General features: G+C 43.1%; 1 protein-coding gene across 2 annotated transcripts; it reads left to right on the top strand.

The window, feature by feature from the left end:
- Window positions 1-23403: 23403 nt before the first annotated feature.
- On the top strand, window positions 23404-70139 carry LOC122929447 (adhesion G protein-coupled receptor E1-like). 2 transcript variants are annotated; one of them, XM_044283019.1, is made up of 22 exons: window positions 23404-23436; window positions 30472-30507; window positions 32980-33159; window positions 37604-37693; window positions 41234-41365; window positions 41594-41683; window positions 42017-42178; window positions 42713-42802; window positions 43907-44068; window positions 51329-51396; window positions 51707-51787; window positions 54548-54713; window positions 57532-57642; window positions 57722-57909; window positions 58717-58884; window positions 59780-59974; window positions 62214-62449; window positions 62799-62859; window positions 63550-63641; window positions 66111-66279; window positions 66383-66478; window positions 69452-70139. In XM_044283019.1, the coding sequence occupies exons 1-22, from the start codon at window positions 23406-23408 to the stop codon at window positions 69512-69514; spliced, it is 2667 nt and encodes an 888-aa protein (XP_044138954.1). In that variant the 5' UTR covers window positions 23404-23405; the 3' UTR covers window positions 69515-70139. The 2 variants fall into 2 exon arrangements, with proteins under 2 accessions (XP_044138954.1, XP_044138955.1); XM_044283020.1 differs by lacking the exon at window positions 42017-42178.
- The last annotated feature ends 581 nt before the right edge of the window (window positions 70140-70720 follow it).

The raw sequence follows: 70720 nt of genomic DNA, 5'->3' as shown, positions 1-70720 counted from the left end.
ACTGTCGCTAATACCCTGCAGGTCTGGCGTGCTGCAGCTATACCAGATATGCACCCCTTCACAATAGTTATGCCAGATATGTGCCCCCTCACAGTAGTTATGGCCAGATATGTGTTCCATCACAGTAGTAATGCCCAGATATGTGCCCCCTCACAGTAGCTATACCAGATATGCACCCCTTCACAATAGTTATGCCAGATATGTGCCCCCTCACAGTAGTTATGGCCAGATATGTGTTCCATCACAGTAGTAATGCCCAGATATGTGCCCCCTCACAGTAGCTATACCAGATATGCACCCCTTCACAGTAGTTATGTTAGATATGTGCCCCTAATAAAATAAAAAAAGTAAACATTCCCCTAGTTCCTCCGATGATCGAAGCTCGCCACAACACGCAGCAGGATAATGTTACACATCGTGCTTGCTGTGTAGGATGAGGTTAATAGAGGCCAATTCCTGGCCCTGCGCCACTCAGTCTGTCTAGCAGTGCGATGTGTGACAGATATTGTGCTGCTGCTGGGGTGCGCCTGCTGCTGAGCTGAATGGTAAAGCGCGGGGCTGACAACTCTCTGCTTCACTATTACAATCAGCTGTCTATGCGTCCTATGGGCACAGAGACAGCTGACAAACGCAGTGTAAACAGAACTTATACTATTTACATAGAACACAACATGCCTTGACCACTGGACATGACCATAATACAATTCTATTATACCTATACATGGAGGACTACAGCCCCGAACATGACCTGACCACTGGACATGATCACAATTCCTTTCTATTATACTCTGTACATAGAACACTACAGCCCCCCAACATGACCTGAAAAATGGACATGACCATAGTGCAAGTCCATTATATTCAAAATATAGAAAACTACCAACTCCCAACATGCCCTGACCACTGGACATCACCATAATACAGTTCTATTCTACTCAATACATAGAAAACTACAACCTCCAACATGTCCTGACCACTGGACATGACCGTGATACACTCTATACAATATATGTACAGGCCCTCCCCTTAGGGCATTTTCACACAACAAATTTAGAAAATCGGCCAACAAAATTCAGTGCAAAATCAATTTTTTGTGTGTTTTTTAAACCATTTTTTGCAGTATTGGACACATTTGTGATGCAATTTTTCTCCACTTTTTTTTAACCAATAGGTGTTTACTTCAATATATAGCTACATTTTCAGCTCGTGGTGCGGATCCTAGTGACACACCATCAGTGTCCGACTCCCAGATACTGAGAATACCCCTTTAACCATTGGTGGTCCTGATGTGGGTATTGGTAGGTTGTTGTCAGAAATACCAGAAATTACTTTTTCAACTTTTCATCTCTTGATTTTTGGGCTAAACACATTTTTTTTATGAATGATGAATTTGGCACTATTGTGTTTCCTTCCGAATCCTCCAGAACCACTTGAGTACCTCTTTTTCTTTCCTTTAGTACATACATAACATCGGGTTCTGTCTCAGAGGAAGAGGAAGTTTGTTAAGGTGTTTTTTTTAAGCAATGCTTTATGTACTTGTTTGAGGACACTATTGTGACAGTGATGTTGTTGTTTCTCATACCGTTTACAACAAAACTTCTTCATCCACCACCAAAATTCACAAGACCATTAGTAGCTGGAACCACCATGTCTGATACGATAAGCAAAATTTCGATTCCACAGTTCCTTTTTTGAGTCTCTTCCCTCTAAGTCAGCTATTTATAGAACTTTCAACATTGTGCATTTCTGGTGCATCGGTTCCCAATTAACTCGTGGCCAGTGTGGGGTTGTACGATGATGTTCATTGGCATTTAACATTAGTTAATCCTGAAATTCTTTACAGTCGTTATCACTTAGAATCAGTTTAGGCAAACTATGAGAAGCAATCATGGTTTGATTGAAGTTGATGAAGTTTCTTTTAGTGAGAATTACTACCTCTTGCTATCTCTGGAAATGATAGAAGGTGGTGTCCTGATGGCATGTCACACAGATTATCACAGATCTTCCCATGTCCTACTAAGTAAAATGGTATGTGTGACTGGTTCTGGTTTTGGCCTGCTGCCCACCAGGTGACAGGCTGGACTTATAAAGGACATATGTTCCACGTTCGTGTTAATTTCAGACCACCGAAACTTCTCACATAACTTATGTCTGGTGCCCACAATAGTTTAATGTCCCTTATCGGCTAATTGCAAAATTTCAGGGGGGTTTTTCTTGAAATATTTGAATCATCAAGTTTTCATGCAGAATTCTTGCATGACGTTCTTTGTTTTGGTTTCACTTTGTCATCTCCTTTCCTTCTCCCAGGTGTCACCTATTTAGACTAATTGTCTCCCTTTATATTCTCTCCCATACTGCCTCACTTTGCGGTTTATACTACTTCCTGGATGAGGTGTTCACTGCTGGAGGCTGCTGCTGCTGTTTCCTCAGATAAGTATTTTTCCTTTATTTGTGTTTCCTTGCTGGCTTGATTCTAGGTGACCCTGATTCCGTCTGTATTAGGTGCAGGGAGCCGGTGGTCGTGTCCTCTCACTATTATAGGGTTTTCAGGTGTCACACAGTATCAGGTACGTGAGCATGCAATCGTCTTCTATAGAGACCCTTGCATGGGCATAGCAGTCAGGGAGAGCTCTAGGGGTTTTATAGGGCTCACCCATATGCTCCTTAGTTTGGGATCAAGCCAGTCAGATGTTTATTTATAAGTTCCAGCTTTCTGCAACATCATCCGTGACAGTTATATTTTTTTTGCAGGGCCTCGGAATAATAAAAACATAACTCACCTCATCCACTTGATCGCGCAGCCGGGATCCTCTTCTTTGTTCTTCTTGAAGGACCTGCAAAAGGACCTTCGCTGACGTTATCGCGCTCACCACGTTTTGAGCGCGGTGACGTCAGCGCAGGTACTGCTGAATGAAGATAGAAGGACCTTCTATCTTCATTCAGCAGGACCTGCGTTAACGTCACCGCGCTAACCACATGGTGAGCGAGATGACATCAGCGAAGGTCCTTTTGCAGGTCCTTCAAGAAGAACAAAGAAGAGGATCCCGGCTGCACGATCAAGTGGATGAGGTGAGTTATGTTTTTATTATTTTTTAACCCTCAATTGACATTATACTTAGCATTCTGTATTAAAGAATGCTATTATTTTCCATTATAACCATGTTATAATGGAAAATAATAAAATCTACAGAACACCAAACCTGAACTTCAGTAAAGAAGTCCGTGTTCGGGTCTAGGTACCACATAAATTTTTTTCTCATGCACGTACAAAACGCATTGCACTCGCACGGAAAAAACTGAACAACGGAACGCAATCGCAGTCAAAACTGACTGAAATTGTGTGCCTACTCGCGCGGGTTTCTCTGAACGCACCTGCATCGCATCCAGTGGTACAGCTATAGGGGTTGCAGCGGTCGCAGTTGCGACCGGGCCCCTAAGCCAGGGGGGCCCAGAGGGCATCTTATAAATTTCCCTTTATAAGATGCAGTGCATCTTAAAAAGGGAATACTAGTGAGCGCTTTAATAATGGAAGCGCTCACTAGTAAGCAGGTGGAGGAGGTGGGGTTGAAGCGCTGTGAGTGCTGTACTTACCCCACCTCCTGCTTACTCTTCTCAGGTCCCGCGCTGCTGTGTCCTGCCTGCCTGCAGCGTCATGACTTACAGAGCGCACTCTGACCTGACGCTGCAGGAGGTCAGGTGACTGCAGCGCGAGACCTGAGAAGAGAGCCAGGACAGGGAGAGTGGCGGCAGGAGACAGGAGCGTTAAGTTATTTTATTATTTTACAGTCTGATCTGAGGTCTGATATGGAGGTCTTATTGGGGGTCTGGAGAGGTTTAATGGGGAGTCTGGAGGTCTTACTGGGGGTCTGAAGTGGTCTGACTGGGGGTCTTGAGAGGTCCCACAGGGGTCTGGGGTCTGGAGAGGTCTAATGGGGGTTCTGGAGGTCTAATGGGGGGTCTGGAGGTCTCACTGGGGGTCTGGAAAGGTCTAAAGGTCTGATTGGGGGTCTGGAGAGGTCTAATAGGGGCTCTGGAGGTCTGACTGGGGGTCTGGAGAGGTCTAATGGGGGTTTGGAGGTCTGACGGGGTCTGGAGGTCTGACTGGGGGTCTGTAGAGGTCTAATGGGGGTATAGACATCTGATTGGGGGTCTGGAGAGGTCTAATGGGGTAAAGATGTCTGATTGGGGGTCTGGAGGTCTATTGGGGTCTAGAAGTCTAATGGGGGTCTTATCTGAGGTATGATATTGGGTCTGGGTCTTACATGGAGGTCTAATGGGGGGGGTCTGATCTGAGGTCTAAAACTGGGGTTTGACATAGAGGTCTAAAGGGGGTTTGGTCTGAGATGGGGGTCTCATTTAGGGTTTCATATGGGGGTCTGATCTAAAAGGTATTTTTTGTACTGGCACACAATATAAAGGGGTGTTTTTGTACTGACACTCTGTGTGGTACTAGTATTTTCAAGGGGACTGTTTCTGCAGGAAAGTATTGGGGAGCACAGTGGGCACAGTATTGGGGGTGTCAGGATGGGGTGTTGAGAAGGTGAGGAGGATAATAGAAAAGTAGGAAAGTAAGATGTCTGTTTGTTAAACTCTACAGAGACAAGGCGCGGCTGAAAGAAGTCACCATGGCGGTCTGGTCTGACAGGAGAAGAAGAGGAAAGAGAATATCTACATCAGAGAAGAGAAGTCACTGGATGTAAGAGGTATGTGGCGCTGTATTACCCTGTATGTTCTGTAGCGCTGTATGTAATGTTTTCCAAGTATGTCTTTAAAGGGGTCGTCGTTTTTTTTTTTTTTTTTGTATGAGCGCTGCCTTCTCTGCTCTGTTTACCTGCTCATCACTGCAAATGCTACGACGAGCAGGTGAACAGAACAGAGAAAGCAGCTCTCATATAAGCGCTGCCCTCTCTTCAAATAGCTGATCGGCTGGGGTGCTGGGGGACCCTGCCGATCTGATATTGATGACCTATCCTGAGTATAGGTCATCAGTAGTAAAAAGAGAACAACCCATTTAACAGTAGGACTGGAGGGAAGGGGTTAGGTTGAGAATTTGGCATGGGAGGGTTTCAATTTTTGCTTCGGGCAGCAGAAAATCTAGGTGCACCAGCGCTGAGTGAAGGGGGGGTCCAAGCTGAACTCTTGCAACAGGGCCCATGAGCCTTTAGCTACACTCCTGATCGCATCCCGCCCTCACCTGCGACACCCGTGTGAAGGGGGCCATATGGTCTGACATGAAGGGTGTGGTCTTATCCATATGCTTATACTGCTGACCCCATGAACTATATTGGAGACCGGTGGTGATCCAGCCACAATCCAGCATACATGCCGAGAATCGGCTGGACAAATGAGCAGGGATGAGCGAACCCGAACTTTGTGAGTTCAGGGTACCTGGACCCGAACCCGGATTTTTCACTGAAGTCCGGGTGATTTTATTATTTTCCGTTATAACATGGTTACATTGGAAAATAATAGCATTCTTGACCCCGAACCCAAACCCTATTGAAGTCAATGGGGACCCGAACTTCATTTTATTATTTTCCGTTATAACATGGTTATATGCAAAAATAATAAGAAGACAGAATGCAAAGCAATATGGCCATTTAGGGGTTCAAGAAAACCATCTCACCTTATCCACTTGATCGCGTTGCAGCAGCTCCTTGTATCTTTACTGAACATGACCTGCCAAAGGACCTGTGATGTGCGCAATGACATCACCGCGCTCTCCCACGTTGTGACGCCATCACGCATATCGCAGGTCCTGTTCAGTGAAGATAGAAGAACCTGCTGCAGCGCGATCAAGTGGATGAAGTGAGTTTTATTTAAGTTTTTTTTAACCCCTAAATGTCCATATTGTTTTGCATTCTGTCTTATTATTATTATGTTCGCATATAACCATGTTATAACGGAAAATAATAAAGTGAAGTTCGGGTCCCCATTGACTTCAATAGGGTTTGGGTTCGGGGTCAAGTTCGGGTCCCGAACCTGAACTTTGACCTGAAGTTTGGCTGAACCCGGCAAACCCAAACTTCCATGGGTGCACTCATCCAAAGAATGTAGCTTCCGGCAATGGCAGATGCAACGGGCGGCCTCCTCCTAGGGCCCTCTATATAATGCGTGTCCCAGGTGTAGGAATTGTCGAGTGGTATGTTGCGGCCTAAAATGTCTCTTTAAGTGTGTCACGGTGCTCCTACATGGATACCGCTGGACCCCAGGCCAGGGGCGTAACTACCATAGCGGCAGACCATGCGACTGCTATGGGTATAATTCTCAGTATCTGCCCTTATTCTGTATATACGGACACTGCACAGTACCACTTCTCTTGTTCTGTTTATGCCACAGAATTTCATAGTAAAACACAACTATTGGGATTTCAGGCTGCCTACATTTCAGCCAGCATGAAGCCCTTAACAGGTTCCATTCAAATGACTGTGAAGATATCAGAGGAAGTGATTGTTGCAGTGGCGTATTAAGGGGGGGGGGCATCCGCCCCACGTGCCAGCTCTCAGGGGAGTGCTAGAAGCAATGAGCACTTCGATCAATACAGATGGAAGCGCTCATTGCTGTAGTGCAGGGAGCTGTAGTCCTGTCACTCACTCCTCAGCTCCCCGCGCTCCTCCCCTTCTTCAGACCAGCGGTGAACAGAATGGTGAAGCAGAAAGACTTCTCCCCGCTCCACCATTCAGCCTTCAGACACAGATCGCTCTGCTGGCATGTGTGGGCGGAGCCTGCAGCCCAGAAATCTGTATGAGCTCCGCCCACACAGTGCTGCAGAGCGATCTGTGCCTGCAGAGAAGAGAGGACTGTGAGCTTCAGGAGCGGGACAAGGTGAGTAGGTACTGTGTTTTTTTTTGTTTTTAGTTTTTTTAATACAGAGGGGGCACAGAGGGCTTTATTACTATGGCGGGGCACAGAGGACTTTATTACTATGGAGGGGCACAGAGGACTTTATTACTATGGAGGGGCACAGAGGACTTTATTACTATGGAGGGGGCACAGAGGACTTTATTACTATGAAGGGGGCACAGAGGGCTTTATTACTATGGCAGGGCACAGAGGGCATTACTACAATGAAGGGGGCACAGTGGGCATTATTACTGTGAAGGGGGCATAATGTGGATTTCTACTATGGAGGGGGCACAGAAGGCATTACTAGTACAGTAGGCATTACTACTATTAAGGGGGCACAATGGGAATTAATACTGTGAAGGGGACACAATGGGCATTATTACAAACCGGATTCCCAAAAAGTTGGGACACTATACAAATCGTGAATAAAAACTGAATGCAATGATGTGGAGATGGCAAATGTCAATATTTTATTTGTAATAGAACGTAGATGACAGATCAAACGTTTAATCCGAGTAAATGTTTAATTTTAAAGGAAAAATACGTTGATTCAAATTTTCACGGTGTCAACAAATCCCAAAAAAGTTGGGACAAGTAGCAATAAGAGGCTGGAAAAAGTAAATTTGAGCATAATGAAGAGCTGGAAGACCAATTAACACTAATTAGGTCAATTGGCAACATGATTGGGTATAAAAAGAGCTTCTCAGAGTGGCAGTGTCTCTCAGAAGCCAAGATGGGTAGAGGATCACCAATTCCCACAAGATAGTGGAGCAATATCAGAAAGGTGTTACCCAGCGAAAAATTGCAAAGACTTTGCATCTATCATCATCAACTGTGCATAACATCATCCGAAGATTCAGAGAATCTGGAACAATCTCTGTGCGTAAGGGTCAAGGCCGTAAAACCATACTGGATGCCCGTGATCTCCGGGCCCTTAAACGACACTGCACCACAAACAGGAATGCTACTGTAAAGGAAATCACAGAATGGGCTCAGGAATACTTCCAGAAACCATTGTCAGTGAACACAATCCACCGTGCCATCCGCCGTTGCCAGCTGAAACTCTACAGTGCAAAGAAGAAGCCATTTCTAAGCAAGATCCACAAGCTCAGGCGTTTTCATTGGGCCAGGGATCATTTAAAATGGAGTGTGGCAAAATGGAAGACTGTTCTGTGGTCAGACGAGTCACGATTCGAAGTTCTTTTTGGAAATCTGGGACGCCATGTCATCCGGACCAAAGAGGACAAGGACAACCCAAGTTGTTATCAACGCTCAGTTCAGAAGCCTGCATCTCTGATGGTATGGGGTTGCATGAGTGCGTGTGGCATGGGCAGCTTGCATGTCTGGAAAGGCACCATCAATGCAGAAAAATATATTCAGGTTCTAGAACAACATATGCTCCCATCCAGACGTCATCTCTTTCAGGGAAGACCCTGCATTTTTCAACAAGATAATGCCAGACCACATTCTGCATCAATCACAACATCATGGCTGCGTAGGAGAAGGATCCGGGTACTGAAATGGCCAGTCTGCAGTCCAGATCTTTCACCTATAGAGAACATTTGGCGCATCATAAAGAGGAAGGTGCAACAAAGAAGGCCCAAGACGATTGAACAGTTAGAGGCCTGTATTAGACAAGAATGGGAGAGCATTCCTATTTCTAAACTTGAGAAACTGGTCTCCTCGGTCCCCAGACGTCTGTTGAGTGTTGTAAGAAGAAGGGGAGATGCCACACAGTGGTGAAAATGGCCTTGTCCCAACTTTTTGGGGATTTGTTGACACCATGAAATTCTGATTCAACATATTTTTCCCTTAAAATTGTACATTTTCTCAGTTTAAACTTTTGTTCCGTGATTTATGTTCTATTCTGAATAAAATATTAGAAGTTGGCGCCTCCACATCATTGCATTCAGTTTTTATTCACAATTTGTATAGTGTCCCAACTTTTTTGGAATCCGGTTTGTACTATAAAGGGGCACAGTGGGCGTTATTATTATGAAGGGGGCACATTGGGCATTATTACTATGAAGGGGGCACAGTGGGCATTATTACTATGAAGGGGCACAATGGGGATTATTACTATGAAGGGGCACAATGGGATTATTACTGTGAAGGGGGCACAAAGAAGGGAATTCCAACTGTGAAAGGGGCACAGAGTGGGCACAATGTGGGCATAACTACTGTGAGGGGCCACACATCTGTACAAAACTACTGTGATGGTTGTACAATGAGGGAAATACTACTGTGAGGAGGTACAATTTTTTAGTATGGGGGGGGGAGCTGCCAAAGAAAGGACCCGCCCCGGGTGCCAAACACCCTAGGCACGCCACTGGATTGTTGGGGTGGGGGGTCCATTCATGAAACCTTTTCACTGGACCAATGCATTATAACAGCCCTGTTATTTGTGATAACGTTATTTGTGGTCGGATCGGCTATCAGAAAGGTGAAGCTAACCTATCTACAACAAGCAGTAGAGTTATGCCATAACTGCTGTGGTAGGGCAGCTTAAAGGGGGCCACCCTAATGTGAAGTGACTGTAAGAAGGTGTGGGTGGGTGGGTGGGTGAAATCAGCTGAATCGGCGTCAGCCTGGGCCCACAGGTGTCTATAAATAGCCTAGTAATCAGCCTCCCCTCCGACAAATACATCTGTCACCAAGAATGCGCTTCAATAGGGGATCCTGATAACGGGAAATGGCTTTTTATGGTTTTTTTTTTACCTTTTAGTTGAACTAGAAATAACATAATGGAAGCCTATTTTATATGTTGCTGTGGGGATGGTATTATAGCTTTTACCTATAAACAGATGCTCAGATCGAATTAATAAATGTGGGGTTGACAATAACCTTAATGTTGGAGTCTATTCTCTATTACCTTGCATTCTTGACATAGGCATCTTCCATAGAAAAATATGATGTACCCTAATATACTCCCGAGAGTACACTGTGAGAGTGATAACTAATGGTGTTTTCTGTATACAAGTTGAAACTATACCCTGTATAGCATCCCCTTCAAAGGGGTTGTCTGAGTTAAAGAAGACCTGTCCCCGCTTCTGACTTGTCTGTTTTAGTAAATAATTGTATTCCACATGAGATGACAATTCTGGATCATCTATTCTTATGGCTCTATGTTGTGCTGTTCTTCTCTTATTCCTGCTATAGGTTTAAAGATAAAGGTACAGGTGGCAGTTACCAGTTGGGGTGTGTGTCGGCACAGTCTAGCATTGTCAGACCAGTGCTGAAAGTGGCAGACTGTACAGGGACACACTCCCAACTGGTAACACTCACCTGTCATTTTATCCATACACTTAGCAGAAATAAGAGAAGAATGGCACAACATGCGGTCATAACAAGTGATTCTCCAGAATTGCTATTACATAGGGATGCAAGCAGCTAGACATGTCAGGAGAGACAGGTCCTCTTCAAATAAAAAAATTTGGGCAGCCCCTGTATGTGGTGTAAAATAGGAAAATAATCTATATTTACTCCTTTTCCCCTGCTTCTTCCTGTGCTGTGCTCCAGTCCTCCCCACAGCAGTTTGGTCACCACTGCAGCCAGTCACTGGCCTCAGTAGTGACGTTCTGTGTACCGCTGAGGCTTGTAATTGGCTGCATGGTGACCTGTGGGAAGACCAGAGCACTGGAAGCATCAGTGGAGAAAGAACGTGACTACCAATTCTTTTATTATTCCAGGGATGTCCAACCTGCAAGCCTCCAGCTGTTGCAAAACTAAAACTCCCAGCATGCCCTGATAGCCCCATTTACAGGAGGTGGACAAGTTTTCTATTTAACTCGGACCCCCCACCGCTTTAAAGAGAATCTGTCAGCAGATTTGTACCCATGAAACTGGCTGACTTGTAGCATGTGCTCTCCGGAACTGCCGCACCCTCTGCACTTTGATTGACAGGATCAGGTGTGGTGATGCTTTCTTTGCCTGGCCCTGTCAATCAAAGTGCAGAAGGCGAAGAAGTTGCAGAAAGAGCTGAGCCTGTAGCAGTAACAGATATGCACACATATGAATATGGGACCAACTCAGATGTCTTCAGCAGCCAGTTTCATGAGTACAAATCTGCTGACAGATGCCCTTGAAGGATAAAATCCCTAAAAGATGATTCAAACTTTTGATACAAAAAAAATTGAAACAATATAATAAATAGATACTTGATGTGATTAAAATTCACACCTCGTGCCTGTTTGTGGTAGGTGTGCATCAATGCTGTGTGTAGAGGCAATCTGTATAGATCTGCATTTCCCTGCATCTGTCTATCCTGATTAGGCCATACCTGGTATCATTCACTTGCATTCCTTACTTGTAATTATTGGAGATATCTGTCATCTGTGAACCGGGCCATTTCAGTGGAACATCAAAGTGCAATGTTCAATTGTATAACAGGAATTATATCGGAAATTGACCAGAAGATAACTCGATATCCCATACACTATCTGTCACCATTTCCTCTATATCCACACTAAATAAACGTTTTATTTTGTATTCACGATCATCACCTCCATATCCTTAAAAATATTGAATTACCCCACAATTCCTACACCAGGCTAGGAGCTATTTATCTCACCATCCCTTCTATCCTCTAACCTGGCTACCTCCACAAAACACAAAAACCTTCTCCTCTAAACACGCTCAGCCACCTCATGCCCTATCGCAGGGGCAACACATGAAGCACGGTGGGCCGATGGAGGTAGTAGTTGCTCACGGTTAGCAGAGCCTTCCCAGGCCGGCGTGCAGTGATGGGAAAGACAGCACCAGTTCCTTTGGGGCACTCTTTGTTTGTCCAGGGAATCCCGCCAGATGGTGTTTGAGGTGCCCTGAGTGGAATGAGTTTTTGTTAAGATGCCTTGGTGTCAGTGTCCCTGGTGTTCGTGATGCCAGAACAGTTAGGTGCAAAGTAAAGGTAAATAACTGAGTCCAGACCTCGTATAAAGTTCAATAGCAGCTTTACTTTGGATACACGTTTCTCCCAACAGATTACAGACTTTATCTTGGTTCCAGAAGGCGTTAGCATTAACTCTGGCAGGCGAACAAACTCAAATCTGCTACATCTGTGGCTCTCTGGCTCTGCTGTGCTGACAGGCTTAAATTGAATCTTTGGTTTCTTCTTTAGGCTGCAACTTCTCTCTGTAGACTGAATCTAGATCAATCCAGGGAACTGCTCCTGGCTGATGGGGCTCCAAGCTGTGGCCTCCATATCCAGCAGAGCTGAAGGTGCTCTAGCTGGCTTAGGCAGGACACTGGACCTGCTTCCTCCTTTGGCAGGGGGAACTCTCAACTGACTCTAACTAACTAATCTCCTCTATTTAGAGAGGGAGTTTAGAATTGAAAGAAGGGTTCCATCCTCCAAAAATAGCACTGCCATGTTTGCTGTCACCTCTGGTGAACTAGGTTCCAAGACTGGAGCTCTGCGCTGCTATGCTTGCAGTGGAGTTGGCTGAACTTATAACATCAGGAATGAACCTGGAAATCGAAGAAGTCAAGTTTTATATGGACAGCAAGGTAGTCCTAGGATATATTTGCGACGAAAACAGACACTTTTATGTCTATGTCAGCGATCGGGTACTAAGGATTAGGAGATCCACTTGTCCTAAACAGTGGCACTACGTGCCTGTACACCATAATGCTGCGGACCACGCGACTAGATCCTTCGCACCAAGCCACCTTAAGGACACAACATGGTTTACGGGTCCTACATTCTTGTATTGTTCAACGTCTTGCAGCATCGGATCCGACACGTTTGAATTGGTAGACCCAGATGCAGATAAAGAAATCCGACCTGAAGTATCTGTTCTACGTATGGTGACTTCGGACCACCAACTCAAATCCCATCGTTCCAATACATTCTCCACCTGGATGTTGCTTGTTTGTGTTATAGCCTGTCTAGTTCATATAGCTCAGTCTTACAAGTTGGCATTACCTGTGAGTCAGAAGCCCTGCAAAGGTTGGCATAACTGCAAACATGCTTTTAACGATCCCAATATGGAAAAAACATAATAATTTGCACTATACAAAATGAATGTCATGCTAAAGAAATAGACTGCCTCAGAAAAGGTCAAACAGTCTCCAAGGATTGCGCTTTGAAGAAGCTTGATCCCACCATTGACCAAAATGGGTTGCTAATAAAGAAGAATTCAGTAGTGGCATCTGTTGACGCCCAGCAGGGTTAGAAAATGATTCTAGTTCATTCTGCCAGGCTCAGGGTAATTCTGAAGTGTTTAGTGTAGTTATAGCACACTATAGCAGTGTTAAGTTGTATTACACTTGTTTTTCCTGTTACAATACTACTGCATTGTGGGTGGTGCACTGCATTGTGGGAGTGTAAAGCATCCTGGGAAAGAGAAGTCTCCAGTCTCCAGGACACATCAGGAGAGCTGTCCTTTTGCATATCTCCTTCTCAAACTCCACCATTTTTGTAACGCATATCTGGTGAGAGATCTACTTTTGTTTCAGGGATATAATATTATTCAGAGCTGTTCTATTAGTTTTAATTGTTTATCTATTAGTTTAATGCTGCTATTGCTTTTTTTGACCACTTCAATACCTGGCTTCTACATTTCCTCCCCGCTGACATCACCACCATTATATTAGGGGATTTCAAATTCCTTATTGACACACACAACTCAACTGCCTCCAAACTCTTTCTTCCTCCTTTGTCCTCACACACTGGTCCTCTACTGCCACATACAGAGATGCTAGACCTTGCTTTCACCCGCCTTGGCTCCCTATATAATCTCTTAAACTCTCCCCCTCTCTGACCATAAACTTCTTTATCCACTCTCTCTTCAACTGCCCATCCAGTCCATGCACTAGTACACCCTCGTAGAAACCTCAAACATCTTGCCATTCAAACACTCTTTGATTTTTTCTCACCACTGTCCATCATGATGCTGATACAGCCACTGCTTACTACAACACCACAATTATTTCACCCCTTTACTCAATCGCCCCTCTCACACACCAGAATACGTCAAATCAATTGACAACCCTGGCACACTCATAGTAACATAGTTTATAAGGCTGAAAAAAGACATCTCTCCATCCAGTTGAGCCTGTTATCTTACAAGTTGATCCAGAGGAAGGCAAAAAAAACTGAGGTAGAAGCCAATTTTACCCACTTTTAGGGGGGAAAAATCCTTCCAGACTCCAATCAGGCAAGCAGAATAACTCCCTAGTTAGTAACTATAACCTGTAATATTATTACACTCCAGAAATACATCCAGGCCCCTCTTGAACTCTTTTAGTGAATTCCCCATCACCACCTACTCAGGTAGAGAGTTCCATAGCCTCACTGCTCTTACCGTAAAGAATCCTCTTCTATGTTTGTGTAGAAACCTTCTTTCCTCCAGATGCAGAGGATGTCCCCTCATCACAGTCACAGTCCTGGGGATAAACAGATGATGGGAGTGATCTCTGTACTGACCCCTGATATATTTATACATAGTTATTAGATCTCCCTTCAGTCATCTTTTTTCTAAAGTGAATAACCCTAATTTTGATAATCTTTCAGGGTACTGTAGTCCATCCATTCCAGTTATTACTTTAGTTGCCCTCCTCTGAATCTTCTCCAGCTCTGCTATGTCTGCCTTGTTCACAGGAGCCCAGAACTGTACACAGTACTCCATGTGTGGTCTGACTAGTGATGTGTAAAGTGGCAGGACTATGTTCTCATCACGGGCATCTATGCCCCTTTTGATGCAACCCATTATCTTATTGGCCTTGTCAGCAGCTGCCTGACACTGGTTTCTATAGGTTAGTTTGCTGTTCACTAAAATTCCTAAGTCCCTTTCCATGTCAGTGTTACCCAGTGTTTTACCAGTTAGTATGTACTGGTGACTTGCATTATTCCTTCCCATGTGCATAACCTTACATTTCTCAGTGTTAAACCTCATCTGCCACTTCTCTGCCCAAGCCTCCAATCTATCCACATCCCTCTGTAACAGTATACTGTCCTCTTCTATGTAAATTACTTTACACAGTTTAGTGTCATCTGCACAAATTGATATTTTACTATGCAAGTCTTCTACAAGATCAATAATAAATAAATTGAAGAGAATAGGGCCCAATACTGACCCCTGAGGTACCCCACTTGTGATGGTGACCCCCTCCAATACTAACCCTTGTGGTACCCCACTAGGGACAGTGACCCCTGCAATACTTAGCCCTATGGTACCCCACTAGTGACAGTGACCCAATCTGAGTATGTACCCACATACAGACATTTTCCTCCAGTCCAAGCATTTTCATTTTATTTACTATCTTTTTATGTGGTATAGTGCCAAATGCTTTGGAGAAGGCCAGATATACGACATCCATTGATTCCCCGTGGTCAAGTCTAGAACTTACCTCCTCATAGAAACTGATTAAATTATGCTGATATGGAGTTATTTTCTTATTTTTATTGAGGTACTCCAAGATAGCATTTCTTAGAAAACCTTCAGTTTACCCACGACAGATGTACAACTTACCAGCCTATAGTTTCCAGGCTCTGTTTTTAGAATCACAAGACAAAAAAACTAAGACAAGCTTCCAGAGCTGCGGAACGATGCTGGAAGAAAACCCACTCAAAGGAAGACTTCATCTCATACAAACAAGCTGTCTGCACTCACCTCTTCTAAACAGGACTACTTCACTACTCTTATATCTTCTCTTTCCCACAACTCCAAATAATTGTTTAATATCCTCACCTCTGCCGAAGACTTATACTCGTATTTTAAAGATAAAATTGCCAAAATCCAGTACCAAACCCCAGTAGCCCTCCACAATTCAGCTCAGTGCTCTTCCCAGATAACCCATTTTGCCACCATCAGTGGATCTCCTCTTACCTCACCAACCAAACCTTCAGTGTTTCCCATTAATACACCACCTTTTCATCACACCCTCTCTCTGTTGGTTTCCCTCAAGGCACTGTCCTGGGTCCCCTACTTTTCTCCATTTATACATTCAGGCTTGAGACTGCTCATAGAGTCCCGGGGCTTCTAATGCCACCTCTATGCTGATGACACTCAAATCTACCTCTCTGGCCCAGATGTTATTTCCTTGCTATCCAGAATCCCAGTGAGTCTGTCAGCTATATCTTCATTCTTCTCCTTCTCCATATAAGGCTGTCCACAACTTGTCCCCTCCTTACGTCTCTCACCTGCTTTCCCGATACATCACCACCCATAATCTCCCATCTTCACAGGATCTCCTTCATTGTTCTCCTCTCGTCGGTTCTTCCCACAATCATCTACAAGATTTATCACGTACATCCCCCACGAAACTCCCTATCCCAGCATATCAGACTCTCCCCCAAACTCCAATTCTTCAAAAGCAACCTGAAAACCCACCTCTTCAGGAAAGCCTACCATCTACAATGCTTCCACCATACAACCAGATGAGCAGCTTTTAGCGTCACCTACTGCATCCTTCCTCTTCTTGTAGATTGTCATGGGCAGGGTCCTCTCCCCCTCTGTACTAGTTTGTTAATAGTTTCATGTTTATTTTATTTGTATTTTGATTGTATTTGTATATTTTTTTTATAACATTCTTTTGATGTATAGCACCATGGAATTAACGGTGCTTTCAAATGAATAATAATAATACATGGACACAATTAAAGAAAAAAATAACATAGTAGCACTCTCAAAGCATTAAATGCAAAATGTATATATAAACTAATACCACATTTGAATATCTGTGCCCACCCACCACAGCAAGGTGACCTCAGTCCAGGAGGGTACCTACTCTGTTTAATATCTATCTCCATACTGTATGGACATCTAAGTTCAGGAGAGCAGACCCCAGTAGCTAAAGGTTCATGGGCCCTGGTGCAAGAGTTAAGCTTGGCCCCCTTCCCTCAGTGTTTTGTGGCAAGGGGCAGAGGAGCACATAGCTGTTCTGCTGCCTAAGGCAAAAATTGAAATGTCACCCCCCTCCCCCATGCCAAATTCTTGACCCTCCAGCCAGAGGTGTGACTTGAAGATTCTATACCCAGTGCAAAATCTATAACAGAGCCCTCCCAGCATGCATTTTCTATAATACTGGTGTCTGCTTATGAGACACAAGGGTATTTGGGCTTTCTCAGGCTCTTGGGCCTGGTAGCGACTGCTGCCTCTACACCCTCTATGGCTACACCCCTGGCAGACCCCACACATATGTGTATACTGTGTTGCTACAATCGTTACCTCTGCTTGCCACCAGGCATCCAATGAGAGGAAGAGCAACCTGTGAAATAGATGGTGGATGAGATAATAGGAGTGCATTCAAACTTGGAGGCGGCCACACATCCAAGTATCTACTACAAAGACAAAAAAAAAGACAAAAATTGTAGCACCACAGTATACAGGATGTGTCTGTTTTGCTCTCCTGAATTTAGATGCCCAGAAGGCATGGCGATAGGTATTAAATATAGTGGGTTCCCATCTGGACTGAGATCACCTTGTTGTGGTGGGTGGGCACAGATATTTTTTTATCAAAATATATTTGCTAACAACCTAATGTTTATTTATCACATAAATGCAGTATTAGTTTATGTATAGATTTTGCATATAGTGTCTTGCAACTTTTGATACTGAAAAATAAGTTTTCATTATTGTTATTGGTGTAGTTCACAAAGGCTGTAACATAATTTCTCTCACCCCCCTCCCAGACAATTGGCGTGTCATCTATATGTATTCTGTCTTAAAACCTGATATAAGACTTTCTGTACATGGAAGATGTAATGTTCCTCCCAATAGGACATGTATATATTTGCAAGGAAGAGGATGAAACTTAGCACCCATAGGGCAGTTTTGCTTCTGAAGGTAAAATTCCTGATAAAAGAAAATTATTGGGGAAATTATTTATTCCCCCAAGCCTTTTTTGGGGATAAAACAAAGTTGGAAAATACATTGGGTTTGCTACTTTTCAATGCAATTTCAACTTTTCTAGTCGCACTAAACATTTTATGCTACCCTCACCAATTTTATGGAAAGGGGCATGGCCAGGAAGGAGTGTGAACGGATCATGGCCCCCCGGCTCATTCATCATTATTTATGTCAGAACCTGGAGTAAGTAAAGTCTAAAACCGATGGCAGTTTGGAGCAGCCATAGATTTCAGAGGAGCCAGGTATTTCATCATAGGCCTGCGTCTCGTCAGAAATGACATGCCTCCTCCATCAATACCAGCAAAGCAGGCGCCAGTCTTGATGCCTATGTGTCAACAAAAATTGTACCCACTGTTAAAATCAAGAGGATTCTTGCTTTATTCTCCAGCTAGGCAATACAGTGGCTGAACCACATCCAGAACAATGGCTCATAAGACCTAATTTTGTAACAATGTGAAGCCAGCAACTTCACACATTTTCACCCAATATACAGTATGCTACAACCAACCAAAGCTGGATTTACATGGGCCGACGAAGTGGCCTATTGTCGTAAAGAAAGCGTTCCTTCCCAACAGTCTGCTGCTTTTTCATTAAAAAAGACCACTGCATTTACATGCAGCGATCACCTCCACAGCATGCGGACGAGGGATCGCAATACTTCATGGTTTCTGGGTAGCAAATCGCTGTTTAGACAGCACGATCTGCTGCCCTAAAGCCATGATCTGTGGTGCCTGCATGAACGATGGGAACACCCGATGAACGAGCGTTTTAGCACATTTACATGGGCAAATTGTCTGGAACGATCGTTCCCAGGATAATCTGCCTGATTCTTGGGCCATGTAAACGCACCTTAACGCTGGTTGTACATTGTTTTTATGCACTTTATCTTGCTAGTCATTGTGTAGTCATTCATTCATCTTACAGAATTGTTTAACCCATAATAAACTCCTCAACCTTTATTTTCTCCAATTCTCTAGTGCTTTCTCATTAGTTCTCAGTCTGGTGTGGGGGAGGGGTGGTCTGTGATCCCATGACCTGGTGTTCTTTTTTATTGCAAAATATACAGTACTTCCCCTACTTTTACAATCGATAAGAACTATGTCTACATATTTTGTATGTTCTTATATCTGTCACCACATCATTTGCCTCTTTACTCCTGTAATCTATTGACTTCCTTCTTCTATTGCTGTAAATGCTACTTATCTAATGATCTTGTGACTTGGACTCCAATGAAGCTTTCTACTTCTTCCTTTCCATCTGAATATCACTTGTGAAATTAGTGCTATCCATGTCAGACTGGAGTTCATTGGGTCCACCAGAGAATTATTCTTGGGGCCCAATCCCTACTTTACCAATAGAGTCTAACAGGTTATAATCGAATAAATAGACCCTAGTGGCCCATGATTGGCACCAAAGGTGCAGCAGCCTAGTGAGGAGATGGAGAGAATAACGGTGGTAGCGCAGATGGGAGTTATAAAGTCTTTACAGTTGACACAACTACAGTAGTTCCCAAGGTTGTAAGTGAAGGCTAGTTTCTTTCTTGTAATCAGGCAGTACAAACTATAAATTAGTTTTTTCCTCTGGACTTTTGAGGCTCACTATATTATTAGAGCCTGGGCCTACTGGAGGATCCTCTGGTGCTCTGGTGGGCCAGTCTGACCCTGGGTACTACACTGTGAAATTCTCCATGACTGTGAAAGGAGACAAATATGGTTTTTGTAGAGGCGCAACTGAGTAAAAGCAGTAGAGATGGTGCTAATGACTAAGGGGTAGTCAACATGCTTAACCCCTTCCTGACTGCCATACGGCTATATAAGTGCTAGCTGCACATACCTCGTGCAGCCAGCATGTGTATAGACGTCATGGCAGCTCTTTAATCCAAGCGCTGCAAAACGCTTGGATTAAAGTTTCTGCCCCTGCACTGCTGCTGTTGCGGACAGCATACAGTTCAGTAATGCCGGCTAGGGACCAATCAGAGTGGTCCCTTGCCGGCAATTGATGCGGTTTGCCCCCCATCCATGTATCCTGCCCCTGATGCGGTCCCCCCCCCCTCCCCACTCCATCCATGCATCTGCCCTCATCCGTGCCCCCTCAATGCTGGCCATACCCCCCCCTTTCCAGTGCTGCCCCCATCTGTGCCCCCTGCCCCCAATGCGGTCCCCCTGCTGTATTTGATGGCGGCAGCTCCATTCTTGAGCCGCCGCCATCAGCAGCAAGTGTCAGCAGTATGCTGACACTCTGCTGTAACCCCTTAGATGCCACAGCAGCGGCATCAATGGGGTTAATAGAGGGAGGGGGCTCCCTCTCTCAACCATCGGGGCTGCCGCGCTGTGATGGCAGCGCCCGATGGTTGCCATGGCAACCTGACGCTTTGCAAAGGCGTCTGGTGTTACCATCTGCAGGAAATCTGAAAGTATTATACTTTGCAATGCAAGAGCATTGCAAAGTATAGTACAGCAATCAGCCCCACTGGATCTTCAAGATCCAAATGAGACTTGATTAAAAAAAATGAGAAAATAATAAAAGAAAAATAAATAAATAAATTAAAATGTAAATAAAAAAAATTGCCTTTCCCTATAAAAAATGAAAAAAAAAAAAAAAAACTACACATATTAGGTATCACTGCGTCTGTAACAACTGTCCCTATAAATATATCACATGATCGACCCTGTCCGATAAACACCATAAAAAATAAAATAAAAACTGTGTCAAAAAAAGCCATTTTTGTCACCTTACATCAAAAAGTGCAACACCGAGCAATCAAAAAGGCGTATGTCAAACAAAATAGTACCAATAAAACTGTCACCTCATCGCGCAAAAAATGAGACCCTACATAAGAAATTCACTCAAAGAAAAAAAAAACTATAGCTCTCATAACACGGAGACACTAAAACATAATTTTTTTAATTTCAAATATGCTATTAATGTGTTAAAGTGAAATAAATAAAAAAGTGTACATATTAGGTATCGCCGCATCCATAACAACATAAAATATCGCATGACCTAACCCCAAAAAAGCCAATTTTTTCACCTTACATCACAAAAAGTACAACATCAAGCGATCAAAAAGGCATATGCCCCTAAAATAGTACCAATCAAACCGTCACCTCATCCCGCAAAAAATGATACCCTATTTAAGACAATCGCCCAAAAAATAAAAAATCGATGGCTCTCAGACTATGGAGACACTAAAACAACATTTTTTGGGTTTCAAAAATGCTATTATTGTGTAAAACTTAAATAAATAAGAAAAAGTTTCCGTAACGATGTGCTCTATAAAACTGTCACATGACCTAACCCCTTAACGCTGTAAAAATAAATAAATAAAAACTTTCCAAAACAGCCAATTTTTGTCAACTTCCCCATAAAGTTTAATAATGAATGATCAAAAAATCGTATGTACCCAAAAATGGTGCCAATAAAAACCTCAACTCTTTCTGCAAAAAACGAGCCCCTGCACAAGACGATCGGCAGAAAAATAAAAAATAAAAAATTAATATGGCATTCAGAAAATGGACACACAAAAACATAATTTCTTTTTCAAAAATTCTTTATTATGTAAAACTGAAACAAACAAAGAAAGTAGACATATTTGATATCATTGCATCCGTAAAAACCTGATCTATAAAAATAGCACATGATCTACCCTGTCAGATGAATCTTGTAAAAAATTTTAAATAACAAAATGGTGCCAAAACAGCCATTTTTTGGTTACCTTGCCTCACAAAAAACGTAATATAGAGCTATTAAAAATCATATGTTTCAGTTTTGTTTGGCTGTTAACCCTCAATGTGTTAAAGAAAAAAATGTAATAAAAGGGAAAATCTGCCAAAAAAGTGAAATTTAGAAATTTCATCTGCATTTTCCATTAATTCTTGTGGAACACCTAAAGGGTTAACAAAGTTTGTAAAATCAGTTTTGAGTAACTTGAGGGGTGCAGTTTCTGCAATGCGGTCATTTATGGTGGGTTTCCACTATGTAAGCCCCACAAAGTGACTTCAGAACTGAACTGGTCCTTAAAAAGTTTTGGAAATTTTCTTTAAAATTTTAAGAATTGCTTCTAAACTTCTCAGAATGGCTTGGATAAATAATGTGTTCCAAAGCTATTACCACATAAAGTGACGTATGTCAGATTTGTAAATTTTGACCTGGACTCTGAGGCATCAATACACACCTTTTTTGAAAGGCCCCAGAGGCTGCAACACCTAAGCAAGAGGAATCACTAACCAAACACTGCCATGAAATCCAAGTCAGGGTTAGGTTATAAAAAAAAATCCAAATCTTTGATGATCCGTAGGAGCACCATCAAATCTATCATTAACCAAATGGAAAGAACATGGCACAACAGCAAACCTGCCAAGAGACGGCCGCCTATCAAAACTCCCAGACCGGGCAAGGGGGGCATTAATCAGAGAGGCAGCACAGAGACCTAAGATAACCCTAGAGGAGCTGCAGAGTTCCACAGCAGAGACTGGAGTATCTGTACATAGGACGACAATAAGCCGTACGAGTGGTCAGAAGAAAGCCCTTACTTTCAGCTAAAAACAAAAATGCACGTTGTGAGTTTGCAAAAAGGCATGTGGGAGACTCCCAAAGTGTATGGAGGAAGGTGCTCTGGTCTGATGAGACTAAAATTGTACTTTTCAGCCTTCAAAGAAAATGCTATGTCTGGTGCAAACCCAACACATCACATCACCCAAAGAACACCATCCCCACAGTGAGACCTGGTGGTGGCAGCATCATGCTGTGGGGATGTTTTTCAGCAGCCAGGACTGGGAAACTGGTCAGAGTTAAGGTAAAGATGGTGCTAAATACAGGGATATCCTTGAGCAAAACCTGTACCACTCTGTGCATGATTTGAGGCTAGGATGGAGGTTCACCTTCCAGCAGGACAATGACCCCAAACACACGGCTAAAGCAACACTTGACTGGTTTGAGGGGAAACATGTAAATGTGTTGGAATGGCCTAGTCAAAGCCCAGATCTCAATCCAATAGAAAATCTGTGGTCAGACTTAAAGATTGCTGTTCACAAGAGCAAACCATCCAACTTGACGGAGCTGGAGCAGTTTTGCAAGGGGGAATGGGCAAAAATCCCATTGGTAAGATGTGGCAAGCTCATAGAGACTTATCCAAAGCGACTTGGAGCTGTGATTGCCGCAAATCAATAGTTATGCACATTGACGTTTTCTGTTATTTTGCCCTATTTGTTATTTGCTTCACAATAAAATAAAATAAAAACATCTTTAATGTTGTGGGCTTGTTCTGTAAATGAAATGATGTAAATCCTCAAACAGTCCATTTTAATTCCAGGTTGTCAGGCGCCAAAATACGGGTGAATACTTTTGCAAGGCACTGTAGGTAGTCTGAGAAGCTTTCTGTTCCTTTCCCAGTTAATGTGATTTTTTTTTCTGAAATAGAGGGTGGCTTTATGCTGATTATGCTGAAAGGAACATTGTGATTTACCCCCTAGCCCCCCCCCCACACACACACACACACACACACACACCTCCATGTAACCCTTGTCCATACCATGCTGTGATTTCCCTATTAAGCCTTAATTTGTAAATTAAAACTTCTCCTTAATTATGAGTCACTGTGTATTATGAGAGGAAGTGCTATGTAACCCATAATGTCATCACCAGAGTGGATATCCATGTAGAGAACACTTCTCTATTTCTAGCTCTCACTTCTATACATCTCTGGTCACAATGCAGACCTCACGAAGACTCCTATTTTATGGTGAGTAGCTTGGATTTAGCAGTTTCTCAAAAATGAGGGTGGCAAATACAGATGCAGCAGAGCTGTACCTTTGTATACTGGGTTGAGCTGAAATTCCCTATATATCGGAAGATGTGTTAGTGCAAAATTCAGCAACTAAAAGGGGTGTATGAATGTGGTTATTGTAAACTTTAGAGCCCCAGAAAACTAAAATGTATTCTCCAGAAATCACTTCATAATGTTACGAAATTTGGTGGTGAGCCCACAAAATCATTATACGCTTACTGGTTTATCAAAGGCCCCTCCACTGGGCTAGGTTGTCCATACCTTGTACTGATGAGGGCTAGCAAGGCTTACAGGGCTTTTCTCATCGTAGACATTTATGGCATATTCACCTATCTCCAGAACAGATATCCTCTAACCCTCTGTCCTGCCTGGTGCCACCGTTGCTCTTAATAGACAGGTGACCACATGTGCACAGATCTCTCCAATCACTTCTATGGGCAATCCAAAAACAGCCATGCAAAAATGTTTTTTGAACTCCTATAGAAGTACATGAAGAGAACCATTCATGGTGGCCAGGAGGTGGGATTGGGTGGAGGACCCTTGTACTGGAGAGGGGTGCAGGTTGCAGAGGCAGGACCCACATCTATTAGACACTGATGGCACAGCTCTTCTAAGATGAGAATACCCCTTTGAACAGTTGTATAGATATGGTAGAAATGTCTATATGTGGTTACTGGACTAAACTGACTCCTCGTTTTTGGGATTTGTAATGGATGCATGCAAATGCTTTTTTATTTTAATGGATGTTTTTGGTAGAATTGTCTGTACTGATGATGCTCTTGTGTGAGCCGCAGATTAAGCAGTAAGGACGGGTTTACATTGCTGTTTATTTTTCCATTCTTCTGATCCGACAGAAGAACAGAAAAATAAAGAAAAAAAAATGGACCCTGTATTTTAAGCATTCGTTATGCATATCTGGCATCCATTTTAGCCTTTTCCGTCTGCGATCTGTTATTTTGGATGGAAAAAAAACTGTTCTCCAAGCAATACTTTTTTTCCGTCTAAAATAACAGATCTCAGAGAGAAATGGCTAAAACGTAAGCCAAATGAGCATAATGCATGCTTAAAATACGGGATCCATTTTTTTTCTTATTTTCCTGTTTGCTGACGGATCAGAAGAAATAAACTGTGATGTGAACCAGTCCTAACCAACACACAGACAGGCTGCCTAGGTCCTCAATGTTTAGTTTGAGACAGCACACCAAATGAGCTTCCAAAAATGTATATTTTTATTGATTTTTCAATGTGGTACATGTTATAGCAACGTTTCGGGCCCAAATTTGGTGCCCTTCATTAAGCTGTGTGATACAGATGTACGGTTTCACGGCGTGCGTGGTGAAATTTGTATTTTATTTTATTTTATTTAATACATTTTTTTTCTCTCTTTTTTTTACCACTTAATAGTCCCACAAGGGGACTATAACAGACTTTATCGTATTTTGATTGCTTTTAAAATGCAATGCATTATCCCTATAGTGCATTACATTTTATTGGCAAAGCTTTTCTAACAGCTGGAGCAGCCTGCTGGAAATTACTGAAGGCTGGTCTGGGGTCTACATCAGATCCCTGCCAGTCTTCACATACATCGGCGCCCTGCGATCGCATTTGCGGGGTGCCCATGGGAGACAGAGGGAGTCCGCTCCCTCTGTCAGCACTTCACATGCGGCGGGCACCACTGCCCGCAGCATGTAAAGTGTTAAACAGCCCGGAACGGCACTCCTGCCGGTCTGGGCTGTTAGAGCAGGGCCTGTGCAGCGGCGGCCCAGCCTAAGGCCCCTTAGTGACTGCCGTAAAAAGGCGTATGGGTGGTCACTAAGGGGTTAAAGGCTTCCGTTTTGCATTCCATCCAGGAATTCCGTTATATTCTGTTATAAATGGAACCTACGGATGGGGTAGAGTTAACACTCCTGAGTTGTGTTATCTAATCTAATCAAACACCTTCAATTGCTTTTCAATGGCTTTTATTTCAAGATAACGCGATGAGTTAAGAAATTTGAGTTAAGAGCTGGAGTGCTAACCCTACTACATCTGTGTAACGGAATGCCATAACGCAAGTGCGAACCCACCCTTACCGAAACTTGGATTCAGCAATCTGACACCGCGTCCCCTTCTGCTCTGTCTTATGGTGGCTTACATTTTTCTCATACCCCCAGATCTGAGAACAGACATGGTGGTGGAGTTGGCATACTTCTTTCCCCACAATGCACTTTCCAGGTCATTCCCCCAGTACCATCACTCCCATTCCCATCTTTTGAGGTTATTAGAGTCTTTCACCCACTCTTGCTGAGAGCGGTGGTTGTACACTGAGCCCTCGGCTCACCCACCCATTTCCTGCATCACTTTGCTATCTGGGTAACACATTTCCTGTCCTCAGAATTACCAACTCTCATTTTGGGCAATTTTAGCATCTCCATAGCCAGCATTATCTCCCCATCTGCCTCCCAACCTCTGTCTCTAATATCCTCTCTTGGCCTTTCACAACGTTCTAACTCCCAGACAGTAATACACATGACCTGGTCTTCTTCCAGCCCTGCTTGGTTTCTGACTTCACCAACTTTCCTCTCTCATTCTCTGACCACAAGCTTCTCTCCTTCACTTTCGCAAATGCTCATCCATCTTAGAATACTCCTACTTATTACACATTCAGAAATCGACATGCAATTGATAATCATAAATGTACTCTTTACAGTCATCATTGTCCCCAATATATTCCCTCTTCTATCCTGATCTGATTGCACAACACTATGACAACCTCAGAAGCACCCTGAATAAAGTAGTACCCCCTACATTGAGAACCTCCAAGCTCTCTCTTCTCATATCTTCCACTCTTCCTTCAAATATTGTGTCATAACCTCATTACATACTATTCTCATCTCATCTACTACCTCTCTGTTAACTCTCTCCTTGACCCATTAAAACCTGTGTTTCTACCCTCTACAGAAACTCCCTCACCAAAGTGACAATTGACCTCCTAACAACTAACTCAAACAATGACTACTTTCTGCTCATTCTCCTGGATCTCTCTAAAGCATCTGACACTATAGACCACCATCTCCTACTCAGCACGCTCCAATCTATTGGTCTTAAGGACACTGCTCTCTTTTGGTTTTCTTCCTATCTCTCTGGCCACTCCTTCAGTGTATCATTCGCTGACTATACTTCTTTTCCTTATGCTCTTACTGTCGGTGTTCCTCAGGGTTCAATCCAATATCCTCTCCTCTTTTATCTTTACATAACCTCTATTGGAAAGACTATTAGTATATTTGATCTTTAGTGCCATCTCTATGCTGACAATACCCAACTATATACACTACTGACAAAAAGTTAGGGATATTTGGCTTTGGGTGAAATTTATGAAAAAAGTTCATGCTACAGTGATATTATATCACGAAAGTAGGGCATTTAAGTAGAAGCAGCAATGATGATTTCCTCATCTCAAACAATTTATTGAAACATAAGCCAACAACAGTGGTGGGTATACCCCCACAAAAAATTTCAATGTCTCAATTGTCATGTGGCCTTGAGCATTAATTACAGCTTGACAAAGACATCTCATGCTATTCACAAGTCAACTTATGGTCTGCTGAGGCATGGCATCCCACTCTTCTTGAAGGGCGGCCCTCAAGTCATTGAAAAAGTCCAGACAACCCCTTTAATGATGTTATTTATGTAGTATGGGCTTGTCACTGTACCATTTACAAAGTGTAGGGCAGTTCTGTATTGACTAGACCCAGCTGTCCACACTGTAACACCACCACCAAAGGCTTGTCTGGTGACAACAGTGGCTCATACATAGCGCTCTCCTTGATGTCTCCAACACTATTGGCGGCCATAATTTCTACTTAGCCTGAATCAAATTTCATCAGTGAACAGCACTGAGACCCACTGATCCCTTGTCCAGCGTAGATGCTCCCTGGCCCACACCAGACGATGACTTCTGTGCCTGGTGGTGTGGTCAGGTACCCATCTAGCATGCAGACCACACTGATGTAAATGGTTTTGAATGGTCTGACGTGACACTTAGGTGCCTCTCACCTCCCTTAAATGTGCCTGGAGTTGTGTGGCATTCATCATCTGGTTCTGTAGGGCATTGTTCTCAATGAAGTGGTCATTATTGTGGGATGTGGCCAAAGGACGTCCACGTCTATGCCTCTGTGACTCTTCCAGTCTCTCTGTATCTCTGTTGCAACCTGCTCTGTGACACTATAAGCTCAGTGGGCACTTCCATCTGAGAACATCCTGCTTGAAGTCTCACAATGGCGAGGTACTGCTGATCAATTGCTAGGTGTCGTCTTGATCTCATGATGTCAAAATGTGAACAGCGTGATGAGGAGGACTATTTGAATACCAATTCTATTTGAACCAGGAAATTTATTGGTCGATTCATGGATCAAATACCTGTTGTGAATTTTGCCGTTAGGCTCCTTGTTGGGGAATAGCAAGTTGTGCAAAAAGTACTGAAACGCTGAACAGTTGGACATATGCATTCAAAAGAGAAGGCCACATTAAGTTCACCTGTAAAGGTTAGAGTGCATTTTAGGTTCATCCTGAAATTTCACCCACAGGCCAAGTATCATTAACTTTTTGTGAGTAGTGTACATCTTCTCTTGACATCACCCCTACAGAACACCACTGACTGTCTGTCTGCTGTCTCCAACATCATGTCCTCTATCTAAAACTTAATCTTTCAAAAACTAAATTTCATGGGTGATATATATACAGCTTTCTGATGCTTTCTGAGCTGTCCTTGATGTCCCCTGCACTGCCAGAGGATGTGCCCAATTTGTCACTAGGTGCAGGCCTCATCTTAAATTAGGCTCATCCTCTGGTGGCTCTGAGCTGCCATATATTTCTGGCTTCATTTGAGCCAGAAAACTAGAGTAATCAATTACAAAAAAGAATACATGGAAAAAAGACAAAATGGCGTACACCAAAAATCACATTGGTTGTTGTGGAGGGCCCAAAGCACCACACGCATCGCCGCTGCTGTGGCTTCTTTAAGGGTAGCGTTCAGACAGGCATACTAATCCGGGTACATTTTAGCATCTATATTGTGGTCTTCATGCCTGGACCAGACTTAGGTTAGCTTGTGATCCTATATATAGTTCAGCAGAACCTCATAGAGGTCGTAACAAATCAGATTCCACCCAAATTTTTTTTAATCCAAACTTTTGGTCATTGGATTTAGGTGAATTTTGGAGAGAAGAAGAAAGAGAGCAAGAGAGAGATGGGGAGAGAGACGGATAAAGAGATACAGCAAAAGAGAGAAAGAGGGAGGGGTGAGAGAAAGAGAGAAGGAGAGAGAAAAATTAGTGAGAAACTAGAGAAAAAATACAGTATGAGAGAGAAAGAGAGAGAAGGGATAAAGTGCAAGAGAGGAGTGGAGAGGGAAAGAGAGTGAGAAAAATTTGTAAAAAATGTAACAACGAAGAAAAAATTGTGTCATACACAAATTTTCATGCTAAGTGGAGTACTTTCAATCCAGGTAGAATCAACTCAGATCTTGACTGAGTCAACTGAATCAAACTGGAACTTGAATTTCTAACAAATACGTATAAAGCCGTCTACAACCTGTCCCCTCCATACATCTCTGAGCTATTTTCCCGATACATCCCCACACGCACTCTCCGATCCTCACAAGACCTTCTCCTCTCCTCTCCTCTTATCACCTCTTCTCAAAATCGTCTCCAAGATTTCTCCCGTGCATCCCACATACTCTGGAACTCACTACCACAACATATCAAACTCTCACCTACTGTGTCCTTCTCCCATACCATGTAGATTGTAAGCCCTCACGGGCAGGGCCCTCTCTCTTTCTGTACCAGTTTGTAACTCGTCTTGTTCATGCTTAATGCAATTGTCTGTATTCTGTATGTGCACCGCTTATCATATGTACAGCACTAAGGAATGAATGGCGCTTTAATAATAAATAATAATTGAATTTTGAGTGATCCACTCATCTCTAGTCGTTAACGCATCCGAAAGCTGTCTTATATAGGTTACAGTAAATCAAGGCAACGAACAACGAAAAAATATACATATATTTTTTTAGAAATTTTTTTTTTCACCTGTTTCACCTTTTAGTCTGTCTGGTCTAGTTTGCATTTTTTGCTTTTGCACACCAGATGTTATGTGTGTATAACAGGATATGCTAAAAATCTATCCCCCTGCTGTAATGATATACTTAGACTACCTTAAAAAAAAAGTCACAGAAATACAGTAGTGCCTCTTAACCGTCCTGCTGGGTGTCAATAGAGGGGTTCATATATTGTCATTAATACACATGTAATGTCTGTCAGGCTGCAGCTAGAGATGAGTGAAGTTTAAAAAACTTCAAGTTGGCGGCTTTGCCAAATTTCACAAAGAAATTAGCTTTGTGGCGAATTACTTCATCACAAAGCACATTTCTTTGTAAGTAGCGGGCGCAATGATGAGGAATGGCGATTGCGCCGTCCCCCTTCATTGAACCTGTCAGATGTTGCGTTCATCGCTGATTTTAGCATCTGAGATAAAAAAAATGTGGGCTTTCAGGGGTTAATTGGTTAACCAGATTTTGCGTGCGATCTTTAATTAAGATGACCGCAGCGGCCTCATCGCGCTCAAATGGATGAGGTGAGTATGATTTTTTTTACCATCATTTCAGGAAAATTGATTAGTTACCACTTAGCATGAGGAGATTCGGCTTCGCGGGGAATCATATTTTCCCTGAAATTCGGATCGAAGTCCACTTCAGATACTTCAATTTGCTCAACATTAGCCGCAGCACCCCTTCTACCAATTCTACTGAATTGATATGACACCATCAATCATGAGAATGGTGGTCCCGTTCCCCTGAATAGAGCAGCAGGTCAAACATCTATTCTCTATGGGACTGCTGAGGATGTTGACTATCTCTGGCGGTCCCATAGAGAATAGATTTTGTGGTACAACCCTTTTAAGATTGCTTGCTGAGACATTAAACCCAAATGTAACAGATTGTTTCTTCTTCAGGTCTCTGCTTCTTCTTGAGCTTCTCTACAGTGATAGGTAAGTCACAAAGGATAGTGTATGGTAAGTCACAAGGGAAAGTGAATATGAATTTTTCTGGTATGTGGGAGTTATATGGTACTTTTATGTGGGCTCTTTAAGGCGTACATGAGTTTTAAAAACATTTTCATAATGGCTGTGAAGGAACAGTTATGTTTGGGCTTCCCAAATGTGTTTTTCAGCCAAATTATTCCCTGTTTCAGCTGCACAGTTAGATGCATTTCTCTCAGAAGTTTCCTTCTGTGGAAGTCTGCCAGCACTGGTACTGCTATGACATCCTTTCCCTTACTTCCCACTATGTTTTTTTTTTCAACTTATACAGACACACAGGAGGCTCCTGTGATGTTCAGAAGCAGTGTAGAAGCAGTTCTTTTATCAGGCTCATAGCTCAGCTAGCTCTGACACGCCCCCACTTCCTCTGTGCCGTATTCTGGGTCTCTCTTACCAGAAACAGTTCTTGTCTGACGAGAGGCAGTGGACTGCAACTGAGCTGGAAATGAGACCCCTAGACGCCCATGACTTTACAGCTTTTTGCAGGGGGATGCAGGCATATTTTTTAAATGAAGTGATTAAAAAATGTGCTAGTTACACCATTTTCTATTAAATTAAATGAAAAAGTACAGTAAATATTATTTGTACACTATATGGTAGTAATATGTGTACTGTGTGTGGAAGTATTATGTTGGCACTATATGTTATCGCAAGTGTAATAGCAAGTGTTACAAAGGGGCCCTATCTTCTGTATAACCTGCCGCTATATATTGTGATGTCAGAACCCTCTTGTCTTGCTGAGTGACTATAGGGGGTCACATGACACACAGGGTCATATTGCTGATGCCACGTTCAGGGTCCATTCACACGTCCGTAAGTGTTTTGCGGATCCGCAAAACAAGGACACCTGCGATGTGCGATCCGCAATTTGTGGACTGCACATCACAGACACTTAAAATAGAAAATGCCTTTTCTGGTCCGCAATTGCGGACAAGAATAGGACATGTTCTATTTTTTTCAGGAATGGAATTGCGGATCCCGAAAAAACGGATCCCGAAAAAACTGATGCAGATCCCGAAAATGCGGATGCGGATCCCGAAAATGCGGAGTTGCATCTGTTCCAGTCCCATTGAAAGTGAATGGGTCTGAAAATTGCAGAACAAATGCGGACCCAAATTACAGACGTGTGAATGGACCCTTACTGCTACTCAGTTACCCATGGATCACTGCACAGTACTGATTTGACTATGTTCACCAACACAGCTCTGAGTTCAGACATGCCCCATTGAGGTGAACGGTAATGCCGATTTCTATTAAAATTTGTAAACCGATATAAAAAAATACAAAGAAAACTACAGACCCCAAAACCCCCACTCTGCTATATTCCATGCTACAGATGATCTGCATATGAAAATAATACATATACTGAAGACATTGCAGGGGTTGGGGTTATAACTTAAAAAACTTTTAAAATCGGATGCAAAATGGCCATTAAAATGGATACACAAATGGTTGAAAAATGGCCATGATAACCAGACAGGGTTGTGTGCATTTAGCCTAATGCTTTTACTTATCCAACGGATTCTGAGATTGTTTTCTTGCTGTGACACATCATACTTCATGTTAGTGGTAAATTTGGGACAATGTTTTACCTTTATTACAGTTATGAAGACACTTTGAGGGGCTTACATAGCAGAACCACCCATAAATGACCCATTCTAACATTTTAGAAACTACACTACTCAAATTATTCTAAACTTCTCTAACCCTTTAGTAATTCTACAAGAATTCCTGGAAAATGATGGTGAAATTTCATAATTTCACTTTTCCCCCCAGATTATCATTTTAATCCATTTTTTTTTCCTGTAGAACAGCAAGGGTTAACAGCAAAACAGACCACAATATTAATTACCCAGATTCTGCAGAAACACACTATATGTGGTCAAAAACTGCTGTATGGCCACACCGCACACCACACCGCACGCCACACCGCACGCCACACCGCACACCACACCTGCAATCCAGCATCGGTGGCCGTGCTTGCAGACTATAGAAAGAAGCACTGGCCTTTCTGGTGGACAAGATCATAGGAGCAGGCATAGGCCAGCGCTTTTTCCTATAGTGTGCAAGCACGGCCACCGATGCTGGATTGAAGGTTGGTTGTAACCATGGAAACGAAAAGTGTATAATGTGATGGGAAAATGAATTAACCTAGCAAAGGAGGCAATATGGAGAATCACAATACATTAGTAAGTGCCTTGTTTCTCTACATGATAAAGGCCACTTGCTGAAGTGACACAACCCCTTCTTGTAAGTCTGTCGCACGGCCTGCTTGGAGAAGCGCCAAACTGATGTAGAGGCCTGCACCTCCATATAACTTTAGCGCTTCCTCTAGCAGCACAGAGGGACTTAAGTCTTAATAAATGAGCCCCCATATTGTTCCTGCAGTATTATATATAATACTTTGTTACTCTTTTCTAGCAATTCGTTATTTTCCCCAAAAAGCTATTAATTTTACTAAGTGTGACCCCGCTCTGAATCAGTGTCCGGCCCATTCCTACTGCGAGGAAACAACTAACGGCTACTACTGTGCATGTGAGAACGACTTCTTGAATGACAAGGAGAAGCTAACCATCACTTACCCGGGAGGAGAGTGTCTTGGTAATGTACTCAGTCTTACCCCACACCTCGTGGTATTTCCTATGCACTCAATTATCTTACAAGAGACTTCTACCGTACAGATAAAATGTAATGTAGGTCTGCAGGGACCGATGGCATAGAGACACTGGGACCATGCTGAATTTGGTGTTCCACTGCTAGATGTCTTGTAGAGTCTTTCAGGACCCTTCAGATCTGTACAGTAAGGCTGGGTTCACACCTGAGCGTTTTACAGCGCGTTCCTACGCGCTGTAAAACGCTCAACAGGCAAAAACCAATGATTGCCTATGGGCATGGTTCTCACCTGAGCGTTTCACAGCGCGTACGAACGCGCTGTAAAACGCCCTACGCCCCAAGAAGTACAGGAGCTTCTTTAGGGCGTATTGTCGCGTGTTCCCGCACATAGACATTAGCGTTTGCTTGTTTCCTTGCGCGTATGTAAACGCCCGATAGAAGCCTCTGTAAAGAGCGCATACAGAGTACGCTCAGGTGTGAACCCAGCCTAAAAAGGTTGCTCAGAAAGAGCAATCCCATCAAGGGGAAATGGTCCCATTAACTTTATCTGTGTATTTAAAGAGTAACAGTTTTTTTGCGTTTTATTTTTTGATAAACTGGCAGATATGAGAATCTTTGTCAGAAAAAGATGTTTCCTTCTCCTCTTATCAGATTCCTCTCCTGCTCCCCCCTCCTCTTTACTAAGGCCTCATGTACACGACCGTAGTTTCAGTCCGCATCTAATGAACATTTTTTGTGGCTTGTATGCGGACCCATTCGTTTCAATGGGGGCACAAAAGATGCGGACAGCACACTGTGCCACACAATATACAGTATACCTCTACACTGTGCCCCACAATATACAGTATACCTCTACACTGTGCCACACAATGTACAGTATACCTCTACACTGTGCCCCACAATATACAGTATACCTCTACACTGTGCCACACAATGTACAGTATACCTCTACACTGTGCCCCACAATATACAGTATACCTCTACACTGTGCCACACAATGTACAGTATACCTCTACACTGTGCCACACAATGTACAGTATACCTCTACACTGTGCCCCACAATGTACAGTATACCTCTACACTGTGCCCCACAATATACAGTATACCTCTACACTGTGCCACACAATATACAGTATACCTCTACACTGTGCCACACAATGTACAGTATACCTCTACACTGTGCCCACAATATACAGTATACCTCTACACTGTGCCCACAATATACAGTATACCTCTACACTGTGCCACACAATATACAGTATACCTCTACACTGTGCCACACAATATACAGTATACCTCTACACTGTGCCACACAATATACAGTATACCTCTACACTGTGCCACAATATACAGTATACCTCTACACTGTGCCACACAATATACAGTATACCTCTACACTGTGCCACACATATACAGTATACCTCTACACTGTGCCACAATATACAGTATACTCTACACTGTGCCACACAATATACAGTATACCTCTACACTGTGCCACACAATATACAGTATACCTCTACACTGTGCCACACAATATACAGTATACCTCTACACTGCGCCCACATATACAGTATACCTCACTGTGCCCACAATATACAGTATACCTCTACACTGTGCCCACAATATACAGTATACCTCTACACTGTGCCCACAATATACAGTATACCTCTACACTGTGCCCCACAATATACAGTATACCGCTACACTGTGCCCCACAATATACAGTATACCTCTACACTGTGCCACACAATATACAGTATACCTCTACACTGTGCCACACAATATACAGTATACCTCTACACTGTGCCCCACAATATACAGTATACCTCTACACTGTGCCCCACAATATACAGTATACCTCTACACTGTGCCCCACAATATACAGTATACCGCTACACTGTGCCCCACAATATACAGTATACCGCTACACTGTGCCCCACAATATACAGTATACCGCTACACTGTGCCCCACAATATACAGTATACCTCTACACTGTGCCACACAATATACAGTATACCTCTACACTGTGCCACACAATATACAGTATACCTCTACACTGTGCCACACAATATACAGTATACCTCTACACTGTGCCCCACAATATACAGTATACCTCTACACTGTGCCACACAATATACAATATACCTCTACACTGCGCCACACAATATACAGTATACCTCTACACTGTGCCCCACAATATACAGTATACCTCTACACTGTGCCACACAATGTACAGTATACCTCTACACTGTGCCCCACAATGTACAGTATACCTCTACACTGTGCCCCACAATATACAGTATACCTCTACACTGTGCCACACAATATACAGTATACCTCTACACTGTGCCACACAATGTACAGTATACCTCTACACTGTGCCACACAATATACAGTATACCTCTACACTGTGCCCCACAATATACAGTATACCTCTACACTGTGCCACACAATATACAGTATACCTCTACACTGTGCCCCACAATATACAGTATACCTCTACACTGTGCCCCACAATATACAGTATACCTCTACACTGCGCTCCACAATATACAGTATACCTCTACACTGTGCCCCACAATATACAGTATACCTCTACACTGTGCCCCACAATATACAGTATACCTCTACACTGTGCCCCACAATATACAGTATACCGCTACACTGTGCCCCACAATATACAGTATACCTCTACACTGTGCCACACAATATACAGTATACCTCTACACTGTGCCACACAATATACAGTATACCTCTACACTGTGCCACACAATATACAGTATACCTCTACACTGTGCCCCACAATATACAGTATACCTCTACACTGTGCCACACAATATACAATATACCTCTACACTGCGCCACACAATATACAGTATACCTCTACACTGTGCCCCACAATATACAGTATACCTCTACACTGTGCCCCACAATATACAGTATACCTCTACACTGTGCCACACAATATACAGTATACCTCTACACTGTGCCCCACAATATACAGTATACCGCTACACTGTGCCCCACAATATACAGTATACCTCTACACTGTGTAGTCTGTTCTATAAGCACCCTTGTTCTGTGGCGGTGGACAGAAAATAATCTGGAAGTGCCCCTCCCGAGACCAGGTTCTGGATCCGCCACTGGTCTGAACAGCTCGCAGGAGTGTACATTTCTTCTAAACTGTAATCCGTATCTGACCTGCAGAAATCGGCAATCGCTCGATAACAACTAACAGGCAGTGCCTGTAGGCTGTAGCCTGGCCCTGTTACCGAAGCTAGCCGAGTGGTGTAAGGTTAAGGTACTAGTAGAGATGAGCGGCCGCTTAATCCTGATTTAAAGTTAAAGTTACTGCAGGATATGGATTACAGTTTAGAAATGTCAAATGTACACTCCTGTGAGAGGCGGGGAGGGAGATCTGTGGATGACACTGTTATGGAGGGGGATCTGTGGATGACACATAAGATGCTATACATTACACGGTATGTGGCATCCACAGATCCCCCCCCCATAGCAGTGTCATCCACAGATCCCCCTCTCTATAAAAGTGTCATCCACAGACAGCAGGACTTTTCTTTCCTGTTGCGGTTTTAGGTATTGGGTAAAGTATCGCAGCATTTCTAAGCGTACTTGTGTAAATGTATCATTGTTATAGCTACCCCCCTACTTTTGTCCTGGCCCCCAGTGTGCCCCCCCAAAATTTGAAAGCTAGAGACGCCACTGTATGTCTGCCCTGCAAAAAAAAAAAAAACATGCCCTGTTCTTGTCCGTTTTGCAGACAAGAATAGGCATTTCTAAGCAGAGAGCAGGAAGTGCTGATCCACAAAATGCGGAACGCAAGTGGCCGGTATCCATGTTTTGTAGATCCAGAATTTGCGAACTGCAAAAACGGACACGGCCGTGTGTATGAGGCCTAACTCTCACTAGTTAAATCCGTCTTCAGTAAAGACAACTTCCTGCTAATGAAGGATCAGATTACATAGAAGTCTATGGAGAGGGGAGGGGCTGCTGCAGACAGGCAGAGGCAGAGAGACTGACACAGAGAGGGTTTACTACTAACTTTACTACTGGTGTCACATCTAAACTTCTTAGATCTGCTGTGTAATGTCCTTCATTGGTGCTCCTGCTTCGGAGGGTGAGCTACTGAGAGTTAGGAAGCAGAACCTCCTGTTTCTCCATGTCTTGTGTATGGGGAGACATGATGCCAGCTAATATCCACCTACTAGCTTGGAAAAAAAGACAATACAGACAGATTGCAGAGAAAAACTGATAAAATTGCCAGTTCTGAGTCATATAAGAGCCAGAAATAGTGTTTTTCCTCATGTACACCCAAATGGCAGCTTATCCTGAAAAATAACCTGAAACAAGGTTTATACTTTAATACTTTCATTTTTCCATGTTTTTCACTGAACCAAATGTTTTATCCTTCAGCGCGCTGTAAAACAGGACAGACCTTCCCATGTGCATGTATCAGAGGATATGTCTCTAAGGTGAATGAAAATGGACTCTATGAATGTACAGGTAAGAATCCAGCACAAGGTGGCAATAGGTAAATTTGGCCATGCCAGTGTGTAAGGGGTTGGGGGATGGAGTCTTGGTCATACTGTTTGCTCCTAGACCATCCAGGTTAGGCACACAGAGTAAGGCTGCATTTACACGTCCTCAATTCCCTTTCGCATTTTGCGGAACGGAATTGCGGACCCATTCTTTTTTATGGGGCCGCATGATGTGCTGTCCGGATCTGGAAATGCTGACCCGCACTTCCGGGTCAGCAATTCCGATCCCCCAAAAAATAGAACATGTCCTATTCTTGTCCGCAATTGCGGACAAGATTAGGCATTTTCCATTAAGTGCCGGCGATGTGCGGTCCGCAAAATGCAGAACGCACATTGCTGGTGTCCGTGTTTTGCGGATCCGTGGATCTGCAAAACACACACAGATGTGTGAATGGACTCTAAAGGGATGACAGACGGTGACTGCCAACCGTGAATATATTTACTTCAATGTGGTTAATGTGTCATGGTCAGGTCAACTCACTCAATCAGCTAATCACCTGTGTACACCAAGGCAATTTCACTAGACAGCTCGACCGGGGCTGGCTGCACATGTTTCCTCATGGTGATCATGGTTCCCTAGTCTTCAACCAGCTACCTTGGTTCTCCTCGCTGAACTCAGAGGTGATGTTCCCTCAGGTCTCTCTGCACACTGCTTCGTAACGTTCTCTACTACCTGACCTTTCCTCAGGAGCCATAGCTTGGACTCACTTTTTCCTTTCACTACCAGTGAGAGAGAAGGAAGAGAGAAGAATCAGCCATGACTATTCTCCAGGCCACCGCTGCAAAGGTTATGATGCTTACTGTTAGCTCATAAATGAGACATATAAAATATCACTGAAAATCGCAAGCATCCGCATGCAAGTGCGGATGCGGTGCGATTTTCACGCATGGTTGCTAGGAGACGATCGGGCTGGGGACCCGATCTGTATTATTTTTCCCTTATAACATGGTTATAAGGGAAAATAATAGCATTCTGAATACAGAATGCAAAGTAAAATAGTGATGGAGGGGTTAAAAATAAAAAAAAATTAACTCACCGAGTCCACTTGATCACGTAGTTGCGGATCTCTGTCTTCTTCTGTAATGTTGAGCTGCCGGCTAAGGACCTGTGGTGACGTCACATCACATGATCCAATCACATGGTCACCATAGTGACGTCACCACAGGTCTTTTGCCAGGTCCTGAAGATAGAACAGAGACCGGCAGCTATGGAGCAGGTAAGTTTCTTTTTTTTTTTTTTTAACCCCTCCATTCCTAATTTACTTTGCATTCTGTATTAAGAATGCTACTATTTTCCCTTATAACCATGTTTTAAGGGAAAATAATAAAATCTACACAACACCAATCCCAAGCCTGAACTTCAGTGATGAAGTCCAGGTTTGGGTGTGGGTACCAAACATGGCGATTTTTCTCACGCGGGTGCAAAACGCATTAAAACGCTTTGCACTTGCGTGGAAAAATCGCGCATTTTACCGCAACGCACCCGCATCTTTTCGGGCCCTCACACGCCACGCTCGTGTGAAAGAGGCCTTAGGGTTTACAAGTGACGGCAGCAGAAAACTGCTGACAGATTTCCTTTAATTACATTTCAAACTGAAGAAATGGCAACATGAAACTACCTCAAAAGGTGAAAACTGAAGATTTTACCATGGCCCTCACAGTCCCCTGATCTGAACATCATTGAATATCTGTGGATAGACCTCAAAAGAGCATGTCACGCAAGACGGTCCAGGAATCTCACAGAACTGGAAGATTTTTGCAAGGAAGAATAAACAAGAGTTGAAAGACTTGAAAAGAAGACCTCTCCAACCATTAAGCATGGGGGGGTGGATCAATCATGCTTTGGGGTTGTGTTGCAGCCAATGGCACGAGGAACATTTCACGGGTAGAGGGAAGAATGGATTCAATGAAATTCCAGCAAATTCTGAAAGCAAACATAACACCAACTGTAAAAAAGCTGAAGGATGGCTTCTACAAATGGATAATATTACTAAAAACACCTCAAAATCCACAACAGACTACTTCAAAATGTGCAAGCTGAAGATTTTACCCTGGCCCTTACAGTCCCCTGATCTGAACATCATTGAAAATCTGTGGATTAGACCTCAAAAGAGAAGTGCATGCAAGATGACTCATGAATCTCACAGAACTGGAAGATGTCTACAAGTTAGAATGGATGAAAATCTCTTAAACAAAAATTGAAAGATACTTGGCTGGCTACAAAATGCATTTACAAGCTGTGATACTTTCCAAAGGGGGTGCTACTAGGTAGTAACCATCCAGGGTGCTCAAAGTTTAGCTTCTGATCCTTTTCCTTTTTTTCCAATTTAGAAAATGTAAAAGATGAAGAAAAAAAATGTTTTTGCTTACAATACAAAGGAGGGAATGTGTCATCTTTAACTTTATGCCTTTTAGAGATCATTTTATCTTTAACTTGCTTAACTGTTCACAGTAGCAATAATTTTGACCAAGGGTGCCCACTCCTTCAAATCTCCTTTTGCACTCCTTCAAATCTATCAGGCAATGTAAAACACGGCTGAGGAGACCTACATAAAGAATCCAGATGAGGTTTATTCCATGATATTGTTGTAATTGTGCACAATTCAGCGAATGAAAATATAACAGGAGATGTCTGCACAACAAAAGCGTAACATGGCTACCAGGGACAGGAAGGGGCCTGACTACAGGAAGGCAGCAGGGACAAATCAAACAGAGCAAAACACATGTAATAAAGTTATATGGCAGTGAATGAAACCATGAGACAACGCAGGTACCACCTTACAAGTCTAAGAAACTGTTGGATCAAGTGAAAAAAATCAACATTACAATTTTATGACATTTTAAACCCTTGAGAAAAGAACCTCTGGTTTCAGTTCAGGTATTCACGCCTGCACTCCTAGCACTAACTAGTTTTTCCCCTCTTGCATAATGTTTCACTTGTTTAATTTGCACGTGCCACATGATAGTTGCAACTTAAAGGGGCTGTCCACTTTGGACAATCCCTTTAAGTTATAAGGGTCATTGACAAAAAGCTCATCACAGCTTGTGCCCTCTTCCCCATTGATAAGGTGTAATCTGTGAGGAACCTGGCAGTAAGTGTTCATTGTCTAATGCCGTACTTGCAATGGAGGCAGACCACATGACTGCCATGGAGCCCGGGGGAAAAGCTTCTTCTCTTCGTGAAAACCCTGCAATTTCATGCAGCCACCACTAGGGGGAACTCAAAGCAATAAGATTATTATAACTTCCATGGTAATTGTACAGACTCCTATGCACTGAGCTCTCCCTAGTGGTGGCTACAGGCAGACAGCTTTGTAATAGAAGGGAAACAGAAGATCAGTATATTTATGCCTGTTGTCTAGTGTCTTGAGAAATATGGTATTTCAAAAGAGCGCCGTATTTTTATAGCGCCTTTCTCTGAACGTTGGATAAATTGGGTGAGGCTAAAGGCGACTATTATAGTAAAACAGTCCATAAATAATTTTATTGTCATTGCTTTATGCAGATAAATGCAAGAATGACTCAGATTGTCCCTTTGAAGCCTCTTGTAAGAGTAACAACTGCTATTGTAATCACATTTGTCTGCCACAACAACCAAACTGCGTGACTTTGGTGAAATTGGATGGTGTATGTACAGGTAAATATGCTATATGATTATAATAATTAGCTGATTTTCTGGGTATTTTTAATTGACAGCCTATTCATAGACCTATTAATACCCAACTGATCAGTAGAATGAAGAGACCACATTGTTCACTAGTTCTGTGGCCTCTTTTTTTCTCATGACCCCCTGTTGGAACCACACTGATCATACATTGATGGGATACCCTCAGAAACTTACTTCTTAAACCTTCTTCTTCATCAGAGCCAAGTACCACCAGGAGTCCATTTTTTACATCAAATGTGGTAGACACAGCAGTGTACACACAATCAGGATCCCCGACACCACAACCAGGTGAGCACTTCCAAAGAGTCCTCAACTCAATGTGAGATTCTACTCTTCTTCCAATGATTAGTTCCACTTATTACAGTGAAACGACCCATCTCTAGTAACATTCACCTGTAATATTATTACACTCCAGAAATACATCCAGGCCCCTCTTGGACTTTTTTAGTGAACTCACCATCACCACCTCCTCAGGTAGAGAGTCTTACTGTAAACACTCCAAGACATATGGAGAAAAAAAAACAATCAAGAGTCAGACATTCTTGGGCTTTTGGGTAGTCAGAAAGTGGCCAACCCCTTTAAACAGTCAGTTTCCTAATAAATTCCCAACCTCTTCATCAGCCCCACGTTCTACCACCACTCCATTGATGACATCAAGCATGAATATGGGAAACACTACCCACTACAACCAACTTACAACATCAACAGTAGAGATATCAGTAACATCACGCAGCATATCTAAAAAAAAAACAGAGGAGACTGGAGCCACGACATCACAACCAGGTGGGCATTTCACCAGAGATCTCGACCCAATGTGAAATCCTATTTCTTGCATTGATCAATTCGATTCATTTTGCAATCATGTGAAATGTGAGTTGTCAAGTTTCATAACTTCATTATTTATTGTATTTTATTTAAGATGTAGAATTCACAGAAACGTGTGAATTCAGATTGCCAATCTAATGGAAGAATACAGTTACTGTATGCTGAGAATTGTTGTACGGTATTATGATCTTAACCAATAAAGTAGGGACATTTACACTGGAAGACAATGGTGTCTCACATGTATGACATTTTTATGGAACTTTTCAGTTACGGTGCTTGATACAGGGGAATGAATGACATCACGCGGATAACCAGGCCCCCTGCCCCCTGCTTCGCTAATGTGTGGGCTAGGTCCATATGTGTGTGTGAGTCCACTTCACCACTGGAGGTGGTCGGCACACCGTCTCTTTCAAACCGCTATGCCATGCTCCTGATGATCCATTTCAGTGGTGAAACTCAGAAACTTACTTCTTAAACCTTTTTCTTCATCAGAGTCAAGTACCACCAGGAGTCCATTTTTTACATCAAATGTGGTAGACACAGCAGTGTACACACAATCAGGATCCCCGACATCACAACCAGGTGAGCACTTCCAAAGAGTCCTCAGCTCAATGTGAGATTCTACTCTTCTTCCAATGAATAATTACACTCATTACAGTAAAATGATGAGTAAGATGTCAAGTACAACATGACTTCAGGATTTCTTGCGTTCTCCTTAGAATTCATAGATTCAACATATTTCATCTTAATTGTCAATCACATGGAAGAATACACTGGCTCACGGTATGCAGAAGCTTGTTGTGCACAATGACTTCTTTCAGAAATACATTTAGGACATTGACAAGGCTACATACTATTCTCCATAGCTAACTTGACTTTCTGGTAATCTGGAACTGTCAAATGATGAATTAATACAAATACTCTAAAATGAAATGCTTTAAAGAGGGTGTTTTTGTCTGGAAACAGTGCTACCCTTGTCCTTGGGTTGTATCTGGTTTTGCAGCTCAGACCCATAGGGATCTGTTCGTTTTTCAGAAATGAAGCCACTTTTGTCCATGAAACAGGTACCATATGCATTATGCAGTGCTACAGTATGTCCACCAGAGCTTCTTCATAAAACAACATAGTAACATAGTTTCTTAGGCTGAAAAAGGACATCCAGTTCAGCCTGTTATCCTGTAAGTTGATCCAGAGGAAGGCAAAAAACCCTTGTGAGGTAGAAGCCAATTGTCCTCATTTTAGGGGGAAAAAATTCCTTCCCGACTCCAATCAGGCAATCAGAATAACTCCCTGGATCAACAACCCATCTCTAGTAACTTTCACCTGTAATATTATTACACTCCAGAAATACATCCAGGCCCCTCTTGGACCTTTTTAGTGAACTCACCATCACCACCTCTTCAGGTAGAGAGTCTTACTGTAAACACTCCAAGACATATAGAGAAAAAAAAACAATCAAGAGTAAGACATTCTTGGGCTTTTGGGTAGCCAGAAAGTGGCCAACCCCTTTAAACAGTCAGTTTCCTAATAAATTCCCAACCCTTTACCCTTTAGTGTATCTCTAAACAAAGATATTTTTCCAGACCTTCATTCAGTGCAAATTTTTATAAGAAATGTGCTAGTACACATGTTATATGGGGTTGGAACATTTAATTTCTTAAGATCTAATTAAAACTTCTTCATCAGACCCACGTTCTACCACCACTCCATTGCTGACATCAAGCATGAATATGGGAAACACTACCCACTACAACCAACTTACAACATCAACAGTAGAGATATCAGTAACATCACGCAGCATATCTAAAAAAAAAACAGAGGAGCCTGGAGCCACGACATCACAACCAGGTGGGCATTTCACCAGAGATCTCGACCCAATGTGAAAACCTATTTCTTGCATTGATCAATTAGATTCATTTTACAATCATGTCATATGTGAGTTGTCAAGTTTCATAACTTCATTATTTCTTGTATTTTATTTAAGATGTAGAATTCACAGAAACTTGTGAATTCAGATTGCCAATTACAGATTGACAGTTACTGTATGCTGAGAATTGTTGTACGGTATTCTGATCTTGACTAATAAAGTAGGGACATTTACACTGGAAGACAATGGTGTCTCACATGTATGACATTTTTATGGAACTTTTCAGTTACGGTGCTTGATAAAGGGGAATGAATGACATCACGCGCATAACAAGGCTCCCTGCCCCCTGCTTCGCTAATGTGTGGGGCGGAGCCACCCCATTATATGTGTGTGAGTCCAATGGCCTCTTCACAGCCATACTAGTGCCAGTCACGCCGCCGCTTCACCACAGGAGGTGGTCGGCACACGGTCTCTTTCAAACCGCTATGCCATGCTCCTGATGATCCATTTCAGTGGGGAAATGCGTAGAGTACATGGGCATATGCAGCTAGAGCAGTTAGTCCACTATCTATTAACAACTGTGTCTAGACTTAGGACTTGGCGTATTCATCCAGACTTTGCTTCACTAGTTTGGCTTGGGGTGATATAATGTTTAGCTGTGTGTGAGCCAATGTGAGAGTGAATGGATCAGGGTCAGGATATCACTGGTGGACCTTAAATCCAACTCACGGGGACAGCAATCATACAATTGTGTGTGTGTGTGCGGGACGTATCAGGGTCAGAATATCATCATTGGACCTTAAGTCCAACTCGCTGGGATAGCAATCATACAATATTGTAGGCATCATGTTGGATGGGATGTATGCTTAGAGAGTTCTGGGTGGGGAAGATAGCGGTGAGTGACCTGAGCTCAGCATACCTGTACTGGTACTATAGAGTACCGCATCTATTCAATTACAGTGGCGGCCAAATACCCTGCACTTAGTACTTCATCACACAATATACGAGACCACGTCTATCAGCCCAAGTCAATACAAGTGCATCCCCCTTTGCAATACCACACACATTACACACCCCAGCTGCTTGATTTGATACATTGGATCTGTGCCTCCACACAATCCTGTCTCTGAGCTCTACAGGCAGTTCTTTCCTCCTCAAGGCTTGGTTTTTGATCTGGTACTGTATGCATTGTCAGCTTTGAGACCTTATATAGACAGGGCTGTATCTTTCCAGATCATGTCCAATCAACTAAATTTACCTCAGGTGGACTCCAATCGAGGTGTAAAAACATCTCAAAGATGATCAAGAGAAATGGGAGGCTAAGGGTCTATATTGGGGATCAGCAACCTCCGGCATTTCAGCTGTTCTAAAACTACAACTCCCAGAATCCTCCTTTCACTTCTATGGTGGTTGCAAGAACTGCCGAATGTGTTGTAGTTTCACAGCATGCTGGAGTGCCAAAGGTTGCGGACCCCTGGTCTAAATGTCAATGTGAAATGTTAGCTTTTCCTTTTTAATAAATTTGCAAACATTTCAAAAATTCTGTTTTTACGTTCTCATTATGTAGTATTAAGTGCAGATTGATAGGAGAAAATTTAAACATTTAGATTTTTTTGCCCAAGGCCACAACATAACAAAAAGTGAAAAAGTGAAAGGATCTGAAGACTTTCCAAATATGCCCGGTATCTAGTATCAGTATAGTCCCCTCCCTTCACTGAAATAAGCACATGTTTGAGCTACAGTATATCATGTGTACGGCTGACTTTAATTTTGGCATGCCATACATGCCAAAATGTACAATATATCTAGCATTTTTTTATTTTCACTTATTTCCTCATATTTTGCACACTGTATAAAAACACTATGTGTCATGCAACTCAGGGAATGCTATTACAAAACTACCCCTCAACATTGTGGTTAGTGCTTGCTGAGAAGACTTTCCCTAAATGCTAATGTCTTCTTCGCTGTGCCTGAAGCATTTACTTGAATTGGTTTTAGCTGAAATACTAGACACAACCGTAGAGTGGCACTGCTTTTGGGAAAAATACAGATTTTCCTAATGTTAGAGGACCCACGACAGATAGTGTCCAGGAAATGAAGTATCTGACAGGGTCTTTCTACTCTCTCCTCATTGAAAATATCTACATGCTTGGCCAAACCATGAGTGTACATGCATGAGTCGGGATAGATAGTTGCGAGGGTTCAGTCGTTAAAGGGGTTATCCTATGACTAATGTAAAAAATGAAAATCAGACATCATATAGTACATGACAGTCTCTTTCTAACAAAGCTAGAACCAGCCCTGTACCTCACATGGATCCAGAGATCTCCACATTCATTGCTCTGCTAGATTTACATCAAGCTGGCAGCTCAAGGGGAGTGTATTTTCTGTTGCAGATCAGGGGCGTGTTTCAGCTCTCCCAATCGCAGCTCAGGAGGTGTGTCTCAGCTCTCCCTATCAGAGTTCAGGGGGCGTGTCTCAGCTCTCCCTATCACAGCTCAGGGGGCGTGTCTCAGCTCTCCCTATCACAGCCCAGGAGGCAGTTGAAGGATGAAACTGAGCATGTGCGTCCATCTTAATGAGCAGGTCAAAGAAAGTAGAAAAAAACTAACAGCAGGTGGCGCTATACAGATACATTTTATTGAATAACTCAGTGGCTATGTTAAATTTTTAATTATATGCAATTACAAAAGAATTCAGATCCATATGTTGGTTTGAAAAGTGTAGAATATTTTTCATAAGACAACCCCTTTAACTACTGAAACAGGGTCTTACATAGTAATCATTGGTCCCCATAGCATGAATCTTAATTGGACCCCCATGCCCCAATCATAGCCCTTCCTTCATACTTGTTCCTAACCAGTATTTACAGCAGTGAGGTATAAATTATAGCTTGTACCTCCCATATCAGTACACTGCTGTATATACTATACATCTTAACACACTGCATGTATTATACCTCGTACCTCACATATCAGTACACTGCTGTATATACTATATATCTGTACACACTGCATGTATTATGCCTTGTACCTCACATATCAGTACACTGCTGGATATACTATATATTTGTACACACTGCAACTATCATACCTCATTCCCCATATATTAGTACACTGCTGTGTATACTATATATCTGTACACACATCTATTATACCTCATATCTCATATATCAGTACACTGCTGTACAGTACAGACCAAAAGTTTGGACACACCTTCTCATTCAAAGAGTTTTCTTTATTTTCAAAGCGGCAAAAGACTCTTCCGCCCCATCATCCCAGCGAGCCATCACTGATTTTCGTCACTTCAATTCCGTATCGCCTCTATTTTGTTCACTTGGGGTTTGATGACTCGGACCCAATGACATACCCCAGGTACCTAGTCTTCTCTAAACCTATCGCACATTTTTTGGGGTTAGCGGTTAGGCCAGCTTTCCGAAGGGAGTCCACTACAGCCTGCACTTTGGGTAGGTGACTTTCCCAGTCGGTACTGTGAATGACAATATCATCCAGGTAAGTTGAAGCGTACTGACGATGTGGACGAAGCACAAAGTACATTAGTAGCTGAAAAGTGGCGGGGGCGCCATGCAGACCAAAGGGTAAGCTGTATGTTTTTGCCCCCCTGGAGACCCTCCAACTGTGCACCATCGGTCTGTGTGTGAACAATGTCGACTGGATTCATCAGATAAGTACTATACTAGTGGTCCTTATTGAATTAACCACCTATAGAGGTCGGCACTGCATATGTTTTATATCTCTATCTCTGACATATATTGCATAGTGTATCATATTCTCTCACAGAGCAGTGCCGCTTTGGTGCGCTCCAGTCTCTTTTTTCTTCTTTTTCTTTCTCCCTTTGTCTATTTTGATATACTTGATTCGATATTTTATTATCAGTGTTTGATACCAATTGTCCCCTGATGAACCTTAATTATCATAAGGGGAAACACGTTGGAACTTTGAACCAAGTATTGTGTATCAAATTAATGGGATTTTCAATCATGTATCGTGTATTAGATTTAAGTTAGGGCTATTTTAAGGACAGGTTAGCCAAGGTACGTGGACAGAGTACCCCTACCATCCAGGTGTATCTTTGGGCTGAGCAGATCTTTGTAGGGTTAAACAGGGACAGACATTAGGTATATATACGTGTTGTCCTAAATGTGTTTCCCTATTTAGTGGCTGACTGTCCAGGTCATCATAGTTCCCTCTGTTGTTGCATTAAGTATACATTAGTCCTATTTGGGACTTGTTTTATTGTTAAAGAACCTTGGATTAAAAGTTAAGTTTTAGGTGGTTGCTTTCAGTGATAGTGTAAGCCCTTATATTGATACAGTCCCTCAGGCGTGATGAAGGCAGTTTTCTCTTTGGCAGCCTCTGTTAAGGGCACCTGCCAGTACCCTTTCGTGAGGTCCAAAAGAGAAAAATACCGGGCTTTTCCTAACCTCTCGATGAGCTCATCCACCCGGGGCATTTGATACGCATCGAATTTGGAAACCTCGTTAAGTTTTCAAAAGTTGTTACAAAACTGCAACATCCCGTCCGGCTTGGGTATCAATACTATAGGACTGGCCCACTCACATTTTGGACATAAAAGGGGTCCCTTGGTCGGTCAGAACCTATTTAGGTAGTCCCACTCGGGAAAACATCTCCATTAACTCCTTAGCTATGAGTTTGGCCGAGGTATTTCGCAGTGGCACCGCCTTTGGGTACCGAGTGGCATAGTCTAGAATGACTAAGATGTGTTGATGCCCTCTGACGGACTTCGGTACTGGGCCTATGAGGTCCATATCTATTCGGTCAAATGGTATTTCGATAATCGGTAGAGGTACTAGGGGACTACGGAAATGTGGCTGGGGGCTTGTTATCTGGCCAGTCGGGCAAAACTTACAAAACTCTTCCACTTCTTTGAATACGCTGGGACAGTTAAACCGCTCTAGAATACAATCCTGAGTTTTCTGCAGCCCCAGGTGACCCCCGAGAACGTGTTGGTGGGCTAGATCTAACACAAGCTTGCAATAAGCCTTAGGGACCACCAACTGTTCAATAGGCTCACCCCGTAGTTTGTTTACACGATACAACATATCCTGATGAACCACAAGATGGGGAAACACTGACTCTGCCCCAGGTTGTTGTGGTTCACCATCTACTATTAATACATTTTCCCAGGCGCAGGATAGGGTTGGGTCCCGATATTGGGCGGTATCAAAATTATTCCCGGAGACATTGAGGTCTGCCAATTCAGGACACGGCGGCAAGTCCTCCACGTCTCCCACCATCACACTTAGTGGGGTTGTCTCCCCATCTTCCACCAAAGTGGTGGTCACCCCTACAGTCGGTCTCAGGTTCCCAGGATTCTGGTCTCCCCCCTGAGCCGGGCCACTCTGCTCGGGTAACCCCGTTCTCATGGGTATCAGTCACTCTCATAGGAGGCCACAGTGCCGGAAAGTCTCTCCCTATTATGAGTTCGTAGTGTAAATTTGGGGTAACTGCCACTTCGTGAATCCATCTGCCAGCCCCTGTGGTTAGAGACACCAGGGCAGTGGGATAGTCTTTTAAGTCTCCATGGATGCACATGACCCCGACTTTCCGGCCAGTATACTCCGCTAACCGTACCAGGGGAGCCCTAACTAGGGACACCAGACTCCCTGAGTCTAGCAGAGCCTCAGCTAGAGTGTCTCCTACCTTCACCTGGCACAGGTGGTTTAGAGTTTTTGGGGTACCTGCTGCACACAGCCTCCTGGCATATACCGACTGACGGTAGCCATAGTTAGTATCCATAGGTTCCACCTCATGGGGACAGTCAGCTCTTACATGGCCCGGCTCCTGACACTGCCAGCAGACTATCAGCGCCAGGTCCGTAGAGGGTACACCCCGGGTGGGTTTGGTTGGTACAAGTCGCCTGGTCTGGGATGGAGATTTCTCCAAAAAGAACCCCCTGTGACAGTCTTAGTAGCCTCGTAGCGCTCCACCAGGTCCACCATTTCTAGGGCGTTGCCAGGAGACACCTGGCCGATCCAGTGCTGGAGAGGGAGTGGCAGAGCCCTCCAGAACATATCAGCCAATAATCTATCTAGCATAGCCGTGGGACTCAGCACATCAGGCTGTAGCCACTTTTGCAAGAGGTGGAGTAAGTCATAATACTGGGTCCTTGCAGGCTCAGCCAACTTAAACCCCCACTGATTTACCCACTGGGCCCGGACCAACAAATTCACCCCCAGTCTTGCCAAAATCTCACCCTTTACTTTTTGGTAGTCGGCCACTTGATCATCCGGCAAGTCGAAATACACCCGCTGGGAATCGGATGCCAGGAATGGAGCGACAACCTCAGCCCACTGGTCACGGGGTAGCTTTTCCCTAAAAGCCACTTTCTCATACATCGCCAGGTCGTTTTTGATGTCGTTTGCGGGGGTCATCTTAGGAATCTCGGCACGGACTGCTTTCCGGGCATCGTGGACGCTCGGGGTTGCTCCTGCTGTCTACAAAGCCATCACATGTTGTAGCAGAAACTGGTTAGTCTCCTGCTGCTGCTTATTAGCCTCGTGTTGCTGCAGGTTTGTCTCTCACTGCTGCAGATTACCCTCCATGAGGGCCTTCACAACAGCCTCCATTTTGTCGTGGGGCACTGGTTGTAATACAGCTGGTTTATGTACAACATACAACCGTGCCTGAAAAATGCAGAAACCAAAAATATTGGCGTTCACGCCAGCCTCACTGCTCTTGTACGCATCCTCCACCAGGCTCTGGTAGATAGGGTAAGCGGGCACAGTACAGAGGCAAAATACAAGTTCTTTACTCAGAACTTCAGTGTTTATTCACACTTGAGGCAATTGCACAAAACAGCACATAACTTTGCAGTCTTGGTGTTAATTCACACACAATGGAAAGTTCATATAACACAAGTCACCTTGCTGGCAGTTCTGACTCCAGTAGTCAACAGCAGGCCTGTTTCCCCAGCATGCGGCTCTCAGCCCTCCAGCACGGCACAAAGCCTCAGATCCCAAAAACAGAGACATCTCTGCTGAGCCCAGCGTCCTATTTAAGGACATCCAGGTGCTGCCAAAACCCGGACCGGCACTTAAACTCCGTTCCGGTTTTTGACCTCACCTGGCTGTAAACTAGCCCAGCCGCACATTCTGTGAGGAAAATGCCTGCCATGCCAGACACAACCCCTCACTGTGTCACAGCTCCTACATAAATACAGTATTTTAATAAGTGAACCTTTGCTGTCTTTTCTTCTAGTGAATTACAGATGTCAAAATAATTCCAGAACTGAGCAGATCGAGAGATGTACAAAATATAATAACGCGGTATGTGATGCTAAGAAATAACTTTCCAAGTGTATAACCATAGTTAGAGGACAAAAAAATAAAAAAAAAACTTTTCTTAAAAGAGGAAAAAATAAAGTTCACCTCAAAGATGATTGTGTTCTGCTCATGGAGCCTGAAGAACAGCTACTGGGCCCTTACATTTCCTGCACCAGCAGCGTTAAGGCCTCATGAACATGGCTATTTTGGTAATATAACTAAGCAGTAGAGCTCCGCACAGAACACAACAGAAAAATAAGTGGGCATCATTTTTAAGATGAATTTTAAGACCTTCTAACTGATTTTCTTATAGCATCCGTCGTGCACGTTCTTAAAATCCTTTATGGCTATCACTGAAGAAACCTGTAAGAGAAATAGCACCAATCGTGTCCAGGTAAGTAAAGAACTGATCATATTTACACCATCCTTACTTTCCATTGTTTATCCATGGAGCAGAGGAGTAACTTGAAACTCCTGGACCCCAGTGCAAAATCTGTAACAGAGACCCAACTTACCATGTGCTATTTCTAATACTGGTGTCGTCATATGTGGCAGAGGAGGCTTTGGGCCCCCTCAGGCAACATGGTCCGGGTATGACTGCTACCTGTGCACCCTTTATAGCTACACCCTTGCAGTGGAGTAAATATTGTAATGCCCAGACTCATCTAAAATAAAAATAAATGAAGCAGCTTTTAAAAAAGGAATGACATTTACGTTTCAATCTTAATATTAAAGGGTTATTCACATCTGAATAGTTATTGCATATCCATTTATTCTTTAATTTCACCTCTATGAGAGTTCAGAAAATAACTGAATGAGCATTTTCAGCTGTTTTCAGAACTCCCTTAGGAATGAATGGAACGAGCTGTGCATATGCAGCCACTTCTCCATCCACAGCAGCTGTTATACTGGAGTGGAGGACCCCCATTCTCCAGATAGGTGCAAGTTCTACTTCTAATCCCATCCTGTGGATATGCTATAAACGTCCAGATTCCGAGACAAAAAAAATCTCAGAATTATGTGTATATGGCTATTAGCACAAGACATCTCCACTACTATCCATTTGGAGTTGTATGATACTATGGAAGGTCTGCAGTGACCGAAATATCTGGTATTGAACTATCAGCCCTACTAACATTATGCCAATGGTTACGGTATGTATCTGAACTTAGACTACTGAATAAAGGTAATTTCAAATTGCACGATTTGGGTATGCTGTGGGTGTTTTCTCAAGCACATGATGCCGGGAACACGTCATCCACAAGAGCCTCTACCCCAACATGAAGTGCAGGACACAACATCGGGAATATTTGTACAGCTTCGAGCAGACCTACAGTACAGACCAAAAGTTTGGACACACCTTCTTATTCAAAGAGTTTTCTTTATTTTCATGACTATGAAGGCATCAAAACTATAAATTAACACATGTGGAATTATATACATAACAAAAAAGTGTGAAACAACTGAAAATATGTCATATTCTAGGTTCTTCAAAGTAGCCACATTTTGCTTTGATTACTGCTTTGCACACTCTTGGCATTCTTTTGATGAGCTTCAAGAGGTAGTCACCTGAAATGGTCTTCGAACAGTCTTGAAGGAGTTCCCAGAGATGCTTAGCACTTGTTGGCCCTTTTGCCTTCACTCTGCGGTCCAGCTCACCCCAAACCATCTCTATTGGGTTCAGGTCCGGTGACTGTGGAGGCCAGGTCATCTGGCGCAGCACCCCATCACTCTCCTTCATGGTCAAATAGCCCTTACTTTCAACGTTTTCCCAATTTTTCGGACTGACTGACCTTCATTTCTTAAAGTAATGATGGCCACTCGTTTTTCTTTACTTAGCTGCTTTTTTTCTTGCCATAATACAAATTCTAAAAGTCTATTCAGTAGGACTATCAGCTGTGTATCCACCTGACTTCTCCACAATGCAACTGATGGTCCCAACCCAATTTATAAGGCAAGAAATACCACTTATTAAACCTGACAGGGCACACCTGTGAAGTAAAAACCATTTCAGGTGACTACCTCTTGAAGCTCATCAAGAGAATGCCAAGAGTGTGCAAAGCAGTAATCAAAGCAAAAGGTGGCTACTTTGAAGAACCTAGAATATGACATATTTTCAGTTGTTTCAATTTTTTTTGTTATGTATATAATTCCACATGTGTTAATTCATAGTTTTGATGCCTTCAGTGTGAATCTACAATTTTTTATAGTCATGAAAATAAAAAAACTCTTTGAATGAGAAGGTGTGTCCAAACTTTTGGTCTGTACTGTATATGTCTTCATGGTTAACAAACCCTTTGTTTGCATTCAGATCCTGCAGTCATGTCCTAAGCTAGCCATACACATAAGATAAGCATCTAGTACAAAGTGGCTAATGATCAGCAGAACCCATCTGATCGTGATAAAAACATGTTGTTTCTACCAAGGCCAAAAGTTTCCAACCTGGTAGATCCCATTTTCAGGGTACAGAAGCCTCATCTCATAAGAAATAGACCCTAATGGCAAGTGATTGGCTCCAAAGTCACCTCCTGGTGGGGTTGTCTTATGCTGCACCTTTTGATACCTTTGGTACCTTTGCAGCAATAATAGCAACTTTGGACTGTGGGCCAGTCCAAAGTTGCTACTTATAGCAAGAAGAGGAGGAAAAAGTAGTGGCGTAACACATGACTACATGCAGGGTTTGTTTGATGTCAGTAACTATAGAATCACATATACAGTCTACATACTGTAGGCACTGTATATGCAAAACAATTGGGAATTTTTATTAATTGCTATTTTCAAAGATGGTTCATTTTTCTCCTTGATTTAAATCTAGTTAAAAAAAAAATTTGATCACATGCTAGTAATTTTTGACCATTCAAAACTGTAGTTGAGAACTCTCGTTTATGACTGCTCTTCACTTAACCAAGTTAAGACCTTTAATACACTTCGTGGTACCTTTAAGGCTAATTAGAACCCGTGGAACAAAAAGACTCCCAGAATGGAAAGAAATTAGACTATTAGATGGAAAGGGTAGAATAATTTGGCTGATGTCTTAGGCCATTTATAATATACCATGTGAGGCAACACTCTTATTGTTGATGAAGTAGTTTTTTACTTCTTCTCCTAACATCATTGGTTTTATTAACTGTCCTAAATTTTCCCATCTCCATAGAACGTGGCATCTGAGATCACTAACCTTCTCAATCAAACTTTGAAAACATTGGACATCTTAGACCTCCAAACAGTTGTCTTTCCAATAATAGAGAATGTGGAAACTGCACTACTGGCATCTTTCTCTGCAGACCCCAGGAACCAACAAATAAGTACCTCTGAAATTGGCGAGTAGATAGACAATAATATCGATATACTTCTTGAGAGTAGGGAATATCTACTGATGTGAGAAAAAAGGTTAATGTGGTTGCAACTGACTCAAAAGGATGACTTTTTGGTAAACCTTTAACAGAACACCAATAGACCAACACTGGTACGAATATCTCAGATCTGAGATGTTTCCAAACATCTTTATAACCACATATCCTGACAACTGGGACTCGGGTATAGAATAACCATTATAGAGGTTTTTATGATATGTTTGATTCAACCAGTGCTGGCCTTAACTTAGACAGTACTCTTTGCAGTATGTTCTATTGATTCACCTCAATTATGGTATACCATATAGTGCCCAAATAACACTACCTTATCAAGTATCTAGGGAATACCCATGCCTTTTCATAGGTTCAAGCACCAAGTGTACATGCTTAGGTGCATGCTCAGGTCTTCAGGAACAGTAGGGACCCCTTTTAGTAGTGACAAGTGATGTGACCCTTAGGCTGGCCCTGAATTCACTTTAATGGAGTCTGTCACGTAAATTTCACTAATATAACAACAGCGATTGCCATCAGCACATTGTAAAAGCATTATAACCATAACTGTATGTCATCTGGGTGTTTATTACATGTCCACGAAAAGCACTTTTATTCCTATGGATAACGGCTACCAAGTGCCCATCTGGGCAGGCTTTCCTTTTCAAAGTGCTCAAGTACTTCCTCACTGTACGCTCCTCTCCTAACCTCCCAAGGCTTCCGTTCCTCTCCCCAGATGCCTTGGGGTGCATGGAATAAACACCCAGATGACATAAGGTTATGGTTATAATGCTTTTACAACATTTTGATGGCCATTGCTGGTTGTTATATTGGTGAAATTTACAGGACAGACTTACTTTAAATGGGTTTTCCGAGACTCCATAACTGATAACCTATCTTGAGGATAGGTCATCAGTATCTGATAGGTGAGGGCCCGACACCCGGGACCCCCATTGACCAGCTGTTTGAGAAGGCACCAGCACTCCTGTGAGCACTGCGACCTTCTCTCAGCTTTTCCTAGGCCAGTGATGAAATGTTCATCGGACACGTGGACTAGGCGCAGCTCAGCCCCATAAAAGTGAATGGGGTTGAGCACGAAACCATGCACAGCCTCTATACAATGTATACACGGTGCTGTGGTTGGAAAGCTGCGAGAAGGCTGCTGCACTCATAGAAATGCTGGTGCCTTCTCACACAGCTGATCGTCGGGGGTCCTGAGTGTCTGGACTGATGACCTGTCCAGGGAGTTATAAAGCTTTGGAAATCCCTTTTAAGGTGGTCATAGGCTGTATTACACTGCCCGCTGTACGTGCAGTGCGAGCGCCAAAGGATGATAACACTTTTAAATAAGCTGCTGAATTTAATGACCTGATATGGCACCTGGAAGTGCACATATTCCTACTGTGTAAATAAAATGCTGATGTAATATATGCAATAGTCCCAGAGGTGCATTTTTAGACCCTTGGTTGTCAGTAGAGTATGTACTGTATGTAGTCACAGGTGGTTACAGTTACATATATATTACCTATGCCCATAACTAAATTTCATTTTCAGTTTTCAATCTCCTGGTGAATAGATACTTTCCAGGACAGGAATAGTTTCTATCAAATCACTTTAAAATAAGTAGATCTGACATGGACTGCAAAAGTCTATGCAATTTTTAACAAACTCCACACCTGAGAGCAGGTACCTGCTCTCAGGTATGGAGTTTGTTAAAAAATGCATAGACTTTTGCAGTCTTACTTAAGGAGTATAAAGATCTAGAGGACGATGGCAGAGTAGTCCATCAACATCTATACCTTTACCCTACTTAATTAGCCAAAGAACACTTCCTGACATGTAATGGAAACAAGTCATTAGACTGGTGCACCTAGAACTTGTGTACTAGGATATGGAAGTACTGTATGTTCAATATGGATGATGGCCACGGGTAAAGCTCCTCCAGTTGGTGCCTTCTAAAAGATTTTAACAGTCCTGGAATGCCTGGTTAAAGAAGTAAGCTGTCACTGGCAGTGGTGTATCTTGGTTTTGTGCTGCCCTAGGCGAGACTAAACGCGGGCACCCCCCTAATATAAATTTGACCCACCCCTTCCTTGTTAAAAAACAATGTGCAGCTAGAGTTAGTACAGTATTAATCCCTCCCTAATTCTCCCCCCTCTAACCACCCAACGGGTCCCAACCCCCTTACCCCAAAAAACAACTAAGTAATAGATTTTTAGTGAATTACTGTAATTTAAGTACTTACAGTTTTTAAAGACAGCAGGCTCAGGGTTCAGTGCATTGGTGGCCTGGGCCTGGCCTCAGTGTTCACGATGACAGTGTGCAGGATCCGCTCTGCACTTGGAGGAGATAAGGCTCACCCTAGCGTTGCCGGCCCGTGACTCCACCTCCGTGTGACGTCACAACGGCAATGTGAGGACGCAAAAGGCAGGGGAGGTCGGGAGGAAGTCAGGAGGGGGAGGAAGTACGTTTTTCAACTCCTTCACTATGCGGCGCCGGCGATGCCGCTCACATAATGAAGGATCGGACAAGGGGCAAAAAATATATTTAGCATATTGTGTAACTATCACTAAGCAAACAAGGCATTTTGCCGCCCCCTTTTCAAGTGCCGCCCTAGGCAAATGCCTTGTTTGCCTTGTGATAGATACACCCCTGGTCACTGGTGTAGTAGACAAGAAGGAGGCTTCACAACATATTTTGATGCATTGTTGTCTAGAATAAGATGACTAGTAATATCTCACAAGGTTTACCATAGCACACATGATCATAAACCCAAATAATCTATCTCCTATAGAGGCTGAGATGAAAGTTACTCCTGACCATTGTGGTAAAAGTTCTTCCTTTAACTTAAGAGTCCTTGGCAACGAAATGCAAGTCCCGTGTTCACTTACGAACTTCGAAAATGGTAAGTGTAGAGTCAACTGTACTAACTATACACATATCTTAATCATATATTTATTCTGTCATATGTATGTGTTTGTTAGGTGGAGCCATGTTTATCTTATACAAAGGTATCAACGACAAGTTAAATGGCAGTATTCTTGCATCGTTTGGGAATCCTGATCATATAACTACAGAAGAAGTGATCTCCTCATTGGTTGGTGGAGCTATCACACTTTCCAATACAGAGAACCTAGACCCTCCAGTGACCTTTACTCTGAAACATATGACGGTCAGTGGAATAATGTATAAACATTTATATCATCATTACTAGTGGCAGTATGGCATTTATTTTTTTAGCCTTGAGTTGTATGGTTGCCATGGATAAGATTAATAAACTGATTTGGACAAATGAATACTTCACTCCTCAGGTAGTCCTTATACACATGGCAGAGATGTTTGCACAGTCTGTACAAAGGTTCAATGAGCCACGGAATCTCATTACTAGAGACCATAGCCACTCCATGTGCCAACTTATGGTACTGTGTGTGGTAGCATGTTTTAGGGATATTCATTCCTAGAAAATTGCCAGGGCTGATTCATAGAAGTCTAGGGGTGATGTGTGACTGCTTCACACAACTCTGAGGTAATACATAATTGTACATGACCTCTTTGTACATGATTACTTTCTTAGGACAGCATGCCCTCAGGATTCACATATATTAACATGGATAAATTGCCTGATTTAGTCCAGGGAATTTAGATGGTCTTCAATGAAGATCTATGTGATCATGAATGACTGGGGTTGGTATATTTTTTTTCCTGAACATTAAAGCATCTTGACATTGCAATGAAGAAATGATTATCTGTCTTGGACATTGTCATGGCATTTGGACCTGACAAAAGTGTACCTTGTGCTATTTTATACAATCCATAGGTAGGTAGAGGACCTAGTTATATTTACTGGACTTATAGCTAGGCCCTTGGTATACAATGAGGGTCTGTATGTACATTTTATAAATATAAATTCTTTTTTGATCCATAATGCTTTGATAAAACCGTTGTGAGATAATAGCATTGTCTGCATTTTTACATATAGGCTGTGAAGCCACTCTACACTTTGCGGTGTGTATTTTTGGACACACAAAATAATGTCTGGTCAACCCATGGATGTGAAAGTCAGCAGTCAGAGCAAGCGAACAGTACACGTTGTGTCTGCAGACATCTCTCCACCTTTGCTGTCATCATGGCACCCACCAAAATTCAGGTGATATATAAAGGCATATATATTGCTTGACTCATTACCCTCTTTATTATTATTTAGGAGCCTATGGACATCAGACAATCTGAATAATGTGTAACTGGCTGCCAGACACACCAGTGTAGCTTTAGGGAATGTGGATTTGCAGTTGTGCTTGATTCCTGGCACAAGAGAAAGGCCAAAGACCCTCTGCCACTTAAGATGTCAGTATCATAAAAGGCACATGATAAGTGGGGGTCCCCAGGAACATTAAATATTTTGATTGGACAAACCCTCCAACTGGACTCCTCATTCAGCTATATCCCATCTGCTCACCTTCTTCAATTTTTTTGTCAGACAACTATCCTATGTCCATGGTCTATTAATCATTTAAGTTGACAAAACAAATATAATTTGTCATGTAGGGATTCATGTTCCGAAAGGATGGGCCATATAAAGTTCAAAGCTATCTACAATTTTTATTTTCAGAAATATATGATCTGTATGAATTCCTATTAGCACATGTTACATGTGGAATATATTAGCCTTGGCCGATGCATTCATTGGAAAATCCTTGGTGTTGTACAACAGGAGTCACCATGTTCTCCTAGCTAAACAGAGAATGGAAGAATGTGTAGAAGACTGAGGGATGGGTGAATGGAAAGTCCATACAATTGGCTAGTTATATAATGTATAGCACATATAGAGCCTTCAAACCCTGTGAAAACTGAAAACCAATAATCCACATAGCGTGTGATCTAGCGGTCAGAAAACACATCATATTCTTATGGACTCTTAGGTAACTGGTTACACAAGCAATGCATTTCAAAAGATCAGCTTTTGCAAGAATATTCAAGTTAATTTCATGTATCTGATGGTGTACAATATCACTTCTAAACCATTATTGTTTTTTCAACTACAGGTGGACGATGGCTTAAAAATTCTCTCTATTATTGGCCTCAGTATTTCTCTTGTCTGTCTCTTTCTCACTTTTCTCACCTTTATACTCTGTCGGCCCCTAAGAAGCGCTCACACTTCTGTTCTAACAGTTCTCTGTGGATGTCTGTTCTTGGGCCAACTACTCGTTTTGGTGGGTCTTCAACAAACCAGGAATAAGGTAACTATTTTAGAAATGTAAAGTACTGTGAGTCTTGTACAACCAATGAAGGTGTCTCCAACTTCTCCTTCAGGCCTCAGTAACACTTCAGCATCTTGCTAACATTGTAGGACTCTAAAGAGCATAAGATCTTAATTCTCAATCCCTTTTGGCAAAGAGACCCACACTGATTATAATCTCATGCTATAGCGTGATATAAACCGTTTTCCAAGTTTATTTGTTAACTAGATATTAGCGAATCGGTTCTAAACAAACTGACTTCGTTATGAAGTTTCCAAAAGGTTAGGATTCTAGAGGATCGAAAAATTTTGCTATTTGTTTTTGGGGCAAATCATTTAATAAGGTATCCGCCACTTTACAAACCAGACAGCACAGCAGGGCAGGCAAGATGAAGAAGGTGGAATTTATAACCCTGGGGACTATACTGACACATATGATAGGCACCATTTAAGATCAAGAAGTCACTGAGAATATCAAACTATTTAGACCAGTGATACATATGATACTCCCGAAGATAATTAATAACAGGTAAGGTGTGAAGGTCACCCACAATAAAGCTCCCCCTTCAGGTGTCCCAATGCCTTTCCCCCGTTGAAGGGTTCCTCAAGCAACGATGCCACCACAACAAACCTATATTAAACAGAACTGTCAAATTAAAAACATAATTCAAATGGAAGCTACAAATAAACCAGACAAAGAAATGCTCCACAGATAAGTAGTCCCAGGTTGGGTGGTCAAATGATCAGGGCAATAACCCTTACCCAGGGCAATACAGATCCTCCAAATACCTCCAGCTGGGGAGATTAGGTATTAAGTCCTCTGGAATAAATCCAATGTTTTTAACTACAGGGGGGGCCATTGATACAGATGTTGGTGATATTAGGAGCTCACAAAAGACAATCATACCTTCCCCCCCCCACACACACACACACACACACACACACACACAGAGCTTCATGTATTTATAGGTGAATAGACCAGTGATGGGGCACTGGATCACATTCCTGATAGTTCAATGTAATAGTCTAACATTGATAGCCTTTTAAGGAAGAGAATGATGACCTAACATCAGACTAGACAATCGATGGATATATGTCATCCTTCTAAGGCCTATCACACGGGCGTCACGTGTGAGGGCCGAGATAGGATGCGGGTGCGTAGCGGGAAAATGTGGGATTTTTCAGCGCGAGTGCAAAGCGTTTTAATGCGTTTTGCACGCCAATGAGAAAAATCTGCTTGTTTGGTACCCAGACCCGAACCCGGACTTCTTCACAGAAGTTCGGGTTCGGGGTTGGGTAAATTTTATTATTTTCCTTTATAAAATGGCTATAAGGGAAAATAATAGAATTCTTAATACAGAATGCTAAGTAAATTAGAGATGGAGGGGTTAAAAAAAAATAAACTAAAAATTCAACTCACCTCATCCACTTGTTTGCGCAACCCGGCTTATCTTCTTTTTTCTTCTTTGAGGACCTGGGAGAAAAGGACCTTTGGTGACGTCACTGCGCTCATCACATGGTCCATTACCATGGTGATGGATCATGTGATGGACCATGTGATGAGCGCAGTGACATCACCAAAGGTCCTTTTCTCCCAGGTCCTCAAAGAAGAAAAAAGAAGAGAAGCCAGGCTGGGCGAACAAGTGGATGAGGATTAATATTTTTTTTTAACCCCTCCATCCCCAGTTTACTTAGCATTCTGTATTAAGAATGCTATTATTTTCCTTTATAACCATGTTATAAGGGAAAATAATAAAGATCCCGATCGTCACCTAGCAACCATGCGTGAAAATCGCACCTGATGATTCCTTCCTGATAATTGCCGGCCTGTGTAAAGTTATTCTCGGAGAGTGACAGAGAGATACATTTTAGCTAGGTTACAAGTGTCAGTGTAGTGTGCCACTGTATAATACAGTCAGGCTGCCAATCACTTTTTAGTGAGTGCTGCAGCAGCATTTAAAGCTATCCCTCTCAATTTTTATTCATGTGTATCACCCCACTGTACAGCACATAGTTCACATAAGTCACAGGCACAAATATTTTTCAATATTAATCCTGGTGCTGATACATTACTAGTGCTGTCTTGATACGCATCTTTTCCTGGCAATCAGGGCACTTTTAATTCTGGTTGAATTTAGTGAGATCTTGGAAGACCAATTTATATGTAGTGGATCAAAAATGAATTTCTAAAAAAATTTAATCTGTATTTTTTATCTTAACCCCTTTTGTCTTTATTTCAGATCCTCTGTTCGGTTATTGCAGGCAGTCTGCAGTTCCTCTTCCTCTGTGCATTCTGTTGGATGTCCCTCGAAAGCATCCTTCTCTTCATGACTGTCCGAAACCTGCAAGCTATAAATTATATGAACTCTCAACGCTCTTACTTCCCATATGTCTGTTTGATTGGGTTTGGAATCCCTGTCATCATAATGATTATATCAGCATCGTTATATCCAGACATCTATGGGGATCAGACACAGTAAGTTCCATAATACACAGAATAACAACAATAACCCTGGGTGTCAGTCGGGAACTGATCAGTTAGCAAGTAGGCAATACCTGAAAGCTATATAGTCCTGAAGAGCCCACCAGAGCCCTACATATAGGGCAGATTCTTTAACACTCAATTGCAGTGTCATCACTAGAACAAGCTTAGGTGGCCTTAGTCTCCTGTGTCGGTGAAGGCCATTGTAGAGAGTGCAGTCTTTTCTGTGCCACCATCTTCCCTGATTTACCTTCCTAGGAAACCTTATTATTATGAGAAAAGACCAATGAATTCATGAAAAGATAACGATGACCAGTTGGGTTTCTTTTCTTTTTGCCTTTAGTTGTTGGATCAAAATAAGTCACATCTGGAGTTTCCTTGGACCAGTCAGTATATTTATCTCAGTGAGTATATATTTTACCTCAGCTCCCTTGTTAGATCTTGATCAGGGGCGTAACGATCTCGATCGCAGAGGGTGCGACCGCGACCGGGCCCGGCAGCCCCGCAAAGTGATTTTAATGGCCAGTCCGGGCCCCTGTGCCTGGCCAGCGGTGCAGCACTACGTAGTTAGTCCTAACCTTACCCACCCATACCCTCTCCGGCGCTGCACCTCTTGCTGAGATGATCCTGCGAGACCCGTGAACTCAGGGCCGGGTCTCGCGGGATCACGAGGGATGACGCGGCACACGCCGGCTTTATACTCACGGCTGGCAGTGGCGGCAGTGCGGCACACCACACTTCCACTTGATAAACGTAATGGTCGACACGACCACGAGTCACGACAGCTCACTGCCCTGCCACACCGGCCATGTGAGGGCGGGGCACGGCACTGGCAGCAAATCCCTCATACTTAGGGGCCCGGCCCCGGGGGCAAAATCATGAAATATAGGGCAAAAAATGTAATATATACAGAGGGGGAAAAAATTTGAATATATATAAAGAGGGGGCAAAATGGAAATATATACAGGGGGCAAAATGTAATATATACAAAGGGGGAAAATGGATATATATACAGAGGGGGAAAAATAGAATATATATACAGAAGGCGCAAAAAATGAAATATATATACTCGTCTACTACTCTCTCTCTTTTAGATTAATTTCATTCTCTTGGTCCTCACATTCTGGCTCCTCAGAAAGAAGTTGGCATCTCTAAACTCGAATGTCTCTACCCTAAAACATACCCGGTAAGCCAAAGAGAGTGAAACCAGAAGACAAGTGTGAACAGTGTAGCTCCATTTTTACTAAGTGATGGCCTTCAGCAAGTGGCATTTATCATGTACAGAAAGTTAATACAAGGCACTTACTAATGTATTGTGATTGTCCATATTGCTTCCTTTGCTGACAGGATTTATTTTTCTTTCACATTATACACTGCTCGTTTCCAGTGAACAGAGCTATGTACAGTAGTTCTGGCACCTACTTCCGGGGCTGGAGCTACACCCAAACAGCTGATTGGCAAGGGTGCCAAGTGTTGGAGCCCTGCTGATCCGCTAGTGATGGCCTACCCTGAGCTGATTTTCATTATGTGTCTATTGCACAATGTTGAAAAATATGATGATCTGAGCTTTTTAATGTTATTTTATATTACCTAAAGCTGTATTACTGTGGACATCATTGTGTTATAGATTGTGTAGATTTTAGCCATTTGTGTATGGATAACCCCTATTCCTCAGGATAGGTCATCCATATCTGATCAGTGGGGCACGATTCCCTACACCGCCGATGATGATCTGTTTGAAGAGGCTGCGGTACTCTATTGCCTCTTCTTAGGCTACTTTCACACTTGCGGCAGAGTGATCCGGCAAGCAGTTACGTCACTGGAACTGCCTGCCGGATCCGGCAATCTGCATGTAAACGGAAAGTATTTGTAGACGGATCCGGATCAGCATGCGTAGACCGGAAGGACGGATCCGGCATTGCGGTATTTTGAATGCCGGATCCGGCACTAATACATTCCTATGGAAGTGTTCAGTTTTTTGGGCCGGAGATAAAACCGTAGCATGCTGCGGTTTTATCTCTGTCCTGATCAGTCAAAAAGACTGAACTGAAGACATCCTGATGCATCCTGAACGGATTACTCTCCATTCAGAATGCATGGGGATGAAACTGATCAGGATTCTTCCGGTTAAGGGCTCTTTCACACTTGCGTTCTTGTCTTCCGGCATAGAGTTCCGTTGTCGGTGCTCTATGCCGGAAGAATCCTGATCAGTTTTATCCCAATGCATTCTGAATGGAGTGAAATCCGTTCAGGATGCATCAGGATGTCTTCAGTTCCGGACCGCAACGTTTTTTGGCCGGAGAAAATACCGCAGCACGCTGCGCTTTTTGCTCCGGCCAAAAATCCTGAAGACTTGACGCAAGGCCGGATCCGGAATTAATGCCCATTGAAAGGCATTGATCCGGATCCGGCCTTAAGCTAAACGTCGTTTCGGCGCATTGCCGGATCCGACGTTTAGCTTTTTCTCAATGGTTACCATGGCTCCCGGGGCGCTCCAGAGTGACGTCAGGGCGCCCCACGCGCATGGATGACGTGATCGCATGGCACGTCATCCATGCGCATGGGGCGCTCTGACGTCACTCTGGAGCGCCCCGGGAGCCGCGCGGACTGTAAGTATACCGCTCCCCGCTCCCCACTACTACTATGGCAACCAGGACTTTAATAGCGTCCTGGCTGCCATAGTAACACTGAAAGCATTTTGAAGACAGATCCGTCTTCAAATGCTTTCAGTACACTTGCGTTTTTCCGGATCCGCCGTGTAATTCCGGCAAGTAGAGTACACGCCGGATCCGGACAACGCAAGTGTGAAAGAGGCCTTAGGCTGGTGGCGTTAAGTTAATCGGTCACATTGTGCCTGGTGCAGCACAGTCCCATTCAAGTGCACGGGGCTAGGCTGCAATACCAAGTACAGCCACTATACAACATATGGTGCTGTGCTTGGTAAGCTATATAGAGGCTAGCACTGCGGCCCTTTTCAAACAACTGGAGGAGCCCCTGCTATCAGATATTGATGACCTATATAATAGGCCAGTGATGGCTGACCTTCGGCTCTCCAGCTGTGGTGAAACTACGACTCCCAGCATGCTCCATTCCTATGGAGTTTTGAGAACGGCCAAGCAAGTGTGCATCTTGGGAGTTGCAGTTTTACCACAGCTGGAGTGCCGGAGGTTAACCATCACAGTAATAGGAGATCCCAGAAAACACCTTTAGGGTTCATGCACATGGCCATTGCCCATTCGTGCCCGTATTGAGGCCCGAAAACAGCGGGTCTGCAATATACGGGCACCGGCCGCGTGCACACCGTATCATAGATGCAGACCCATTCTCTTGAATTGATCCGCAATCTGGGAGACACAGTATGGTGCGCAGTAGCGCATGCACTACTTTTTTGCGGTGCGGACCGTCGAATGCGGATCATGGACCCCATTCAAGTACTGCGTCCGCATACGACGACCCTACAGTCGGTGCCCGTTCGTGTGCATGAGCCCTTAAGGGGCATACAGGTGAATTTTGAAAGACATAGTTCTGGGAAATGCGAGTAGTTAGCAGGTTATGTGATGTGATAAGGAGGGGGCGTTATGGAGCTTGATGAGAGTTAATGGCAGTTAGTCAGAATATATGTAAAAACATCATTTAACCCTTGCTCTCTCCACAGCCTATTGACATTCAAGGCCTTGTCCCAGCTCTTCATACTAGGTTGTACGTGGCTCATCGGCCTCTTTCAGTTCGGATCTGGCTCCATTGTTGCATCTTACATCTTCACCATCTGCAACAGTCTCCAAGGATTGTATATCTTCCTTGTACACTGTCTGCTCAACCGCCAGGTCATGTAACTTTCATCACCCATTATTTTCAACAATCTTTCCCATATGATCTCACTCTCCATTAGGGTTTCTGAAAATAATAATATAATTCCTTTACTTTTAGGTACGGGAAGAGTACAGGAAAGGATTTCACAGGCTTTGGTCTAGGACGACCCTTTCAGAAACGACTGCTAGTACTGTGCAAATGACTATGAAACCAGTAAGTCTTAGGGTGGTGTCATTTTTTGAGCCATAGCTAGAAGTGGATCTAGCAAGAGGAGAAGTATACATCCATGCCACCCTCCTTTATGTTTCCCATTTCCTTCCATCCAGTGGCGTAACATAGAGAAGTAAGGGCCCCATAGCAAGGATCAAACCAGGCCCCCCACACAGGACAGAAGGGTTTCCGCCTAAACCCTTTTCAATGACATTTTCCCACTGCCTAATTTGCTAAAAGTTGTTCCTTTAGAAGGTAAAGTCCTGACCAAGTTTTCTCCCCCAGTAGAAGAGGAGATGATCCCAACTAAGACTGGGCCCCCTCTTGCCCTGGGCCCTATAGCAGTTGCATGGTCTGCCGCTATGGTAGTGACGCCCCCTGATTCCATCCGACTTCTCACTTCTAATCACAAAAACTGCCACCAAAAGCTGTGTGTGACAGAACGCCTAGTATTGTCTCATACTCTTCTCTGCTGAGTATAGTAGTAGCATGTCTATCTAGGTCATTATAGTTGCAAATACTTTTTCATCCATTTATTCAATAATCCTAATTTAAAATTCAGTTAAACAAATCCTTTAAAAGGGTTGTCTAGGGTTGTTTTTATTTTTTTTATTTCTCCCCACCCCTTGGTAGCGAAGAGAAGATCTATACTAACCTGCTCCCCACCACTCTGTTCCAGCAATGTGGCTCCTGGGCTGTCTTCACTGGATTTGCTGTCCCTACCTGTCAGCTTCCGTATGGGTGGGGTCATGTCCGCCACTGCATCCAATCATTGGACTCAGCAGTGACATGAGTGGACCATGACCCAGTACGACCTGCTGCTTGATAGCCCATCACCACTGAGGCCAGTAATTGGCTGCAGTGGTGCACATGAACCCGTGCGTGTGGGCATTGAGAGACAGGGACTGGGTGACCAGTGAAGACAGCCTGGATGCCATGGAGTTGGAATGGAGCAGAAGGGACCAGGTGAACGTAGAGCTCTTCACAAGCACCACTGGGTGGGGAAGAATTTAAAAATGAAAATCCTGAACAACCCCTTTAAGGGTCACCTTCAGCCTAAAACCCTAAGCCCATAATTATATTTTCCAGACCTTAAAGGGGTTGTCCAGCCATTAATATTGATGACCTATTGTCAGGATAGGTCATCAATATCTAAACGGTGGGGGTCCGACTCCCGTCACCCCCGCCGATCAGCTGTTTGAAGAGTAGACGACACTCCATGCGAGCGCCGCTTTCTCATGATTACACTACGTCTTGTCTCCTGTGGACCAGTGGCGTGGTGTAATTACAAGCACAAGTGAATGGAGCGGGTACAAGACGAAGTGCAGTGTAATGAAGAGGAAGCACGGAGCACCGCATCTTCCTTAAACAGCTGTCGGACCCCAGCCGATTAGATATTGATGACCGATCTTGACTATAGGTCAACAATATTAACGGGTGGACAACCCCTTTAAGATCTTGAGTTGTCCACTTACATTAAGGTTGTAGGTAGTGTTGAGCAGTTACTTCACCGAATTTCACAAAGAAATTAGCTTTGTGACTAATTACTTTCACGGGCACAATGTCAGATGCCACGTTCATCACTGATCGCGGCATTGGAGATTAACATTGAGGGCTTTCAGGGGTTAATCCAGTAAAAAAAAAAAAAAATACTCACCTTATCCATTTGATCGTGTAGAGGCCGCCATGGCCGTCTTGATTAAAGACATTGCGCAAAATCTCGCGCAGAGACGTGATGACATCATCACACTGGCAGGAAGGGTGACATCATATGTCACCGCACGTGAGATTTTAGGCGGTATATTTAATCAAGATGGCCACAGCAGCGTCTTCGCGTGCAAATGGAAGAGGTGAGTATGTTTTTTATTTTTTCCGCCATTTGAGGGAAAATTTATTCATTACCCTGAAACGCGAGGAAACTCAGCTTCACAAGAGATCAAATTTTTCCTGAAATTCGTATCAAAATCAATTTGTTTGACTTCAATTCGCTCAACACTGGTTGTAGGCATTCTATTCAGCCTGTTATTAATAACATGGGTTTTAAAGGCTTTATGGTGATACCCACTGATTTCCTAAATTGGTTAAAGGGGTTGGTCCAGAATAACAAATTAGAACATCCACAGGGAGAGGTGATAAGTGTCTGATCGGTGGGAGTCCAACTGCTGGAAACTACCGATACTCCTTTTAAACGGAGTGGTGGTCAGGCATGCTCAATACCACTTCATTCAAAATCTATGACATTGCCGGAGATAGTCGAGTGCTGTACCCGGCCATATTGGACAGTGCCTTACACTCTGAATGGAGCACCAGTGCACATGGTTGCTCCTCAATTTAAACAGGGGGTCCAATTTTCATGATTGGTAAGGGTCCAGGGGCGTAACTAGAAATGACTGGGCCCCTCAGCAAATTTTTAAACGGGCCCCTGACCCCCAAGCAACTTCTTCGCTACCCCCTCCTATTGTGGGAGCTGAAGTAGTTGGCCATAATGGCTGTCACCCTGGTCCCAGATATATTTAAAGACGATCTCTCAACTCTCCTGACTTGTCTGCTTTGGTAAATACTTGTATTCCTTATGAAATGACAATATTTTCCTAGAATTGTGCTCTTCCTGTGTTATTCCTCCTGGAACTGTATGAATAAGTAGACAACTAGATTTTACCATTCCCCTTGTCCGTGAGGCTTGTCCCTACACGTTCACACTCTCCAATCCGCATCAGCAGTGTCAGACTTTACTAGGGACACACCCTATTGACAATGGAAAAGGTAACACCCAGTTGTTGGTTTACTAAAAGATTTCAGGAGGAATAAAAAAGGGATTTACTAAAACAGATATGTTAGGAGAGCTGACTGGTCTTCTTTCTTGTGCCATCTAGTATCACCTTGTAGACCTCTCTAGTCTATAATAGATTTTATATGAATACATATACATAGCTGTATTACTCAATCACCCAGTAATGCATTGTGACACCTTCACAGACCTCAGAGGCATCAAGAGAAGATCATCTGCACATCTTGGAGGACAAGGAATGCTCAGACTGAATGGACTTCTCCACCTGTACATCATCAAGCTCATAGAGCTAAATATGAACAATTAGAAGAAGACATTAGGACAAGAACAAATAAGCACCTCCCTGGGGTCAAGACAACAAAATTGTAGTGGAGAAGACCAAGGGTCCAAGGAAATGATTGTGAGGACCAGCCTCCATCTATACAGAACATCTGCACTTTTGCTAGCATTGTAATATTTGCTGTCATACAGGCCATCTCACCAATAAGAACTGAATAGGTCATCTTCTGCTGGACCTTTGGGGCCCATTATTGTGTCAGAGCCTGAGCTCACCTGAGGTTTCTGTGGTACCCTGACAGACATGTCCAATCCTATGGTCAAACTATTTGCCAGGATACATTGTCAACTGAGATATCCCCGAGGAACAAACAGGAACATTTTCAGATCAGACAAGTTTGCCCATGAAGTCCACGATACTGTATATGCAAAAAAAATGACTTTGTTTTAAAAGTTATTATAGGTTAAAAAAAAACAAAGGGTCCATCAAGTTCAGGCTTTCCCAGTGCAATGATATCACATTAGTTGTTAGGTTAATTGACCCCTTAAAGGGGTCCTCTCACTTCAGCAAGTGGCATTTATCATGTAGAGGAAGTTAAGGCTAGGTCTACACGACGACATTTGTCGCGCGACATTTTGTTGCACCAATGTCGCGCAACAATTTTTATAATGGCAGTCTATGGTGTCGCACTGCAACATGCGACATGCTGCGACTGCGACGCGACAGTCGCAGAAAATCCATTCAAGATGGATTTTTCTGCGACTGTCGCGTCGCAGGCGCAACATGTCGCATGTTGCAGTGCGACACCATAGACTGCCATTATAAAAATTGTCGCGCGACGTTAGTGCAACAAAATGTCGCGCGACAACTGTTGCGCCCTATCTGTCGCGCGACTTTTTGTTGCGCGACAAATGTCGTCGTGTAGACCTAGCCTAATACTTATGTACTGTGATTGTTCATATTGCTTCCTTTGCTGGCTCGATTAATTGTTCCATCACATTATACACTGCTCATATCCAGGGGTTATGGCCACCGCTGCAGAGCAGATGCAAGATGGTCCTAGACAGGAGCTGCTGCACATGTATTCCTATGTGCACTCCCGCGGCGGTCCTGGCCACCAGAGACGCGTTGCTTTTCACTTTTTTGTGCAAGCACGGCCACCACTGCTGGATTGCAGGGT

This window comes from Bufo gargarizans, chromosome 2 (assembly GCF_014858855.1).
Source record: "Bufo gargarizans isolate SCDJY-AF-19 chromosome 2, ASM1485885v1, whole genome shotgun sequence".
NCBI classification, from domain to species: Eukaryota; Metazoa; Chordata; class Amphibia; order Anura; family Bufonidae; genus Bufo; species Bufo gargarizans.
Note: the sequence above shows the minus strand (reverse complement) of the source record. Positions and strands in the feature narration are given on the sequence as shown.

Excerpts from the sequence above, each read along its gene's own strand:
- LOC122929447 (XM_044283019.1), top strand. The coding sequence starts at position 23,406 with ATGCAGACCTCACGAAGACTCCTATTTTATG. Across the intron at positions 33,160-37,603 it reads CCCGGGAGGAGAGTGTCTTG|CGCGCTGTAAAACAGGACAG; the intron begins GTAATGTACTCA and ends TTTATCCTTCAG. Across the intron at positions 66,479-69,451 it reads TGCAAATGACTATGAAACCA|ACCTCAGAGGCATCAAGAGA; the intron begins GTAAGTCTTAGG and ends ACACCTTCACAG.